Source organism: Fundulus heteroclitus, unplaced genomic scaffold (assembly GCF_011125445.2).
Source record: "Fundulus heteroclitus isolate FHET01 unplaced genomic scaffold, MU-UCD_Fhet_4.1 scaffold_83, whole genome shotgun sequence".
NCBI classification, from domain to species: Eukaryota; Metazoa; Chordata; class Actinopteri; order Cyprinodontiformes; family Fundulidae; genus Fundulus; species Fundulus heteroclitus.
In genome coordinates this window covers 426,858-498,946 of record NW_023397285.1, presented here as the reverse complement: position 1 = coordinate 498,946, position 72,089 = coordinate 426,858, and positions in this window count along the sequence as shown.

Sequence of the window (72,089 nt, the reverse complement as noted above, 5' to 3'; positions counted from 1 at the left end):
CTCCAGCTTCCCCCTCAGCAGCACCGGTCTGATGGTGTTGAAAGCGCTGGAGAAGTCAAAGAACATGACTCTCACAGCGCTCCCGGTGGTCTCCAGGTGGGTTAGCGCCCGCTGCAGCAGGTAGATGATGGCATCCTCTACTCCGATGTTGGGCTGGTAGGCAAACTGCAGTGGGTCCAGGGTGGGGCTCACCACGGTGTGCAGGTGAGCTAGGATGAGGCGCTCCATGGTCTTCATCAGGTGGGAGGTCAGGGAGACTGGTCTGAAGTCGGCCGGTTCCCTGGCGTGCGGTGTTTTGGGAACCGGTACCACACAGGAGGTCTTCCACAGGGTGGGCACCACCCCCAGGCTGAGGCTCAGGTTGTAGATGTAGCTGAGGACCTCACCTTTTGGCGGCTGTCTTGGTTTGGGGGGGTGGGGAAGGGGTATATGTCACTGTCAATAATGCTTCAGTATGCTTTAAAAGTCTGAAAAAAGTGCTGGTCACTTTTTATTGCTCCACTCACTGGGTTTCTGCAATCACTTTTGACTATATTTTCCTAATCATGCAGTATGATTAACCATCTCAACTTAACGAGCTGGAATTTTAAGGGTTTAAACCACCCTGTTAAAAGGAGGAAGGTTTTTTCTCATCTCAAACACCTTAGGACCAAGATAGCTTTCTTACAAGAAATCCATATTTGTAGCTCTGATTCCAAACGTCTGTTATCTCGCTGGTCAGGTCAATGTTTTCATTCAGCTTTTGAGGCTAAGGCTCAGGGCGTCTCAGTTCTTATTGGTCATGATGTTCCATTTGAACGTCATAATGTGGTTTCAGATAAATATGGACAGTATGTGATTGTCTCAGGTAAATTATATAATACGCTGGTAGCAGTAGTCAATGTCTACGCCCCAAATGTGGACGATGCAGATTTTTTCAAACAAGTGTTTTCTTTTCTGCCAGACCTAAATACATACTCTCTTATTTTTGGAGGGGATCTCAATTGTTGGTTAGACCCTGATTTAGACCGATCTTCAGTCAGTAGGTCAGCCAGTCTCGTCCGTGACTTCCTCTCTGATTTCGGTATTAGTGATATCTGGCGTTTCCTGCATCCTACTCACAGGGAGTACTCATTCTTCTCACAGGTCCATCACACATATTCTAGAATTGACTACTTTTTTGTTGATGATCAACTTCTCCCCTTGGTCCACTCTTGTGAATACCAGCCTATTGTAATTTCTGACCACGCCCCTCTTATATTAGCTATGTCTTTCCCTGGTTTTAGCCCTGGAAGCAGGCAGTGGCGATTCAATTCTACCCTTTTATCAGATGCAAACTTTAATAAGTTTATTGAGAAAGAAATAACCCATTTTATTGACATTAATACCACTCCAGGAATTTCTTATCTCACCTTGTGGGATGCACTCAAAGCCTACCTGCGTGGACAAATTATCTCTTACACTGCTCGTATAAGGAGTGACTCAAAAAGGGGATATAATGAGCTGGTCCGCCAAATTGGAATTATCGATAAGCAATATGCCCAAAATAAGTGTCCAAACCTATACAAGAAAAGGGTGCAATTCGCACAAACTAGATTTGACCTGCTTACCACCCACCATGTTGAATGTCTGCTCTTGAGAAATAAAACCATGTTACCTCAGTCCCTTACTGAGGCCTGTATCACACTCATTGCAAAGAAAGGCAAAGATCCGACTAGCTGTGCATCATATAGACCCATCTCACTTTTAAACACGGACGCTAAGATCCTAGCCAAGGTCCTTGCACATATGCTAGACAGTATTCTTCCCACTATTATTTCTACAGATCAGACTGGCTTCATCAAAAGCAGACAGGGATATTTTAACATTAGGCGGCTTTTTGACATTCTCTACTCTGCTCCTGAAGATAGGCCCGAATGTGTGATTACAATCGACGCAGAAAAAGCATTCGATCGGGTCGAATGGCCTTACTTATTTGCTGTGCTGGACAAATTTGGTTTCGGTCCTGCCTTTAACTTATGGATCAAGTTGCTTTACTCCCAGCCCACTGTAATGATCCGTACTAATTCCCAAATATCAAGTTCTTTTAAATTGTATCGTGGAACCCGCCAGGGCTGTCCCTTGAGTCCAATGCTCTTTAATTTGGCTATAGAACCCCTTGCTATAGCACTCCACAGTTGCAACGATATATCTGGTATTTGGAGGGGAGGTGTGGCGCACAGGGTCTCCCTTTACGCGGATTATCTTCTGCTGTACATCTCTAATCCAACTGACTCGCTCCCTTCTGCCCTGGCGCTGCTCAGTCATTTTGGTAGTCTCTCAGGCTATAAGCTGAACATCAGTAAGAGTGAGCTCTTCCCTATTAATGAGGCAGCACGAGCCTTGGATCTCACTAATCTCACTTTTAAATTGGAATATAACAAGTTCACCTATCTCGGAGTCATAGTTACCAAAAAGTATAAAGATTTATTCAAAGAAAATTTTGCTGTTTTACTAAATCAGATTAAAAAGTTAGTATTACAGTGGTCACCTTTGTCAATGTCTTTGGTTGGACGTGTAAATTCTATCAAAATGGTCATACTACCCAAACTCCTATACCTTTTCCAAACCTTAACAATTTTTATTCCTGGCTCATTTTTTCAGCAGTTGGATTCTGTCATATCCTCATATATATGGCAGGGCAAGCACCCTCGTCTAAACAAAACCTACCTTCAAAAAACAAAACAGCAAGGGGGACTTGCACTGCCGAATTTCCGTTTCTACTACTGGGCGTCCAACTTGAGAAGTCTTGTACATTAGTCCTTTTACTATGACCATTCTGATTGTCCTGACTGGGTTGCGTTAGAGCTCTGCCAACAAAAGGACTTCTCTCCTCTGGCTGTTGTTGGCTCTGCTTTGCCTTTACGTTCTGTTGCATCATCTAACAACCCAGTGGTTAGACACTCATTGAAGATTTGGGCTCAGTTCAGGAGACATTTTGGCCTTGGCAGTTTCTTAGTTTGAAGTCCTATTGCCTCAAATCATCTTTTCAAGCCGTCTATTTTAGATTCAGGCTTCCAGCAATGGCACCAAAATGGAATAATTCGTTTTAGAGACCTACTGATAGGTGATACCATGGCCTCATTTGAACAGTTGAAAGATAAATATGCCCTTTTAAATTCTGATTTCTTTCGCTATCTTCAGATATGGCACTTTTTCACTTCACAACTGCCCAAATTCTCAACTGCTATAAAGACAGAAATCATTGATGAAATTCTGTCGCTAAATCCATCAAAGAAAGGTCTAATTTCTAAACTGTACAACATTCTGCTTGATCTTAAAACCCCCTCTGTGGATAAATCCAAGATGGCTTGGGAAGAAGACATAGGTCTCCCCATACCTGATGGCACCTGGTCCTCTGCTCTTGGACTGGTCAACTCATCTTCATTCTGCGCTCGGCATCGGTTGATCCAGTTTAAGGTGGTACATCGGGCCCATATTTCTAAGGTTAAGCTGTCATCTATGTACCCTACAGTCAGCCCTCTGTGCATCAGATGCAATCTTACAGAGGCCTCTCTTTACCATATGTTCTTCTCATGTCCTCAATTAAGCAACTACTGGAAGGCAGTCTTTAATACATTATCTTGCACATTTAAGACCAAATTGGAACCAAATCCAGTTGCAGCCCTATTTGGGGTCCTTGAGGGCGGAGCTGTTTCAAGTGCTGCCAGAAAATATTCTATAGCCTTTGCCTTACTTTTGGCATGTCGTGCAATCTTACTCAGATGGAAAGATGTCTCCCCCCCATCCCATTCACAGTGGCTGCAAGATATCATGTCCTGCCTAAAACTCAAAAAGATCAGGCCCTTTCTTGGAAACATTTCCAGCTCTCTAATAGTTCAGACAGGCTCAACTGCACTGATTCTACCTAGGCGGGTCCTGAGTATCGGGGAGTGATGATATAGTTTTGGCAGTGACGGGTGGGGTGATGGGGAAGGGGTTATTTTGTTTTATTGTATTATATCTTTGTGCTTCACTACCTGACTTGTTTTACTGTAGTTGTCATACCACTTTTTTTTATTTGTGAAGTCTATATCTCTCTTGTATGGCACAACAAACTTTTGTATGAACAACTTGTCTTATTGGCTTTTACAAGCCCACCCTGTAACATCTTATAACTGTGCTCTGTTTTTTGTTTTTGTAAAATTCAATAAAAAATATTTTGAGTAAAAAAATAAAAAATCCCAGTTTGCACGTGTTCTTTACTTCCAGTGTGTAAGGAATGACACCGAAATTTGGATCTCTTGACATAACAAGTGCCTTTTTAAAATAAAGTATAATAATTAAAGGCTACCATTTTGTAGAATGTTGTTGTACTTCACTTTTACTTGTTCCCATGTTCTAGTGGGTCCCGTGGAGGCTCTGATATAAAAGAACAAAGTAAATATCAAATTATTAAAATGCAAAAATTAATACTGTAGAAAGTGATAGAAACATCTACCATGGAAAGTATTTATGCATTAATTTGTCTGCTACTTATTGCCAGCCCTCTCTCCTGGCTTTAGCAGACTTTTAGGTGTTACCTGTCATTTTAATTAATGACTCAAGTTCAGCATAACCTTCCATTAAAAGCTGGCGTTCTGCTTGAGAGAAAAACTGTGGGCGTTCTTTGTTCATGCTGAACAGCCAATAGCAGCGCTGCTGATCATTGTTTCTACTATTGATACATTTCCCCTTTTAAACAAATGCATGAACGCACAGTTGTCTCAGATAACTCAATCCAGCCATACTAATCGTAAACAACAGGTGTGTTTGAAGAACCCAATTAGCCAGATCATGATTAGCCGGATGAAATCATCTTGGATGTGTCATTTGGTCCCGAATGTTTTAAGCAACGTACGAAGAACGGACCCCAGGACGGAACATCAGAGTCGAGGACTTGAGACCAGAACATCAGAGCCGAGAACTTGAGACCAGGACGGAACATTAGAGCCGAGGGCTTGAGACCAGGACGGAACCTCAGGAGTTGAGAACTTGTGAGCAGGACGGAACAGTGTCTTGGGTGAGGCTGGGCTGAAACAAAGCTGAAGTAAAGTCTTCTGGCTGACTGGAACAAAACAAAGCTGAAGTAAAAGTCTTCTGGCTGACTGGAACAAAAACAACTGAGCTGACAAAAGGTTCTTGCAGAAACTGAGCAGGAGTGAACACTACGGACCGGCAACGAGAACAGAATTAAATGAGTATATGTGGAGGAGATAACAGGTGGAGACAGATCAGTGGTGATTGCAGCCTGACAGGTGAAACCAATCAGGCTGCGCAGGGAAGAGAGAGAGGAAGGGAGGCTCAGCATGCAGCCCACAAGCTGCCTCCTGACACTTAGACAGTAGTTTTCTTGTGTTGAGTTGTCTGAGTAAAATTGAACAAGCAGCCAAATGTGTAAGGTAGCACGGTATTCACAGTTTAAAACACATTTACAATTGAAACCAGATATTTACATATGCTGTATAAAAAAGAGAATACCTTTTTTGTCACTGTCTGACATTAAAATCAGACAAGATTTTTGTAGTTCTAGTTTTGTTAGGAAGGATTTTTGAAAATGATTTCTGTTTGCTAATACCGGAATATTAAGAGAGTATTTTATTGCTTTCCTGGAAGCCAAAAGCATACATAAAATAAGATCACACAATGGTTTTAAACAAAGTCCAGATGAAAATGTCAGGGCTTCTGTTTAATTTGCAACATTTGAGTCAAATTGGTTGACTCACCTCAAACATCATGGAAAAATTAAAACACCCATGATGTCAGAAATATTTGTGGACCTGAATTTCTTCCTGCCTGAAAGCGTAATTTTTATCCCTTCAATTATATGCAATTAGAAACACCATGGAGATGTCCAGTCATCATATGTTCAGGGAGATGAAGAGACAGGTTCTGTGCTCCAAGTGTTTGTGTGTTTTACACTCTAGATGTGTTAAGATAACATTGGTAAACCTGATATCCAGCTGGGCACAGAGTTACCTTTTTTTAAAAAGGTTTATGGTGAGGGAATGAGTAATGGCAAGTGAAGCAGGCAAGCGGAACCAGACTAGGCAGATGAGTAACGGCTGAAGCTGCAGGCAGGAAGGGATGAGCAGGAGACCAGAAGATGCAGGTAGTGACAGAACAGGCAATGTGGAGAAGGGAATCACCAGAATGGGCAGAGCAAGTGAATGGAACTCACGGGGAAACAGGCAGAACTACAGCATGCAGACACGGGCAACTTTTATCTGAACAGTCCAGCTGGCTGAGCATACAGGAATATATTGAGGCAGGGCACATCACACTGGATGGGACAAGATGATAAGAGACGTTCTGCCAGGGATGAGAGGGCTGAAGCAGGTATAAGTAGACAGGTTTGTGGTAAGCTGAGTTGACTAATTACTGGCAGCACGTGGAATTGATGTGGGCTAATTGACTGTTGACTGAACTGATTGGATAGTGGCTGGTGGTAGAGAGGTGACAGGCTGATGGGCAAAGTCCAGAAAATCAAATCAAACAAAAACCTAAATCATGACAAAATCATGTATAATTTCCTGTCTACTTCACAGCTGTATACGATCTTGTGTTGGGCTTTCACATAAAATTCCAATAAGAAGTATTTTTGTCTGTGGTACTAATGTGACAAATTGTGGAAAAGTTCAAGGGATATGAATACTTTTGCAAGCCACTGTATTGAAAAAAAAATAGCTGTATATGGATGCACATGTACATACAGTTTATTTATTTACATTCTGTGCACTGTGAGAGAGAAGTTGAAATTTCTTGTTTGTGCTGGTGGTCGACCAGCATTATTTACCACAATCTTGGCAAGTAATGCTGATTCTGATTCTGAATAACAAAAGCCTGAATGAAAGCAAACAACCTAGTAAAGATACTGGAAGAAGCTTGTACGGAGTGTCATCATCCGTAGTGGAAAGAGTCCATACTGATATAGGCTAGAGCAACCCTGGGGTTGCGTGAGCTGTTGCCAGGGGGTGCGCAAGATGAAAAAATGTAATGGCGGTCTGACAGTACCCCCCCCCCCACACACACACACACACACACAATAAAGATGTATAAATAAAACAGTTCCTATGTAAAAATTTAAATCAAAAAACGTAAATGTAATTAATACATAAAAATTTATTCAAACGAAAAATGTATTTATTTAGAATGAGTCTTCTTCTACTCTTCATTTTAAGATGAAATATAGAAGAAGTTATCTTCTTCTACATATTGTACTGTATATGTGCACCTAGCTTGTGGCCTGTATTTCATTCATTCTCGCAAATATGCTCAATTGGCTGAAATCAGGGAAACTGTCAGGTGAGATATCTAAGCTCAAAGTTAGTGATGAAGGACATGGCAGTCAAACTGTTTTACAGTAGCAGGCCACACACTATCAGGTAGGAGGGTGCACTTATGCTGGTGCCCGAGTCTCCCTGATGTATTTTGGAAGCTTTCAAGACAGGTGATTATTTAAAGAATAGAGTCAGAGTGCATGTTTTAAATTGAATAAAAGGTAAAAAAAAAAAAGAAGTGAATGATCAATTCTTCAGAAACAACCTTTGTTTTTTTATTATTATTCTTAAAACATTATTTTTTCACATGATGTTATCATCATGTTTTAACAAGGTAAGGCAATCTCCATTTGCATAAAATTAGTTTAATTTGAATTACTAGCACCACATAAAACAGTTTAGATTAGGTGAGGTCTAGTCATCTTATTATTATTATTCACAGTTCTGTTCTAAAAACGATCGTAACATTTCTTCACGAACAAAGTCGAATTTTTATGATAAAAATACAGGGTTGGAATTAGAAATTGAATTTACATGTTGAATTTATTTCAGTCATATTGCTCTTTCGAAATCTCTTATCTCAGTTTAATTTCACTTGCACTCAACACACGCATTATATCATATCATCGGTGAGGATTCTAGAGACGAACACAAAATGCATCCCCTGAAAAACTTTGATAATTTGCTGCTGTAATAATATATTATATGGAATATTATAGATTTTTCAGAATAAAAAGTTAACAGATGTGCATAATCAAAAAATATCAGAAATACAATTATAGAGCATTCAGTATTGTAAGAAAGCCCTCGCTGTTTCTGGATAAATACATTACTGTATGAGTTAAGTTCTATACCGTTTTATGCCTCTTTCCTTGTTAGTTTGAAATGTCCCATGCTCCTGAATGCACCATAGCTTTCTGATGCTCGTGAATGCATCACACTGGTCTATGAACGCGGTGCTGTGTGCTATGCACGTTTGATCTTCCGCTTAAGACAAAGCTTTGCAGTTTCAAAACTCACGTCGGCTCTCACGGTTTTATTGCACTTTTCGGCATAACACCGGTCTGTGTTTTGATCGGAAAAGTAGCATCTGAGTTGGAACAATGAACCCATTCACTCGTCAATGTTGCTCTCAGTGGAGACAGATGCAAAGGTGATTTTTGGGATGTATAATCGGGGAAAAGTATGCGGCGGCAAGAGCTGCTATAAATGGCGATTTGCCGCCGTTGACCGGCTACTTTTGACTGCCCTGGAAGGAGGAGAGGAACCAAGAGAGAGAGTGAAGAATTGGAGGCAACAGAGGAGAGAATCGCAACGCATCCGGCAGAAGAAAATGAGCGGGAATCAGAAAATGTCTCTCTAGCTTTGTCGTTTTCTTCACGTTGTTTACGTCAATAAAGGGAAAATTGAATTTGGGTCGAAAGTTTTATTTACAAGATTGAATTGAGTGACACGGTCTCTGTATCTGTATCGCTGGCGGATGTTATGCCATAACGACGCCATGATGAATAATTGATCTCGGATTGAATTGTGAACAGTAGTATGGAGAAGGTAACAGAGGAATTCTATCCTGCTGCTGACATGGGGGGACATAGCCGGAAGGACAGCCCCTCCTCTCTCTCAGCAGGGTGCTTTTGACCACCCCCTCTTCAGGCCCTTTTCAGGCCTGACCGACACACAAGCCAGCAGCTGAGGGAAGGTGCCTAGACCAGCCATGCTTGATCCAGGGTCTGCTAATGTCCTCTGCCGGCTTCAATAGAGGACCTGACTGAATCTGGATAAACAACACACTGGGACAGAGCTAAGTTTTACTCTGACTGCTGCGCAAATCAGCCGCAAAGTACAGATCACCGAAACAGCTTTGTTCATTGTTGTCAGCTGTTGCAGGAAAGCAGACGCGAGATGGTGGATGCCTCCCCTCACCAGACAAGCTGAACAATCCGACTATTGAATGGACAACGGTCCCGACCACACATGCGTGTTTCTGCTAGGCCACAGAAACCCCAAGCATTCCCTCCACACACTGTTGGTTAGCTCAGGGCTGAAGAGCTAAGCGCTAGCCAGCCAACAACAAGCCAACAACTTCCCTCCTTCAACGCTCCTTCCGTGAAAGGCCAAACTGGGCAGAACTGACACGAGACAAAAGACAGGTTTGGACAGGGAGCTGAGGGTGAAGTAAAAAGGTTTATTGGGAAATGTCCGTAACTCGTTGGACAAAATGCTTTAGAACAAAGGGCTAACAGGTAGCTCACGCTAGTCTTAATGCTATTAGCCTTGCTAACATCCGGTCCTGGACATTTCAAAAGGAGTTATTTTAAAGCACAAAGCTTAATCCTTTGGCTCCGCCATCCTTCGATAGTGCTATGAGCCTTATCCCCACATTACTATCGAATATTAATGTTGGTAAAGGCAATTTTGATAACTTTATGTTGTAACCTCTTAGCCACCGATTTGCTACAGTGACCCCAGACGCCCGGAGGGAGAGTCACATTAACAAACTCGGTTGTGAGGGTTTAAATGATTTTACTGGGCAAATCAGTAACCGGAATATTATTTTCTCAAAATAATGCTCTGGTTAACTTGTGCTTTGCATTGTGAATGAGTTGAAACACAAGTCAAATGTTGTTCTGAATTAGTTAAGCTAATTTAACCACGATTCACATTCTTTAAGGTGAACTTTGGTTCTTTAACTTAAACAAAATATTATTTCATCAAATAATGTTTTGTTTAACTTGGGCTTTGCATTGCGAATGGATTGAAATACATGCCAAATGTTTTTAACTCCACTCCATGTTTTTCTTTTATCAGATCTGCAGTGAACAAAGATTTACCAAATTATTCTGATTATGACCAACCACTTTTGTTTTGTCTTTTGTTTGTTTTTGCATGTAAATAGTTCCTTGGCTTAGCTTCTTTTTATCTTCATTTTGCTTAGTACTTTAGTTAAGTTTCACTAGCCTAGTAGAGAGGATTTGTTAATCGAAATATTGTGTTAATTCAGATAAACAGCATTACATAGTGATGTTCTCTGGATGTTCATTTTATTTCTGTTAATTAATTCTTGGACGTGAAAAGAAGTTGTCACTCCTTGATTTTATGTGTGTGCAGGTTTTGCTGTTAAAAGATCGCTAGTGCTCAAATTCATCCCTTTCAACCCTTGTCTTGATATCAGCTTAAGAGCTGATCATCACCAGACAATACTTAACAGACAGAGAGTTATTTAATAAACATGAAATAACTTTAAACAGTATGTAATTGCACAACACGGAGGACCTGCACACACAAACAGCGCTGCCCATAATCATGTGACTCTGAACCGCCTACCAGCACTGATGTGCATGTCATGCCCACACTGCTGCAGCCACTGCTTCTGCTGGTGGGAAAATTGGTGGTAGATGCGATTTCTTGACTATGTTCACGCACCGATCTGTAATAATTTTCATTGTGACAGGTGTAGCACATTATACAGATGCAGTTTTACCGTTTATTCAGACAGGAACAGGGAATCCAGCAACCGGTGGTGGGGTGTGAGTGGAGCTGAGAGGTGTGTCGCCATGGCAGTGTTTACCTGCTGAATGTAACCCCTGTGAAACAATCAGGAAATAACTTTTTATTTCTCTGATTAATAACAGCTTTATCGAGACCGTCTCTCTCTCTCTCTCTCTCTCTCTCTCTCTCTCTCTCTCTCTCTCTCTCTCTCTCTCTCTCTCTCTCTCTCTCTCTCTCTCTCTCTCTCTCTCTCTCTCTCTCTCTCGTCATCGGACAAAATCAAACTTCTTCGTGTTTCTATTTTGTGGCATAAAATTGTGAGTCAAACTCAGATTTAGAAGCTGGTACTTGAAATAAATAAAGTGAGAGCACACACAGGTAGATTATCAGAGTTCAATCCGTGAATCCACCTGTATAGTCTGATTCAGAGACGTTTCAGGTTGTCTGTGGAGGTTTGACCTTTCTGAGTTTGTTTCTCTTGCTCCAGGCTGAGCAACCGATGCACCTGAAAATCCTCAAGGATCCTGTGGTGGATGTTGTATGTAACTTTATTACAATTTAATTCAAATTCTGTTCTTATTTTATGTCCATAACCTTTTATGTTTAACATGCCGCCTTTAATATGACTATAAAAAAGCGTGTTGCATTTGTTTTTGTTTTTGTTTTGTTTGTTTTTGTTTTTTTGAAGATGTGGGGGATTGGGGGTGCATCAACCCGGTTGGGACACAGAAGGCCCTCTGTTCCATTTGAAGAGAATAAGGGGAAGCTATTGTAAGAAGCTTGCAGATATACCCAATATCATTTCACCCAAGTCATATTGTTCAAAAGGCAAAATACCAAATAAAAAAGAAAATAATTAAAAATTCTTAATATTAAGTAAGTTTAAATGTAATTATATTTCATCATTTTGGCATTTAGCAAAAATGTATATCTTTGATAACCCTAATGGACTTGAAATTGTCAAAATGAAATAGTTTATTCTGATTTAATGTAAAAAACGATATTTCAAAGTAATGTTTCTTTTTATTCAGTGTTTTTAATATTTTGATTTCAGCTTTATTTAGTTTATTATATTCTTTTAAGGTATGAAATCCCAAAAAATCCATACACTAATCTATTACTAGAATCACGTTACTCCACATCAATCAGGTACAATTGTAAATAGTCTTTGTTAAGTTTATTAATTTATCTCGATCTTTATTTCCATTTCCTCATCAAGTAAATGTACACAAATGCACTCACATGCTCACATATGCCTACCTTTAGGGTGTGTGATGCATGCAGTCAGGCCTGATAAATGGAAATGTCTAGAAAGAGAAATGAGTTTGTGGCTTGACCTCCCTCCTGGCATGGGCATCCTTCTCCAGACTGCCTTATCACCAGACAAATGGTCACAATGGCACACATATCACTCCCTGAAAAACGGGCACTCCTTAAGTAGTCAACCAAGTATTTGAACCTTCTACCTAAAAATATCTAACATCACATATGCAGGGTCTGTAACTTTTCTCTTTATGAAAAATAGGCTGTTTTAGCCAACAGATTAGCACTTTTTATTTTTTTATTTGCTCTTTTTGAATTTAAAGTAAACAATCTTAGCGCTAACATCAATTTTAAAGTCATGATGCCACTGGACAAGCAGATTCGAAAAATGAGAAAGTACAAATTTTAAAGACAAAACAGTATGCTAAATCTAATCACAACATTTATTACAATTAAAAATAAATGTTCTACTTTGTTATTTAACTTTACTCTTATGTGCAGGTCAAATTCTCTTACAAAAATAGTTAAAAACATTGTTTCTGTATGAAACATATTTTACTTGGCTTCATAATTATAATCAACATACTATAAAATGTATATGGTCCATTTTACATACTTGTAACCCACCACCTCCCCCCAACATTCATGTGTTGCATAGATAAATATGACACTCAGCTGTATTTATCCATAAATCCTGACAAATCCATTCAACTACTTCGACTACAGTCATGTCTTGATGACATCAAAGCTGGATACATTTAAATTTTCTATAAATTTTCTACTTGTAAATTCTGACAAGACAGAAGTTGTAATCTTTGGACCAGAGTCCTTAAAAATAAACTTCTTAATCAATGACTTTATCTAAATGACATTAATATAGCTTCAGGTAATAAAATAAACCTGGGTGTTATTTTTGTTTCATGTAATTTAAATCCCATATCAAACAGTTTTCCAGTATTTCCTTTTTTCCCCTCTGGAATATTGCAAAAATTACAAATATTCTGTTGAGGAGCGATCAAGAATCAAGAATATAATTTTAAATTATCCTTCTCACATAAAAAGCCCATGATAATAATAATCAAGCTTCATCATATATCAGAGATCTGATTACCCTATGTGTTCCTAACAGAGCACTTCACTCTCAGACTGCAGGTCTGCTGGTGGTTCCTAAAGTCTCTAAAAGTAGAATGGGAAGCAGATATTTTAGTTATCTCCTGTGGAACCAACTCCCAATCAAAATGCTTGGGTTTTCATTACACCACCCCCCACTATACTACAAAAAATAGCCAAACAGGGTGGATTGGAATGCTTTAAGTATCCAGGAGGGATGTGGGGTGTCAGGTTTCTCCTTTAGATTTAAAGAGACCACACTAAAATTAGTTGCTCATAGACAAACTTCAGAACATGATTAAAAGGAGGAGTGCGGGAGTAAAGTAAAGAGGAATTCAGACCAATGCATTGGAGTTCCACTTTATATAGACCACGTTTTAATGATTTGAATGTGAACAGGAAGAAATAAAAAGCATGATATGTCCCCTTTTAGGTGGGTCAAGACAAGGCTTTCAAAGAACTTCATTAATACAGAGGACAAACAGAAACAGTAAGCACACTCCATATGCATACTTACATTTTAAGTCTGTCTTTAATTTAAAGGTCATATGAATATGAAGGCTACATTAGTTTGTGAAATACCTTTATATTTTGATAGTATGTTATATGCACTATGGCTATTGTTTGTGATGTAGTGCAGTTATGGTTTTAATTCTGATTATAGAAATTCGAATTAAAAGTCATTATTGATAATTTGGAAACCCAACCAAAATTCACAAAGAAATAAAAATGATATACTCTCTGGCCACTTTATTAGGTACATCTTGCTCAGTGACATGCGGTAGGGTTCATAGCTGGTGAGGCACTGAGTCATCAGAGTCAGATTTACAAATAAATACACTCTACAGAGTAGACTCATTGCAAAGTGCTGAAGGATACTGATTGAGACAAATCAATTCACCAAGAGAAATGGAAAAAATATTGTTTCTTTGATGGAAAAAAATATAACTAAATTATTTGTCATTTGATTGGTAACAGTTTATGAGTTGTGATGGATTTCTGCATTTGTAACACATTTAAAAACTATAACCCACATTAGGCACATTTCATTACAAAAACAAAACATGAGTAATTATCACTGTCTTACCTCTACTTATAAATTAAGTCCATGAGGCGCTCTTTCTGCACAAAAATATCGGTCATTTTCTGGTAAAAGTCCTCTTTATCTTCCTCAGTTTTAAAAGTCTCTTAGTCTCAGTGGAGCTCACTGTCAGGGAGGAAAGCCTTCCTTGATCAGTCCTGTTCCGGCTGTATGTTTAGAGTCTTTTTAGTGCTTTACTTGTTTAGCGTAACTCGCTAATAATACATCCTTAACTTGCTGTCACTCTACAGTTTTGGGATCAGAGCGGTGCCCCTTGAGCGCCCCCTGCCTAGAAGCCAAGGAACTGCCGGCCTCACCTACAACCCGTTCTTTGCCGGTTATGATCGCCCAGCAGCACGAAAACGTGTTACCTGCACACAGTATGATGACCAAAACACAATTCATTATCCACATACATTAAATTGTGGAAAATAAGTTCATAACTGTTTGAACAATTGAATTTATGATCTAGAGACAGGAAGATGCATTCACAGAATGGAAGCCAGCACAGTTAACATGGGATTGCGCAATCCAAGGGGAGGCCAAGATCGCTGCTGGCCTCACCGCAGCGAGCGGTGAAGCCGCCAAGGATTTACATGAAAAATAGCGAAAAGTCTACAATTTTAAAGAGAATATGATAAAAAAATGAGGAAATTAGATAAAAAAAGAACTTTTATTACAAATGACTGAGTGAATCACAATTTATATTATATTATCATTATTATATATTTTCTTTTTTTCCACGATGACAAGTGAGGCCTGGCCTCACTTGCCTTCCCTGATTGCACGTCACTGACCTTGCTAGTACCAGGTTGTACACCCTTTTGCCTTCAGAACTGCCTTAATCCTTCGTGGCATAGATTGAACTAAGTACTGGAAACATTCCTCAGAGAGTTTGATCCATATTGACATGATAGTATTCACGCAGATGTTGCAGATTTGTCGACTGTACATCCATGATGTGAATCTCTCGTTCCACCACATCCCAAATGTCCTCTATTGGATTGGATCTGAAAACTGTGAAGGCCATTTGAGTACCGTGAACTCATTTTCATGTTCAAGAAACCAGTCTGAGATGATTCGTGCTTGATATAGCACGTTATGCTGCTGGAAGTAGCCATCAGAGGATGTGTACACTGTGGTCATAAAGGAATGGGCATGGTCAGCAACAATATTCAGGTCGGCCGTGGCATTGACACAATGCTCTTTTGGTACTAAGGGGCCCAAAGTGTGCCAAGAAAAATCCTACACACCATTACACCACCACTACTAGCCTGAATCGTTGATACAAGGCAGGATTGATCCATGCTTTCTTGTTGTTCATTCCAAATTCTGACCCTACTATCTGACTGTCGGAGCAGAAATCGAGACTCATCAGACCAGGCAACATTTTTCCAATCTTCTGTTGTCCAATTTTGGTGAGCCTGTGTGAATATGAACCTCAGTTTCCTGTTCTTAGCAGACAGGAGTAGCACTCGATGTGGTCTTCTGTTGCTGTAGCCCATCCACCTCAATGTTCGATGTGTTGTGCATTCAGAGATTCTCTTCTGTATTGTGCAATTATACAGTGTTTAAAGTTATTTAATGTTTCATTAAACTCTCTGTCTGTCAAGTATCGTCCGGAGGATATCAGCTCTAAAGCTGATATCAGGACAATAGTTGAAAGGGATGATATGGGCACTAGTGATCTTTTAACACCAAACTCTGCACACACATAGAATAAAGGAGTGACAACTTCTCTTCAAGTTCAAGAATTTAATAACAGAAATAAAATGAACATCCAGAGAACATCAATATATAATGCTATTTATCTGTCAATCAATAAATCCTCTCTACTAGGCTAATGAAACTTAACTAAACCACTAAGCAAGATGAAGATAAAAGAAGCTAAGCTAAGGAACTATGTACATGCAAAAGACAAAACAAAAGTGGTTGATCATCACCAGACTAATAGACCCCTTGCAACCACGTGACTCCGTTACCCAGAACCCCTTGCATGGCGGCCATATTGGTTGGCACGTCATTTGACGAAATGACGAGTTCTCCAGGTATTTTTCTTCTTTAGATAACGTATCACAAGATCGTTTTAAGAGTAAGTTGATGGTTGATGGTATCAGATTGCCAGATCCACATAGCAAAAGCCTGAAGGGACGGAGCGAGTCTGAAATGCTGGCCAAGGGTTTCGTACCGCGACACAGCTGCTTTATAAACACGCAGGCCAGTACGGACAAGAGAGCACGAAAGCCCCTGAAACCACTGGACGGCTGCAATTATTTTATATCAGGAAAAAGGCTCCAGCAAACGCCCGCGACGCCATGAGGGATTAAGCGGGTCAGAAAATGGATGGATGGATGTTCAGACATGTTTGTGCAACAGCACAAAGCAGAGAGGGAGACCCGCCCGGTAGGTTAAAAAAAACATCACTCACTACGGATTATTTTGGTGTTTTTGTCTTGTTAAAATGGGTGGGGGTGTCGGCGACATTGCAGCGTAAACACAGAAGTACTAGCGCCCGTGAACGGGCGGAGGGGAGGTGGCGATCGTTACACTGGCCGGAGAGCCGCCGCTGTCTGGAGCAGCAGGAAGCGGGTGCTGCTCCAGACAGCGGCGGCTACAGCAGCAACAGCGGCTTCTCCGGCCCGTGTAGCGATCGCTACAGCTACAACAGCGGCTGCGGCGGCGGCTGTAGCGATCGCTACACGAGCCGCTTCTCCGGCCCGTGTAGCGATCGCCACCTCCCCTCCGCCGCTATTTAAGTACAACAATGACTAGAGCAGAATTAAGTTGTATTTACCAGAGATCAAGTGTAGACTGCAAATTCTCTCGTAGTATGATGCCCCCCAGTCCATTGGGAGTGTCTGCCTGCGCTCTTTTCATTGAAAATATCCATTTCTTTCTTCTTTCCTCATCCTTCGGTAAACGACGGAAACGTACATCCAACGATTTGGAATGCCTCTCTGTGCAACCGGGAGCACAACAAGTCGTAGGCATTGTTTAGATTCCAAAAATAAACGAACTAAAAGTATGCTCTAAATCACCCGTTTTGTCATGTAGTAGACGGGCTGTCAGGCTAGCGTGCCCACCAAGATGGAGGCGCGCACCCCCGATCACATGACTGTGACGTCAGATGCAAGGGGTCTATTCAGTGAATCCTGGTTCACTGCAGATCTGATTTAAAGAACATGGAATGAAGTTAAGTTAGCTTAACTAATTTAGAACAACATTTGGCACATGTTTCAATTCATTCACGATGCAAATCCCGAGTTACACAAAACATTATTTGAGGAAATAACGTTTTAAAGAATGTTTTGCTCAGTAAGATTATTACCTTAGGGATGCTTGATTTGATCAATAAATGCAATTCTACCTCCGGAAGCCAGGGGTCGCTGAAGCGATCGGTCGCTAAAATCGGTTACTCATAAAGTTAAACAAAACGGCTTTAAATCAACATTAATATTCCATATTAATGCGGTAATAACGCTCATAACACTGTCGAACGATGGCAGAACGAAATGAACAAGCATTAAGTTTAAAACAAGCCCTTTTTGAATGTCCGGAACCGGAAGTTACCAGAAGCTAATAGCATTTTGGCTAGCGCATAGACATAGTAGCAATCACAGACTTGCTGTGTCTCATTCCGCCTACTTCTACACTTCGAATACTTAGTTTTAAGTAGGTAGTGTAGAAAACACAAAAAGTCAGTGCACTGAAAGTACCCGGATGACCCCCTAAAAACGGGCACAAAATGCAGTGTGTAACGATGGACCCTACGCGCACTAAACGGACGCCATCTTGACTACAAAGCGGAAAGGGAGGGACTAAGGACGTCGGGAAGATGTTCCCATTTTGAAAATAATGGCGGACAATTCAGCCGAGACAGCCGGAGCTGCGACACCGCAATCATATAAATGTAAGTAATGGTGGTAATACGAGGCATTGTACTCGATAGGTGTTTGTAAAATACACAAACATACCTCATGTTCAGCCAATATTTGGAGGATCCTGCGTTGACGTCGAAGGCGATGTATTTTCCACATGCTGTGAATGTAAACGATTGTTGTTTTTATTAAAAAAAAACGGCGGCATATATTTTTTGGCGGTCTGAAAAATTTGCGGTCACGTGTGTTGCGTTCGTGACGTCATCCCGTCATTTCCGGTAAGTGTTTTAAAATAAGTGTTCCTTTTGGAACACTACTAACAGTCAAAAGTGGGCACTACGGCAGTAAGTGGTCAGTGCACATCAGCAGTGCACTGACGGAAGTAGGCAGAATGAGACACAGGTCAATATAGTAAAAATAAACAAACAAACACAAAAGTGATAATGTTATGAGAAAAATGTCATATTATGAGAATTAAGGGGGATTATTTCCAGAATAATCACAGTTTGCAGATTTATTTCACTCCTGGAGTAATAGGGCCAGGTTAGTTTATTTTAAATATTTTTATTCTTTAGGAGAATAAATTCAGGAGAATGAAGCTAAAGGGATACGAAAATAAACTTGTAATATTACAAAAAAAATACTACAAATACAAAGTATATTCAGAGATTAAAGTCCCTCTGATACTGTTTAAGTGACTGAGTAACTGCAGATTTGCCACATTTAAGATGATGGACGCTCTGACGCATCGCAGCATAGGCAGAACCCGCCCAATGACGCGACTACTCTTATATCATGTCTATGGTAGCAATAGCTGTGTCTCAACTCGCAGGCTGCATCCTTCGAAGGACCCAGCCTACACAGCCTTAGGAGGACCCAGCAATCGGAGGATGCTCCGGAGGATCCTCAACCGTTGGTAAATGGGACGGTCTAGCCTTTGGAACACTTCCTGGTTGCGACACAATGTCATCATGTCTAAAATGGATATAGAAATTTTTATTTAATTTTTTTTATTTACTTGTTATTGGAGGAGGAGAGTCGGTTTAGACGGCTTCGGCGGCAGCCAAACCGGCGACAAATTTTTGTCAGGCTGGGAGAGCGCAGTAGAGAGGTAACATTTACCTGCTATTATTTTCACCCAGGGGCCTGCAAATGATCATAATATACCAGTTATTAAACAAACGCTTGTCAGCAGATTGACGAATATGTTTAAATATAAAATTTTATATTTATTTGTAAGACTTGATATAAGCTTATGTTTGTAACTTTAGTAATTTGAATTAAATAGTTAAATGTGTACAAACCCTGTAAATAACTGACTTAAATCACTACTTTCACTATCACTAAAAAAGCGCGCAAAAACCTCGGGAAATCTTATGGCAGGCGAGGCCACTAAGGATGGTAGCGGTGCATCCTCAGAATTCGGGGAAAAGGAGGATGCATTCGAAGGCTGCATTTTAAGCATCCTTAGAATTTTTGCCAAATGGGACAGCCTCCGCGCATCATTGTGACGTCACTGGCCTTAAAACTTGGGACTGAGGGGGGGGGGGGGTGCTAGGTACTGGGGGGAAAACACCTGACAGAAGGGACGTGCTTATTATCTGAGTCAAATCAGACGCTATGACAGGCAAAACTTTCTTAAAGAAAACTGTGGGTAGAACATCAAGGCAGCAGAAGGAGGAACTTAGCTGCTGAATTATCTCCTCTAAGCTTTTGAAGTTTATTTGGCTGAATTGGGACATTTTCTCAAGATGAGTTCCAGTTGGATACAGCTTTCGTTCTGAAGTTGATATGGATGTCTAAACTGATCCTTTAATCTTTAGGATTTTCTCTGTAAAGAAGTTAGCAAATTCATTGCAGGCCCTGTAGGAGTGGAGTTCAGAAGCCATGGACACAGGAGGATTTGTTAACCTGTCGACTGTGGCAAATAAGGCACGAGCATTATTAATGTTTTTGTTGATGATCTCAGAGAAGAAAGATTCTCTTACATTTTTCAGTTGTAAGTTATATCTGTAAAGTCTCTCTTTATAGATGACATAGTGAACCTAGAGTCTCGTCTTTATCCACTTTCGTTCAGCTTTTCGACACACTTCCTTTTTTCACTTCTAACTGCTGAAGCACTTCTCCAAGGAGATTTTTTCTTCCCGGAATAAACTTTCACTTTAACTGGAGCAATACAGTCAAAGATGTCTGAGACTTTAGAAAGAAAGTTATCTACTAGCTCATCTACTGAGTTGCAGCCCAAGGTTGAAATAGCAGAGTAAGCTTGAATAAAAGTTTCCGTTGCATTGTCCTTAAAGATGCATTTTCTTATGATTACCGTTTGGCTAAATGACTCACTGGAAATTGTGCTTTCAAAGGTAACAGAAAAGTGATCAGATAGGAACCATCAGTTACATTGACCTTAGAAATCTTTAGACCTTTAGTGATGATCAAGTCTAAAATATGTCCCTGTTTGTTCGTTGGCTGTTTAACATGTTGAGTTAAACCAAAATTTCTAAGTGTGTCACACAGTTCTTTTGTACTTCTGTCTTCAGGGTTGTCAACGTGAAAGTTGAAGGCTACAATTGGTGACACTGGAGATCCCATACAACACCGGGCCAAGCATGTCCCAACTAAAACAGAAGGTAAGCACAAGGAACAGAAACACATCAAAGATGCCCTCCAAACCTGTGGGTACCCTAACTGGGCTTTTGTCAAATCAGCAAGAAAATCCAAAAGACCCACTGCAGAACATAATAGTGAGAAGAATAAACAAAAAAAACATGTCATCCCATATGTTGCTGGAGTCTCTGAAAAACTCAAGAGGATTTTCTCCAAACACAAAATCCCAGTACATTTCAAACCAAACAGGACCCTCAGACAGAGGCTGGTGCATCCCAAGGACAAAACACCCAAACCTAAGATGAGCGGAGTGGTGTATGTGTAACCCACCCTAAATCTGGAGAAAGAAAGAAAAAAAAAAACTTAAGTAGGGATAGTATGAATGAATGATGAATGAAAATGAATGAAAACTTTATTGTCATTGTCACAAGAACAACGAAATTTAAAAAGTGCCATCGATCCGTGCATATGTTAAAAAAAGCAATAATAAATAAATAATAAATAATATGATATTGTGATCAATAATTGTCACACATACACAAAGTAGGAGTTTTCTATGTTCACCTTATAAATCAGACACCAATAGTTCAGGTTACGCCACTTTGTGTTAATTAAGTCTAATTTTCAACACTTTTCAGCAGTGGTAAACATTTTGCGGTAATGCCCACTAGGTGGCCACTGTGCAGCGCTGGTGTTCTTTCTGAACCTGTTGTGGAGGGAGAAACAGCGACAGCGTAGCTCTGAAAGGAGAAGAGAATAATATCCCGAAGAGTGAATTATTTTGTTCTTTCTTTTGATGGCGGCGTCTGAAAATCTTTTCTGTTAACATAGGTATGCTCATATATCATGGTTATTCCTAACTTTTATCCTGTACAAGTTTTAAAGACTGCTGTTCGTGTACAGTTGAAAGGAGGGGCACCATCTTAATGGCTGCTGTACTGACTACTAGAAGTGTCGGTCGTGTGTTGATGTCAATGTAGTTGCTAAAACTGTTTAATTTTATACAAATTATTAGTTAAGACATATGTGGCCAAATGTTAAATTTCATTGTTGTGCTGACTTTAGAGTTGTAGTTTGATCTAAACGTAAAACAAAAAAAAAAAAAAAAAACTGCAGCGCTGTTTCTTTTTTTTTTGTTCTCTTTCTGAACCTGTTGTGGAGGGAGAAACAGCGACAGCGTAGCTCTGAAAGGAGAAGAGAATAATATCCCGAAGAGTGAATTATTTTGTTCTTTCTTTTGATGGCGGCGTCTGAAAATATTTTCTGTTAACATAGTTAATGGCTACTGAGGGATTGAGTGGCGAACTGTGAGCGAGACAGTGGGTACGACGGAGGAGCGGTGTGTTTCCATTCCGGCGGCCATAGCAGGAGAGAGAGAGAGCGTGATGGACAGAGGGCTGGACTCTGAACTTCAGGCCTGAGTTTGAAATGTCATCTTTACTGTCTCATCAAATGAGGATTTTTTTTTTGTTTTCCTCTTGTGCTGTTGGAGGATAATATCGGATTTCATATTTTTTTTTGAGCTCAAAATAGGTATTGGGTTGTGCTCAACTAAACTAAATTGACTATTGCTGCAGCAAAACGTAAACAAGTACTTTTGTTTGTTCATTTGCTTTATTTATTTATTTATTTTCTGGCCAGAATATATGTCATCATTATTATCTGACATTTTGTGACCGTGTCTCATTTATTGTTGGACATTGGAAAATAATAATTTTTTTTTCAAAAGAGTTAAAGTGCAGTTGTGTTTTCATTTCTCTGTGTGAAGTCAATAATCATCGACAGCCAAAGACTAAATGATTATTAAGTGCTAGTTCATTTGATATCTATTTCATCTTTAATCCCTCGGACCAGGACATTGCTCAAAGTATTTAAGTAGTGATCCCAGACCTTGAGGTTATTTTTTTTTACAGGTAAATGTTGGAGGCTGATCAGAACCTGGTTACATGTGCAGTTCAGTGCAGAGAGGAATGTTCTGATCTTTATATTGGAGAAACCAAACAACCTCTCCACAGAAGCATGGCTCAACACAGGAGAGCTACCTCCTCAGGACAAGACTCTGCTGTCCACCTACACCTTAAGGACAAAGGACACTCCTTTGAGGACTAAAATGTTCACATTTTGAACAAAGAAGACAGAAGGTTTGAAAGGGGTGTGAAGGAAGCCATCTACGTTAAGAGAGTAAAAACAACCTTAAACAGAGGAGGAGGCCTTAGGTTTCAACTCTCAAAAATGTACAATACAGCTATAGGATTAATTCCGGCCAATCATCACCTCAACTCTCAAAACATTATCCCTTTAAGCCAGGCCAATAACAACCCTAATGACTCCTTGTTACAGAGGAGTGGACCAGTTTCGGTTCAATCTGCTGGCTTAATGGCTTTAACGACCGACCATTACTAAGGGGTGGACCTGTTTCTGTTGTATTTGCATGTTATCTAAGCCATTACAAGGCCTTTGTTAGGCAGTAGTATAAAGTTTGATGCTCCACATTACCCCAGAATTTTTGAATTGAGAAAGCTTCCTGGAGAGGAAGCGGAACGTCTTCAACTACGGAATACAAGTCCAGTTGCTTTGTTTTTTACTTTTTTTGGAATTTATTGAGGTAAAGTATTTTAAAAGAAGGTACATTTTAATGAATGGTTCTACAATATTTTAACAGGAAGGAAAACAATAAATCTTTAGATATCTGTTATGATGTGGATTTGTTTGTTTTGCTTTTGGACTTTTCTTCAACCTGTCACCTCTCAGCCACTATCCTGTCAGCTCTGCGCCGGTCAATTAGCCCACATCAACTCCACCTGTTTCCAGTAATTAGACTCTCCTCTTGTCACCTGTTCACCAGCCCACATATACCCGCCTCAGCCAACTCGTCCCCACCAGAACGTCAACCTTACTTCGCTTCTCATGTCGGATCGTCCTGATGAACCCTGTTCTACCAGATCCTGTATTCTCAGCCAGCTAAGTTGCATGTGTCTACATGCCTATTTTTCCGTGAGTCCCTGCCATTTGCTCTGCCCGTTCTGGTGGTTTCCTGATCTACACCGCCTGTTCTGGTCTCCTGCTCATCCTTGCCTGCCTACACCTTCAGCCAAGATTCATCTGCCAAGTCTGGTTCTGTTTGTCTGCCTCACCCGCCACCACTCATCTTTACAATAAACCTTTTAAACGTATCTCTATGTCTGGCTGAATAACCGGGTTACCTGCAGTATTCATTACAATATCATGCCTAAAAAGTCAAAATCATAACTATATTTTTTTATTAATAAAATCTTTTACATGTTTTTTCCAAAATAAAATACTGTAATTGCTCTTTAAATTGTAATTGTGTTGTTGTGTGATATAATAATATGTAACAGATGTTTCAGCAAAGCCTCAATGTGCATTATTTAAAATACCAGCTCTAAGTTTTTTTTATGTATCTATAAATTCTGAGTCCACGTGTATGTTAATGATATGGCTTTATCTCCTCGCTTCACAGCCCATTAATCCTGAGTGTGGGACAAGCAGTCATTACATATTTAACCCAGGTCACTTACTGTGGGTGGCAGATAGGTGCTGTCACGAACTCGTCGTATGTGTGTGCGTGAGAAACACACATGCATGTATTTAAGCATAAATCAAAACTTTTGTATTTCATCCAACTTTTTACATATTCAAAATGTATGCGTTTGACTCGCAACAAATCTGTTTGCATAGTTCTGGTGAGTGTATTTGTAGATGTGGTATACGTAAAACCTGACCTTAAGATAAAACCCTCAGCTCTAGCACTGCTAATATCATCCCCCTATACACCTTCTCATTAGTTGCCAGATAAATTTCAGTCTTAGAGAATAGGTGAGCCTCAAGGAGACAAATTACGCAAATGGGACTTCACAGAACCTCTGAGTAATTTATATGTTTTTATACTTTCTTTATGTACCATTCATGCTTATATACTGTGTGCAAAATGCTACTTGTGTAATGCCAATATGCACTTCTCATCAGATCTTGCCACAAGCATGAAGAGGTTATATAGATTCCATGACATTTTCCCTGTCCTCTCTGCAGCCTTCACATTCTATCTGTTCCAGATGGCTGGATTTAGCCAATCTGGAATTAAAACGCTGGCTTTCCAAGGTAGAGTGATAAGCATTAGAATTCAAGGACTTACGACTTTTGCAGATCAGTCAGCCAACATACTGATAACCTTAAGAATCCTATTCAGAATGTATCTGACTTTTATTTATATCTTCTCCTGCTTTCCCTCCTATTTCTCAGAAGTACCACCTGTATGGTTTCCAGCTTGCCTCCATGTTCGACCATGGATTAGTGAGGTCAAAGGTGTATGTGTGTACAGCTCAAGGCTCCAAGGATGGTTTAATATGTTTAGCTACCAAGGGAAATAAAGATCCAATACTGAGGGGTCAGACTAATCGCCTTAAAATACCCTCTTCCTTCTTGTTAAATATTTTTAAACTAGTAATGAAAACACACAAACGAGTATGAATGTTTGCACATATAAATTACACATTTTCTACTCGATATGGATAGAACAGTATTTCCCTGTCCATACAAACACTGTGGAGTATTTTTGTATTTGCCTTTTTCATCTTTGCGTCCTCTGGCATGGTTTCAACCTACATATTGCAAAAGGAAAACACACATGCATACAGTCACATACACACATTCTTCTTGGCCTCACACAGGTTCAACATCAGCAGATTATCATTGTTTTTAGGGCTACCTAAGGCTAGTCTGGTCACTGCACGGCTGAGTCAGGCATGAAAGTATAGTAATTACATGATGATTTTTACTTTCCCTTTGGTTTGTTATAAACGAAGGCTGTGACCCTGCAACTGTCATGTCATATTTGAAGCAATGAGGTAGAAAGAAAGAACTCACAGCCCTTAGTCTGACTAGAATCAACTTATAAACACATCCTTACAGCTTTTTAGTGTTTGAAAGAGGGAGACTTTCAGTAACTTTTGAATGTTGGAACCTCTTTTTAGACAAAACTTTAAAGTTTTCTTTTTCTGTTTTAGTTTCCTGCGACAGACTGGCGACCTGTCCAGGGTGTACCCTGCCTCTCGCCCATTGAACGCTGGAGATAGGCACCAGCACCCCCCGCGACCCCATGAGGGATAAAGCGGTTTGGAAAATGGATGGATGGATGGATGTTTTAGTTTCTTCTTTTTTGAGGGGTTGCTTCAGTTTTCAAAATATTGACATATGTACACTGGTTTAAGATGAAAACATAATGGAAACAGGTGTGAAAAAATATGTAAGCAATAGGGTTGTAAAAACTATTAGAATCAACCTGTCCATTCAGCTTGTACTTGTAGCAAATAAACGTTTAATTACCAAACTGCAGGGCTAAACTCTGTGTTACACCTCACAACGTTTAAAAGATGACACCGACACAAAGAAGCACAGTAAACACAGACAAACCAGCAGTTGAGGAATCCACACTATAAATAAAGTCTTCTGTTTGGGAACATTTCGGTTTCAGAGTCACAAAGAAGAAAGTCCGTTGGATCGCACAAAGCCTTTATGTTGCCATTGTTCAGTAGTAATAAGATATGCAGCTGAGTCTATATAGAACTTAACTGACAACTTGAAACTGCAGCACTCAAATGTAAACATAACTGCTCTAACAAAAAAGCAAGCCATAACACCAACCCAGTTATGTGCAACAAGCTCTTTGCTAACAATTCAAGCCATTTGTTATGGTCAAATTCAGAACAAATCTCACAGGAGTACACAAGCATCAGACCTAAGACCATGCTGAATTGTGGCAAATGTCAGTCATATATGGATGCTGGGTGATTCTTCATGAAATAAAGAACATTACTGGCAACCCTGAACATCCGATTTGTAAGACCGTTATACACCAACACAGTATCTCCAGTCAAATACTTCTTCAGGTCCACAGTAATGCTGACCACTACACAAGATCCTTCCTGCCACAGCCATTGCCATCTATTACTGTTTTATGAAACGTGTATGAGTTACAATAATATTTATTTTTCCTTTGAAGTTGATAATGTAAGTTTGTATTGAAATGAACTGAACTGGCCCTTATTTTTTGCAATCTCACCTTTGCCATTCGGGTTGAAACAACCCAAATGGCAAAGGTGTCCTTTTCCCGCTCTGCCCCTTGGTTTGCTCCTGAGCTCCGCCTCATGAAAGCCAAAGGCCGGCTTGACTTGAACGCCTCCATAAAAAAACTGGTATCTCCATACACAAAGAAATGCATAAAACTCATCTTCTTCACTATTCAAACTTAATAGCCATAACTAAATCTAACTACTATTCTGCTCCAACGACGGAAACTCCAAGTCTCTCTTCTCAATAATGCACAATATTTTTGACCCCCCTGATTCCCTGCCTTCTCACATGTATTCAAGTCAGACTTGCAATTCATTAATAATCTTTTTTAATAAAAAAATCAGCTCCATTCACCAGCAACTACATATGACCCCCATGCCTCCCCCTTGCCCTCCGCCCCTCCCCCATAGCCAGTCATTCTCCTGCTTCCTACTGCCCACTTCTTCTGAAATTTCTGATCTCATCCGTAAATCCAAGTCCTCTACCTATTCTCTTGACCCCCTCCCCACAGCTCTGGTCAAAACCTGTCTCACCTCCCTCCTAACCTTCATTACTTCCATTATTCATTCCTCTCTCTCCTCTGGTAATGTACCCTCACCTTTCAAAACTGCATCTGCCTTCCCGATTCTGAAAAAAAAAACTGGTTCTGATCCCACTAACTTTAATAATCTTTGTCCCATTTCAAATCTTCCCTTTATTTCTAAAATACTCAAAAAATAGTGTCTGCTTAACTCCACGCCTTTCTTACCCTCAACAGTCTTTACGAGCCTTTCCAGTCTGGTTTTCGCCCCTCCCATAGTACTGAATCTGGCCTAATAAAAATCACAAATAATCTCCTCATAGCTGCTGATTCTGGACTCCTCTCCATCCTCATCCTCATTGATCTTAGTGCGGCCTTTGATACCATTTCTCACCCCATTCTCCTTAGTAGATTATTCTCTCTTGGCATCCCTCACACCCCTCTTGACTGGTTCCATATTTGTTGAAATCCTGCTTTTGTGTCTAGAATTGTCAGCGTGGCACCCTCCTAGGGTTAAACGGTGGTCTTGCATTGAATTTTGAATTAGCATTGCTTTCGGTGGCTGTGACGTAATTCGGAGACTGTGATGTCAGTAGCTCTGCCGCTGTGGGGTATAAAAGCAGCTCCTTCTTAGAAACTCGGACTAGAATCAAATCTACCACCTTTGTATGTGTTATTAACAAATTTACCTGAAATCAAGCAATTGTTCTGTTGTTAGTGTCTTGAGGCAGCCAGAAGGGGCTGGTGTGAGACCGCAGCGAAGTTAGTAGTAGGTTTTAGATTGGATATTCACGCTCCCTCGCTTTAACAGCCAGCCAGCAGACAGAGAGCGGTAGTCCCAGATCAGCCTCCCTGTATCGGCTCGAACAGGAGGCTGCTGAACCTGCAGTGAGCAAATGTCCACTGTCCAACCTAGAACTAACTTCAGCGCGGTTGCTGTGAATTTCCCTCTCTGCCTTCTCTCGTGTTGAAACATGCCTGCTGCAGTCAGAGCAAAGAGAAAGTCAAACATGTTTTGTGTCCAAACAAAGCGGGAAATAAATACAATATATAACTGGACTTAGGGGTGTGCGATATGACGATTTAAGACCGTGTTACGATCTACACCTCTGACGATCTGTAATTATTAAGAGACCGTTTTATCAGGATCCACAGAACTGTAGTGCTGCTGTATTTCTCCCCTCCCCCTCATGTGCCCCTGCCCCTCATGTGCGTCGGCCAAGGTAGCTACAACCAGCGGGAGGCATGGCAGCAGCTGAAAGCGAGGATTTTGTTCCGAAAAGAAATGCTTCGTCCATCATATGGAACTGGTTTGGCTTCACTTCTGACGATAAAGAACAAAAAAACATTACATGCAAAGTCTGCAAGGAGAGCGTCAAGGCAAGTGACGGCAACACAACAAACCTGTTTAATCATCTGAAACGAAGGCATCCTAAACAGTATAACGAGAGCCTGGTGGCTAAAGCTAAAAAGCCGACTGCAGCTTCGGCAGCGACTGGTCCTTCTCCCAAGCAGCAAACGTTAACAGATTCATTTACAAAACTTACTCCCTACGATAAAGGCAGTAAACGGTGGAACAGCGTGACTGAAGCGGTGACGTTTCACTTGGTGAAAGTTTTATGTCCTCTTCGAACCGTAGTAGGAGTGGGATTTAATAAAATGTTAAACGTTTTGGATCCACGCTACGAGTTGGCCAGCCGCAAGTATTTTTCAAACACCGCTATTTCACGTATGTACGCTGAATGCAGAGAGAAAGTTTCGCAAAATATTAAAAATGTGCAGTTTTTTGCCACCATAAGCGACCTCTGGTCCAGCCGCACGTCAGAGCCGTATTTACATCTTGACTTGCACTATATTTGCTGTTCCATAATAGTTTTTGTTTCTAAAGACTTTAGAAATATAATCTTTGGTGTGTTTACAATATAGAAATTAAAAAAATAAGCTTGTTAGCACTGCTTTGATTCTCTAATTTTAATAAACTTGTTCATTTATTTAATTTTTCTCTTCTTTGCATGTAATTGAAGTTATGTTGGTCGTATCTAAAAAATCGTGATAAAATCGAGATCACAATAATATAATAAAAAAATTGTGATATTTTATTTTTGCCATATCGCCCAGCCCTAACTGGACTGATCCTGTCCTCCACTGCCTAGGCAGCAGCGGCTTCAGACATGGCTAAGTTAGTGCCTTGAGCTCAAACTGATAAGCCTCTGGCCCACTGAGCCCCACAAGCCTCTCTCAACCTCCTGGGACGAAGGGGGTAAAAAAATCCTCCACCTCAAAAGCCCGAACCGTGGCGTAACTCCCAGCATAACTCTGCTCACTCTCCGTGATTCAATATGACAAAGTAAGCTTGCGGCTGAAATACCCCCTCCCCGCCCCCCTGTTCCTGCGTATCCCCGCCCACTTTGATGGAATTTTTTTTAAATTTGTCTGCCGGGATTTAGCTTTTATATGGGGGTGAGATCACTGAGCTATATAATACACTGGAGTGCTGATTTTGCCGAAAAACTGAAGTCACTGGCCGCCATCTTGCTACTTCCTACTCTCACAGAATCCCATAGGATTTGGTTGCAACAACAAGCAGTTTTCTGGCTGAGTGAAAACGTTTCATAGGTAATTCTACAGTCAGTGGATGTACTAACACTATCAACTACTAGGAAATTATGTGCTGGAATATTTTACATGTTATTCATATTAAATATATACATATATGTATATATAAGTATGTGTATATGTATATATGTATATATATGTATACACATATGTAAATATATGTTTTTGTATATTGTTATTTATATATTTATAAATGTTAAACATATATATTTAAATGAATAAAATGCAAAATATTTCAGCACATGACTTTCTCAGTACTTGATATTTTTAGAACATAACATAAAAGTATATGGCATTTGACACTTTAAAAGTCTTAAGCCCCCCCTGAACATGAGAAAATCATTGTTATTCGATGCTGTAGCGGACATATTCCCTAGTTACCAGTGTTGTAGTACTCGAGTCCGAGACTCGAACTCGAGTCCGAGTCATTAGCTAAATTTAGAGACTCGTGACTTGACTTGGACTTGAGGACTGATGACTCGAACTTGGACTCGGACTCCTACATTCAGATCATTCTGACTCGGAGATTGAGAAAAAAGACTCGACTTTTTTTATATATCATTAGGCTATAATTTTAATATGTCATTAGAATATTATTTGGTGTATGATTTTAATATCTAAATGTCGTACCGTGCACGTGACGTCACCATCTAATGAGCAACGCCCCTTGCCGCTAAGGTTGGGCAAACAGTGTGAGAGCGCACGTAGCAACCAGCCATTACACATGCAACAGACACAACTATATGACCGACTTTTCAGCTGTTAAACTTTCACAAGAGGATGTCCAGGCGCCTATTTTACTAGTAGAACTGTGGAACAACATACCAACGTTCAGCTCAGACGATGGATTGAGTGTCGAGGGCTTAGAAACACTGGGAAACGGGCCGAGTTGATAGAAAGGTAAGTAGATGTTTTTCTCCTGCTCGGCGTTCATTGCGTCATCAGCCGTTTTTTTTTTTCTGTTTGTAGTCACCGTCCAGGAATCGGTATAAATTTTCCGGCCCGCCGAACAATTTAGTCCGGCCCGGTGGCCAAATGCATTATCATTATCCAACGGCTGTATCTCCTCACTGTATCGACCGATCTTCACCAGATTTGTTGTGAGTAATGGGGGAACGCTGCCGAACGCGTTTGTGGGAATCGCCCGGTGGACGGGCGAGGAAAATGCGTGACAGCATCTGCGGTGGCGGGCGGACCCCGCCCGCCGGCCGGCACCGCGGAGGTGCGCGAACCCCGTCGGCCGGCCGGAGCCGTGGCGGTGCGCGAACACCGCCCGCCGGCCGGCACCGCGGCGGTGGCCAATAGGCCGGAGTGCGCTTGGCTGAGAGGGCCGATCGACGCCGCTTGCGGCTTTAACATCCTTCATATGCGGCCTATCAGCGTACCTCGAGTCGCTGTTGCGCGTTCCATAACAACAATGTTTAAAAACCATGGTTAGGAGACGTCTTAGACTTGGAAAAAGCAGTAGTTTTACCGAGTAAAACCAAGGGTAACTACAGCGAAAGAGTTATTAGTGCAATGGAATGTTACTGCTTCATGTCATACATCACACGTCAATAGTGACTCGACTCGGACTTGACTCGGATGAGTAGTGGACTCGACTCGGACTCGACTCGGATTTTTTTTTTAAGGACTTGGACTTGACTCGGACTTGAACACTGGTGACTCGAACCTGGACTCGGACTCGAGGCATAGTGACTTGACTACAACACTGCTAGTTACTGAGTACCATAGGGAGTACCAATATGGCGGCTGGTGGCTTCAAAGCGACTCGTTCGGCTGTTATGGGTTCTCCGTCAAGCCAGGTGCGGTTGTTTTGAGCTTAGCAGACAGGCGAACGCAACGAAAAGTCGAAAAAACAGCAGTACAAACAATGACTAACACAGTGAAAGTATGAACATCAGGGTTTCCCGCAGCGCAAGTACGGTATTTCCCTCACAGACCACCAGGGCGGCCGAGAAAACCTTTGTTCGACCTGAAATGACTCATTTATTCATCCAAAACGGTATGGAACACATTAATTAACTGAAAAATGTTGCATAGTATGCTTTTAATACAATCAATAAAAATGTACCTAAACTTAAATCTGAATCAGGTTTCATAAACTACATCATTATATATTAACTAGATCACAATATTTAATGATGCAGTTGAAAAGAAATATATATATATATATATATTAAATAGTATTAATAATCTTCTTCCCATTGCCGTTGGCAGGTCAACATCTTAGTATGTTGTACGCTTTGGGGTGTAGGATTGGATATAGGTACTAAAGATGTAATCTTGTAGATGTAATCAGTTCTGTGAAGTGTGTGTTGTGTACACCATGTAAACATGACATCATAACTACAATTACAGCTTACAAGTGACCCTCATTAAAATATTGTATGTACTGCTACAGCATATCTGATCCTTCCGTCTGTTCTGTGCCACTTAAAAACTCCAAGGATCAATTACACAAAAAACAAAACATAAATCTATTCATATGTGTGCCACAAAACGTGCAAAACACCATTTGATTGCCGTCTATCTTGGGTCACCATGAATGCTCCCATTTTAACTTCCGGGTTAGCTTAGACCAGGGGTTCTCAACCTTTTTCAAGCTGGGCCCCCCCAAAGCTGGTTCGTTGCAGTTGGTGCCCCAGTGCCCCCCGCCCAGATCCCCCATCCTCCCGCCCCGCCCCGCTCTACCTTGCATAGATAGATAGATAGATAGATAGATAGATAGATAGATAGATAGATAGATAGATAGATAGATAGATAGATAGATAGATAGCCCTAGGCTATTATTTTTAGGCCCACATTATTATTATTACCATCATCAGTAGCGGTAGGTAGGCCTATTATCATTTCTAGGCTATTGTTATAATTGGCAGTAGCACCAGACTTCTAATGTGAGCTTGCAGGCATTATTATTATTATTATTATTATTATTATTATTATTATTATTATGAGTAGTATAGGCCTATCACCATTGCTAGGCTATTGCTATATAATTGTGAGGTTACATGCTTTTTTTTTGTTATTATTATTATTATTATTATTATTATTATTATTATTATTATCATCATCAGTAGGCCTATTACCATTACTAGGCTATTGCTATATAATTGTGAGGTTACATGCTTTTTTTTTTGTTATTATTATTATTATCATCATCATCATCAGTAGGCCTATCATCATTACTAGGCTATTGCTATAATTGGCAGTAGCACCAGACTTCTAATGTGAGCTTGCAGGCATTATTATTATTATTACTATTATTATTATTATTATTATTATTATTATTATTATGAGTAGTATATGCCTATCATTATTACAAGGCTATTGCTATATAATTATGAGGTTACATGCTTTATTGTTGTTGTTATTATTATCATTATTATTATCATCAGTTGGCCTATTATCATTACTAGTCTAACTCTTGGACTGAACGTATTTTTTGCCAGATGCATTCAAATAGTCACCAGAGTAAAGAAATGTATATTATATGTGAATTATGTGCGCCGTTTGGAAGTAATTTTGATAAAACTTGCTGTATAAGCGAAAGAGCACAAACGTTCTGCATTTGGGTTGTTCCGGAATGCGACGTCACAAACAGAACTAGTACAGTGCATCAGCCTGCAAATACTAAGTCTTTTGCTACCGATTTGTTCAATTTTATTAATAACTCTTACTCTACGTACAAAAAAATAAATTAAAAAAATGTTTGATACATCTTCAAACTCCCCCTCAAGCATCGGCGACTCAGATAAGGAATATATATACGAAGAAACGGAGTTTGAACAAGGTGAACCTGAGGAGACTATATCCAACGCTGGCCAACACATAGAGCCCATGCTCCATTGTAAGTACCCCTCACAATCCTCGCTTGTGAAGTGTGAATTGCATAAAACACTTTTGTTACTGCTGGCAATCCAGTCCTTTTGCGTTTCTTTTACGAATGTATCCCATTTCTTTCGGACCTTTTAATCATTCGGCCAAGTATGTAGCGCTACTTTCTGGCCTGCACTAGACCGCGGTGAAGTTGGCTTGACATGGACAGTCAAGCTCCATGGCGTCAGCGGAGCACTCTTGAGAAACAAAAATCAAATCAGATTTATTGACGGTCCCACCGCGTATGGGAGAAGGGAGCAGCTGAGACACGCTAGCCGAAATCGGAGTCCTTCAACCGGATCAACCGTGAGCTAGATCCCGAGACTAGACTCCGCGGAGGTTGAATGTCCAATGTCAAGCTAACTTCACCGCGGTCTGCACTACAGCCACTAACTTCGGCAATTTTTTTTAATATACATACATGTACAATGTATGCAAACCCTCTGGCATGAGTCTGTGAAAAGGATTAATAGGACAAAAACACCGAAATAATCCTTAGTGAACAATGTTTGTTAACCTACCGGGCGGCTCGTCCTATTTGCTGAAGCGCTGTGTGTCTGCCGTGTGTCCGCTTTCTGATGTTAAACAAACATGTATGAACGTCCATCCATCCATTTTCTGACCCGCTTAATCCCTCATGGGGTCGCGGGGGTTGCTGGTGTCTATGTCCCGATATAAAATAATTCTTAGCCGTCCAGTGGGTTCATGGTTCCATGCTCTCTCATGTGCATTGCCTGCCGTGTTTATAAGGCAGCTAAGCTACTAGCTATGTCGCCGTACAAGCCTTGGCCAGCATTTCACAGACTCCCTCCGTTCTTTCAGGCTTTTGCTGTATAAATCTGGCAATATGATACCATCAACCATCAACTTACTCTTAAAACGATCTTGTGATACGTTATCTAAAGAAGAAAAATATGCCGAGAACTCGTCAGCTTCCTTCCAGTCCGGCGCGCATGCGCGAAAAACCCGGATGAAAACCGCTTATCACCTGCATTTGCGCTCACTATCGACAAAACAATCAAATTTGTTCAAATTTTTTTTTTTTTAAATCAGTCCAAACACATTTTAATTTTTATTCAGGAGTTATGTATATACAAAACTTTAACTTTTTATGAAAGTAGTTTAGTGATAAAAAAAAAAGTGCAAATTTTTTTTTTCCAGTTTTTTCCCACTCCCATCCTGTAGCCTACTCGCGCCCCCCCCCGGGAGAGTGTCGGCGCCCCCCCGGGGGGGCGCGCCCCACCGGTTGAGAACCACTGGCTTAGACGATGACAGTTCCTCCTTCGCTTGATTTTGTCATTTGTAAATTTGTTTTGGGAAATGTAGATTTGTTTTCTGAAATGTAAATTTGTTTCACAACTTTTCACAAAAAGTGTTTTGTGCATTGTTAAATTGTTTTCTAAAATGTGAATTTGTTTCCAGATTTGTAAAAGTTTTTAATATTTTGTATTGTTGGTTTGCACTTCCCGGCCACTGTAAATAGATTGGCCATTCTTTCTGAAACAGGGCCCAAGTGTTTGAATAAATTCTGCCTCAACTTTATCTATCATTAAATTCCTTCTCCCAAAAGTCAAACAGAAATGCTTAGATCAAAGAGACAGGATGAAACAGTTCTACATGCCAACGTTTTTATTATTTTTCATTGCTGAGACTTAATTTATTCTTATTTGATATTCTTCAAAATATTGAGTTGACTATTCTATTATTTACGAACAATATTGGTTATCTTGAGCAATATGTTGCATGTTTTGTTCCAATGACATACAGTATTATCTTACGAAAACCCAAGCTTTTTGTTTATCTGGATCAAAATGTGATTGTGACATGAACATGCATGATTCTTGTGTTAGAACTATTTTATAGCAAATATTGATGTAAGGAGCTGTAACAGTTTCAAGATTGGATGGAAAGCTCAACATGAATCCTTTGGTTGCATGACTTTGCTGATCACTATTAAAAAAGACAGATTGTGTGTCATGAGATATGTGAGACAGTTATGTAATTAAAATGATGTTAGGATTACTTGTGCTTAGTTTTAGAAAACAATGATATCAAGAAATTGTTGTAACGTAATAAAAAATAACTTTTGCCATGACTCAGCTTTCTTAGGGACAGTATGTTGCGGTGATCTATCTTGTGAAGATTTCAGGCTACTGCTTTGTGAGATTATTCATGTTATGCCACTGGTCCTAATATTGCAACAAATTATGTACTTTAAATTTTGACTACAACAAAACCATGACAAGTTATACCATATTATATCATATTTACCAGTTTAAAGCACTTTGATGCCAGTCTTAAAGTATGAAAAATGAAAGAAGGAATCCAAGAAGGATTTGTTTCACATATTGTTTTTTTATTTTATTTTCCATTAAACTTGGAGCACTTGCATCACCTTTGGGATGTGTGTGTGGGAAGACTTTTTTGGTCTGTCCATGTGTGTTCTAGCCGTTAGACCACACGACAAAGGTTGTGTGTAATCCCCATTGTTGGTAAAATGCCACTGCTGTTATTAGGAAAGATTTATGTGCTGTGCCCAGGGATGAAGTCAGAATGCCAGCTTGTGTGCGTTATTAATACATTCCACCAGGGGATAGAGCCACATTGCCGTAACACATTCATGGTTTTGAGTCACTGTCAGATGACTGTCAACAATTATATGCTTATGAGTGATTTATAGAACGCAACTAAATAGTCACTTTCTCCTTTTGTACTCAGTAAGTTCACAAGGCATAACTATTAAGATGATAATTAGCAAAGAGTAAAAGTGTTCTACAAGACAGTCTAAAAAACTAAGTATTTTAAGAGAACAGGCAGAGAAGGATCAAATCATGGAACATTCTTTACCCAAGGTCTTATCACATGTCACCAAAAGTAAACTCTTATTACACTAACTCAGATTCACGTCTTATGGTTGCTTCCATAATAAATTCACAAAACCAGAGCTCCTCTCGGAGAAAGGATTTCTATTAGGCTCTTCCTGTTATCTTTAAACAAATTTTGCTTTCAAGGACGTTGAGCAGAAGAAGGGGATCCAAAAACCAAAGGTACAAGTAGCACATCAAGGAACACAACAACACCAACAACCCACATAACATGTGGAAATGCTGTTCGTGGACTTCACCTCAGCCTTCAACACCTTGCTTCCAGACATGTTGACCCTGAAGCTCCACAACCTGGGATTATCTTCACCACTCTGCTCCTGGATCAGTGACTTCCACACCAACAGGCTGCAGGTGGTGAGGATAGGGAAACTCACATCTACCTCACTGATCCTTAACACTTCATCATATTCACACACGACTGCTCTGCTATCCACCCCACAAACATGGTTGTGAAGTTTTTAGGACAACACCACTGTGGTAGGTCTCAGTAGTGATTTTCTGTGATACTGCCAGCAGATGGCGCCACTGTTTATCTCTGCTTCTCCACTTATCTCTCTGTTCTATTTAGCCTCAAAAAGGACTATCAAAACATTAACAAGACGGACGCTTGGTGTATTTACCTTATTTTATCATAATCAAATGTTTTTTGGTCTTTTATATAAGCATATAATGTGGCTATGTACCTTTAAAGTCACAAAACATTCACTATCATGGAGTCCATTACTACAGTGGCTAGGTTAAGGCCATTATCTCTGCTAGAAATAAAAATTGCAGATTGGCTATTGGTCGGAATCTTTGTTTAGCAGTTCCACAGCAAATACTTTGATGTAATTGTTCAAAAAACATAACACGGAATAAAGAAGACAAGCAGTACCTGGACAGACTTAATCATTTTTTCTGCATTCCCAAAAACCCCAGGTACACAACAAATCTATTTAAGGATGAGTTTGATTCTTTTATGAGTGTTGTTTGAGTGACACAAGTTACACCACCCCTTACCCAGTTAGGGACCAACAGCCTTCTGATATTGTGTTTTCAGCCTGTTTATCATTATTCTGCCGGTTCATGTATCAGTGACGGTGGTCATGTCAAATGTGATAGAGCTTCTCAAGCTCCAGTTGACTGAAACCTCGCTCCTGTCTTAATAATGATAACAATTTAAAAGTAAGTAGTAACATAAAGAGGTCTGTCTACAGTTTACCCTGCCTCTCCCCCATTGATCGCTGGAGAGACACACTAGGTTCCCCTGTTCACGGATAAGCGGGTAGAAAAAAATGGATGGATGAAAGTTACAGACCCTGGATTGAAACAATAAAGGAGGGAGTTGTGAATAACTTGTGTACCTGCTGCTCTAAAATGACCACACGTCCCACAATAACACACATACACACAAGTGAAATTGGTAGAGATTTCCATCTGACAAGATCATCTTCTATCTTCTTTAAAAGGTGGATGTGGTTAACTTTTGTTAGATCCGCCAATTTAGTTGACACATTAATACACAAATATTTAATATTCTCTAACTGTAGTTGTATATTTAACGGGTTCTGTAAAGAGCAGTTAATTCTCAGTACTGTAGATCTTGGCCTTGGTTTGAGTGCATGAAGATTAATACTGCATCTCTCCCCCACTCCCACCCCCGTGGACACTGCATCTCTCTGAGGCAGCTGTCCTTTTCCCTACTAATATTTTTCTACTGCTGTTATTGTAAAAGCCCAAATATGTTCACATGCAAAGAGACTCTCAGTCCTTCTTCTGACATTATACCAATGCCTCCTTTCTGGCCACAAGCACTGCAGGCGTTTTTGCATGCGTATTTGCATTTGACTTTCAGAGGTACTACTATAGAGGCAAAAACTGCACCCATTCTCAGTTTTAGCTTTAGAGAACCACTTTGCGGGTATTACGTATTTAGATTTGCATATCCTATCCTATAGATTTGCGCTGTTTGGTCATTAGCATGTGATCTACATATTCGTGAAGGCACTTACGCAAAAAAAGTTTGTACTCACTGTTCTGCTTATTTTATAGACGCAAATTGCTTTGCTCCCGGATTAACGATCAGCTTTGTACACAGTAATCACTTTGTATCTATTTTAATTAGTACAAGCCTTTTGAAAATCAAGCCCTTTATATGCTGCTCAAATCTGGGGAGAACTGCCCTCAGCTATGATGTGCATAGCAATAGGATAAGAGTTCTGCTGGCAGCCAACTGATTTTTGCAACTACCTCATGGCCTCCATGGCTATATTAGCTTTTTGTATTGTCACGCGCTTGTCAACCTGGTCGAGCGGCCTTGGAAGCGGGACCCAGAACGGCAGTCCAAAAAAACAATGTCTCATCTGTGGAAGCTTCTTCTTCTTTTATTGTTATTTTTCTTTGTAGCCAGCAGTGTAACCAACCATACCACGACCACCCAACCAACAAAGAACAACAAATGACAAACAGCTTAAATTCAGATTCACCTAAATTGGGAGAAACCATTATTAGGGATATATTAAATGCAAGATACAAAATACAACAATATTTACATTAGGCAAAGGACAAAAAACACAATACATTTGCAAACTAATACAAACTGAAAATATCTTAAACCAATTCCAATCATTACATGAAAATCTATAGCAACACAAAAATCTACTCTGGCCAGTGTCACCCCTTTTAATCTGCCTCTTAGTTTGAGCCAGTACTGCAGTCTGCACACCTGAGTGTGTTACACCAGGACGAGGTCCCTCCACTGCAGGTGAAACCACGCCCAGAAAAACAAACAGGTTCAATCCAAACAAAACAAACAAATAAGAAAAACAGTTGGCGTGCTGTTTAACTGTTTACCACTACTTCATTTCTAAAAACAATATTTAAATGAACATGTAATGTTGGCTCATCGTTACATGTATGTATAGGTCAGTCACCATGACGATGGTATATGTGTGGGACAAATAAACTATTCTGTATTTAATTGTTAAGCATTCCAAGTCAGCTGAAAAGTGGCTATCTCATTTTTTTGTCTGTCATTGGTGTAGATACATCCAGCCCTGTTTATAGAATATAGTTCATAAAAGTATCTGTTTATAGAACCACAATAAGGCATACACTCCACAGGACTAGGCTTTAAGGAACAGTGGCCAGAATAAAGACATTACTTAATGTTACTATGTTTCTATTTTACTAAAGGCTGGTCCACACAGCAGGATTTTGAAATAGTCGGCCATTTTTCAAAGCCTGAGAGACACTACATGTAATATTAAAAAAACCTTGATAAAACTGATTTGCTCGTACAGTGTATGGTGTCCTGTCAGACGCCAAACTCAACACACCACACACAAACAGATTTCGCTTAAGATCATTCAGATGTCAGATGGGAAATCTTGCAAATCCTCTCAAGATCAAACGGGAGTTCAGAGTAAATAAACATGGACACCGAGGAAGAATAATGGCAATAGTTTGTGGACAGATTTTAACTGAGAAAAAAACATAACGAGAAGAAAAGCCGTTGGCTAAAGATGCTACGCTTGCTGCACCATGAAATGGAGGCAAGTTGGGGAATCCCTCACCTCACTTTCTGATTGGCTACACGTGATATTCAACAGGCTGCGTGCTTGTTTGTCTTCGTGGGACACCACACATGGTAGGATTTCGGACATTTTAGATTATTTTAAGAGACATGCTGATAATCCGTGCTTCTCGGAAGGGGGAGATCAGGGTAAAAATCAGGCTAAAAACCTACCGTGTGAACCAGCCTTAAAAGGAATGTGGAAGACTCACCAACTTTATACTTAAATTGACTAAAATTTTACTTTTCAGCCACCAAGGAAAAATGCTATGTCTGGTGCAAACCCAACACATCACATCAGCCCAAGAACACCATCCTCACAGTGAATTTGATTATTTACACTGAGCCTGGTTCGGCTGAAGGTTTCTTCCTGTTATAGGGTTGTTTTTATTTCTACTCCCACTGCACGCATGCTGGGTATGAGGGATTATAAACGACGCAATGCAAGCAACTGTCCGATGTTGCTACATGCTTCTCCAGGAGTGAATGCATACATGATTTGATGAAATCTGCTTTTCAACCAATATGTCTGTATGATTTTAATAATTGTTTTTTGAGAGGAAATGCATTGTGAATTGGTGCAACATAAATAAACTGAAGTGAATTGAAGTTTCATCCCATGCACAAGGTCTTTCTATATTTACCAGATCCACCTGTCCTTCTTTATATATGTCTGGCTCCATTTGACGTTGTGTGTTAGTACCTATTTAAAAGTTCACAGATAGATATTACCAATGAATAAGTACCAGTAATGGTATCTTTGAACCTTCTAAATGAAAGAGAATAAGAAAACAGCAGGGTGGATGGAACTGAGGCCAAAGGAAAACAAGAACTGCTCATGACAAAAAGGGGAAGATCAGAAGGGAAGAAACTGAAACGAGACTGAAAAAAAGACTTCAGGAATCACTGGTCAGGAGTTACTCCAATTTGAATACAATCCATTTTCTTGTCAAGGACGCTCATCTACTTTTGTTGTTTCCTTTTTGTCTTTCTGTTTGTTTCTCGTTTTGACCTCTCTTGTCTGTCTTCTCTCTCTGCTTCCCTTCCTCCTCCTCTCTCCCTTCATTATTCAGTCAAGCTTTCCTTCTCCTGCAGCTGTGTCACATTAGTTAACATTCACAGGTCTTTAATCTTTCACTATTGCTTCTCTCCTCTCATTTTGTTTTCCTCTTATCCCTCACCTTCCTACTGTCCCTTGTCATTATTGCTTAAATGACACTACCTTGACACAACTGTCTGCATCAACCAGGCTTCCATTGTATGAGTAGTATTAGGTCTTCATTTGACAAAATAAATTGTTTGCTTATTTTTAAACTGCACTCCACCGTTGGGCCCAAATTACCATTTTAATCACTTGCAAATCATGATTGTTCTTTGTGCTGAAGTTAAAAGCTAGAGTATTTTGAAAAATTGGTGGAAATCTCTCATTTACAAAAAAACTATAAAATAAATAAACCCTTAACCCCCTTAGTCAGGTTGTGGAGGATTTCATTTGTTGTGTGATAATTTATATTTGATTTTAAATGTTTCTAAAACCAAAGATGTGTATAGATTTTCAAAACAAGTCCAGTCCAGTATCTTCAATTCTCATTGAATATGAAACCGTAGAGAGACTTCTGTCCAACAAATATCTGGGAGTGTTCATTGCAACAAGCTCACAATCAGTGAAAACACAGATAAGGTTAGTAAAAAAAAAACTCACAAAAATTTTTATTTCCCATGTAAATTAAATAGGTTTGGAGTGTGTAAAAAGTTGATGACCATTTTCTATAACTCTCTGACTGAATCTTTTGCTTTTATCACCTGGTTTGTCAGATGATCAGCTGGAGACAAGAACAGAAGTAAGCAAATTTTAATAATTGCTGGCAGAATTATGGGAGTGAGATTACAAAATTTAGAAGAAACGTTTAAACAAAAGACTCCTACTAAAGGTAGAACACATAATTCCTTCTTCAAATCACCCTCTCCATTGTGATTTCGAGCTACTACCATTGGGGAGGAGATTCAAAAATCCTAAATCAGAACAAACAGATGGAAAAAAAAAATTATTTTTATTTCCAGGCCATCATTCAGATACATCTTAAATGTTATTTGGCTTGATTTGTTGTTCAACCTGTTTTAACTTGTACTTGTACATGGATGCTTACTGATTTTATTGTTGCTATATTCATTATGTGATTGTTCCTGTGTGTGTGGGTATTGTTTATGTTTTCTTGTCTCACCTTGCTGTAAGGAGAATTTCCCAAAGGGGATACAATAAATTCATACTGATACTGCTCACTTCTGCAATGGCATTAAAAAGCTGCTTAGCCAGACCTAATGTTTTCATCCTTAACTTTCCACATCTGGTAACATTTTTAATGGCTGTTCAATTTTTTCTTACACTTATCTGCCTTATCCTTGGCAGTGTTGATGTGGAATTGATTGTGGATGCAATTTTACTGAAATGGCAAAAGTTTCAGGTAAGCGATTGTTTTGAACTTCTGCAGTTTGCTTACTGAGCCAACAGGTCAGGAGAGGATCCAGTCCATTTGGAACTACACATCATCCTGCACCTACTCAACCACCCAGGTTCTGCTGGGATGGTTGAAGACACCAGGATTCTGTTTGTGGACTTCAGCCTTCAACACTAAACGCTAAAAGGAAGAAAAGGTGACAAAAACAGCGGAGAGGAAAAGGAGACAAAAATATTTTCTTGGAGTCTGCTTTTACACCTGCAGATATATTTAAAAAGAACATGAAAACAAAACAATAACATATTACAGGTACAAATAACCAACGCCTTGATAACATCACCGAAGAATACGGAGTATTACTTAATATGAGATGTATAAATTGACAGCTATACCTAACTATAGGATTTTCTGTATAGAAGCAAATCTGTAAGCACCTGGATCCAAGCACATGTACGAGAGTGCACTTGTGTATCTAAGGTTTATCTGTAAGAAAAATGCGGTTGTGAGGAGCCAAAGACCTAACCCCCAGAGCGTTGGGGCAGAGACCAGGGAAACCTGGAGAGCAGAGAGGAGCCCCAGGGAACTCCAAAAGCCACAGTGCCGAAGCCCCCAGTAGCTGCAGTGATGAGCCTGCAGGCTCCACCGGCAGCCAATTCCGCCCGACTGGATCCAGGCATGGGTCCAGAAACCCAAGGGCCAGGGTCAGCCCAGGGTCACCCAAGCCCCCAGCGAGAACCAGACGGGGGCGAGGGCCCACAAAGCAGCCTTCAGGAGTGAGCCGGCACACACCCGAGAACTCAGCCTCAGACACCAAGGAACACCAATGCACCAGTGGGTCAAGGCGCCAGCCAACGGAGGGGAGCATGAAGGGGAGATGGCCTTCACACTTGGTGGAGACCTGAGATGTTTGAGCTAACTATAGGACTTTGTGTATAGAAGTTATTCTGTAAGCAAGTATAGGTGCTTGGGAGAGTGCACTTGTGTGTTGTACAATTATACAGTGTTTAAAGTTATTTAATGTTTATTAAATAACTATCTCTGTTAAGTATCGTCTGGAGGAAATCAGCTCTAAAGCTGATATCTGGACAATAGTTGAAAGGGATGATACGGGCACTAGCAATCTTTTAACAGCAAACTCTTCACACACATAGAATAAAGGAGTGACAACTTCTCTTGAAGTTCAAGAATTTAATAACAGAAATAAAATGAACATCCAGAGAACATCATTATATAATGCTGTTTATCTGAATTAACACTATATTTCGATTAACAAATCCTCTCTACTATACTAGTGAAACTTAACTAAACTACTAAGCAAAATGAAGATAAAAAGAAGCTAAGCTAAGGAACTATTTATATAAAAAAACAAAAGTGGTTGATCATAATCAGAATAATTCAGTGGTCGCTAAAATCGTCAACTCTTAAAGTTAACCAAACGCCTTTAACTCAACATTAATATTGCATATTAATGCGGGAATAAGGCTCATAGCATTATTGAACGATGGCGGAGCGAAACAAACAAGCCTTATGCTTTAAAACAAACCCATTACCAGAAGCTAATAGTATTTTGGCTAGCTGACTTTTGTCGCTAACTTTAAAGACTTCAGCTTTATCTGTAGCCATAATAAGTGAGCCAGTTAACATAAACATTAATATACCATCAGTGTATGAAACCCCTGTGGAGATAACGTTTGTTATAACCATAAAACACACTCGCATTACATCGACAATGACATGGTACCGAATGCTAGCATGAGCTACCTCCGTTAGCTTGGTTGCAGTCACGATTTCAGCAGATTTTTCCTCAGCATGGGAAAGTGGGTCTGGAGTTCACTTTCCTGTAAAGGCTGAGAAGAAATAAACAAAGCTGTTTTTGGCATGGAGGGACTCTTTTCACTGGCGTTTTACGCTGGAGTTCAGACAGCAGACTTAACTCTGATTTGCCCAGTCATGTTCCCCGGGCGAAGACAGATTTCTCCCCTGTGCTGGCTTCTGTCTTTCGGGGCCCCATGAGGTTCAGGCCAGCCTCACTCCTCCTTTGTCTCAGGCAGGAAGAATGAATTCCATGTAGTTTGCAGGGGTGGCTCGCTAGCCACCCTCTCTCCTCGGGAGCCCCATGGGAGAAGAAGCAGACTGAGTCTGGTCAGAAGTGTTCTGACCTTTGTCTGTCGGGAGTGGTTTGGGTTTACAGCAGGCACCCTGCTGGGAGAGAGGCCGTCCCAGCCTGAAAGTGTAAAACTCTTTCACACAACCCCCTTCTGAGTTGTCCTCCGGCTACATGGCCAGAATTCAATCTGACATCAATTATTTCATCATGGCTTTAATATGGCACAACATGTGTACGTAAGGTTTATCTGTAAGAAAAATGCTCAATAGTGGTTGTGAGGAGCCAAAGACCTGCCCCCCAGAGCGCTGAGGCAGACACCACTGAAACCAGAACCCTGTACACCTGAAAGAGACCCCAAGAGATAAGGTGCCCAAGAGGGACCAACTCCAAGTTCTTCCCATCCCAGGGAAGAACAGAGGTGGGGGTTAGGCCCCAGGAAACCCCCGAACAGCCACAGTGCCATAGCCCAGGGAGCTGCGGCGACAAGCCCATGAGCTCTGCCGGCAGCCAGCTATGTCAAAATAGATCCAGCGATGGGCCCAGAGACCTGAGGCCCAGGGGCAACCCGCTCCACTCGGTGGGGCCCCGACAGAGCCACAGGGTCTCCAGTTTTTTGGGTGGGCTCTGGTTGGCTGGCCAGTTCAGGTCATGTTGGCTCAATCTCTGCAAGGATGGGCTCGTGGGTTGTCTGGTTGGTGATCATGGTAGGGGGTTAGGCCCAGAATATGGACCAGGTAGTTTGGGTTGCGGGGACTGTTGGGTTTGGATGGCTAAAACCTCTGCAGATCCCACACATCCCAGACATGAGGTCTTTATGATTGTATATTCGAGTCAGCACTACAGAGGGCTGTTTACAAAAACGAGCTGCCACAGAGAAAATCTCTTTCCCCAGGCTGTCAGTTTGATGAACACTTACTGTAAGTCAGATTTCCCAGATTGATACTATAAATATTTGCAAAAATGTAACCTTGTCTTCCTCTTTTGTGAAACATATTTTTATACAGATTTATAAAAATGTTTATTCGCCTTATTATTTACAGTGCCATAAAATATGCAGCCTCTTGTTATTTTATATATTTTGTAGCTTCACAAACTGGAATTAAAATGGATTGTTTGAGTTTCCACCATATGAATAAGATAGCTGGCCTACAACTTTGAAGATGTATGTTTTTATTGTTAAGCAAGATACAAACAGAGCCAACTAAAACTTTAGTGTGCATAACTGTTATAAGTTAAAAATACTTTGTTGTTAAAAGCTACCGCAGCCTGTCAGCGGTGAAACACCCTAAGTGGACCCAGCCCCTTTTACCCGTCAGGCGACCCCCACTTACATACTACTTTGGATGCAGAAAGTATCCAAAGTAGTAGGCCAAAATATTAATCCTCACCAGACCTCTCAATTTTTACCAAAAATTAAGAGTGAGATTATGTTAATTTGGTGGTGGGGGGGGGGGGGGGGGCGTGGCTGACTGGACCCTGGTAGAGAAATAATTGTTTCCTACCTTTGATAGGAAAATATTAAGTTTATTATAAAAGGCACAATATGAATTATCAGATTCACATCCAGACAATAAGAAAACGCTACAGAAAATCAATATTCTATCTATGTTGGTCTCATTAGTGAATGAGGCAAAGTTTCATCAAGCCTAAACAGTCCAACATTTTTCCCTCAGCTGCCACACTTAAAGCACGCAGGGGTTCGCGCTGCGTCTTTACGCATGATCCAGCTGCTGGATAAACAGTGGGGGAAATGCATAAATGAAGACTGTAAAGGGCTCCTTTTGTAATATATTGGGTTCTGTCTTGGTTTTATGTTTATTATTTGATCAATTGTCCTCTCTCCTGCTTTAGTTTTCTGTTTTGGGTTTGTTCTTGTTTGGTTTCTGCTATTGTTTATGTTCTTCTCCGTTTTTGAGTTCTGTCAGGATCTCTCACTGATGTCGGGTTTGATTTCCTATTGCACACACCTGCTTAGCTCCGCCCAGTTGCTCATTACCTTACACATGCACATGCCAGTATTTAACCAGAGTTCAAGCCAGACATCAGTGCCAGATGTTCTCGTGTGCCAGTTGGTGAGTTGTATCCAGCACTTTCAGTTTTCCTGTTGATCCTGACCTGTTGCTCACGGATTTCTAAGCCAGCCTGTTTTTGTTCTGTTTGCTCCTGCCTGTTTTTGGACTTTTAGTTTTACCTGATCCCTGCTTGAGAGTCTGTTCATCTGTGAACCGTTTTTGACCAGTTAGACTCCTGAACCTGCCTGTCCCCTGTTTTGTTTTTGGTCAGCCTTTAATAAATCTAGTTATCTCACATTCTGCTTGTTTGGCTGAATTCTGGGTCCTCAGTCTCTGGATCATTACACCTTTAGAGGGGAGAGAAGGAAAAATGGGTCTAAGCTAAAGCCCCTGATGTTACAAGTTCCTTAAAATGACCCTTAAAAGTGCGCACCTAAATTATATGTAACATAATTTTGCGCACACCTGAATTCAAGCGCAAGGAACCACGCCCACCGAAGCACCACTGGTTCTGTGTCGTTAAAAACAAGAGCATGAAATACAGCTACTGGCTCTCCTATTGACTTTAATTAGGACATTTTGGTACGAGTGGAAGGACATTAAACGTAGTGATTCACGTTTTGAAGGCTGGCCGCTGATAAAAGCACCTGGCTCCGAGAGGGTGGGGGGGCGCAGTAAGAGCGGTGAAGCACAGAGACACAGCGCACGTAGTTAAAAAAAAAGCAGAATAAATAAGAACAAAACTTATAAACAGACTAATTGGTGTTTTAGAATGCATCTGGTTAGCAGATCTGTTTTCTGAGCCAGCATGCAGCCATGACTGGTTCTGAATAAAGGCTTCATATGGGAGCCGCTCTCCCCCCTTGCCTCCTGCTCTGGATAGACAGAGCTGTGAACGGGTCTTCCGCAGCCCAGATGGGTTTTGTAATTTACTTGGTACAAACATTTACTCGCCATGTGGCAGCTAGCCCTCTGAATTTCACTCGCCAAACGGGAAATTTACTCGCATTTGGCGACTGGCGAGTGTTAATTTCGGACCCTGTACACACCCATGCAAGGGCTGTACACATCCAAACTGTGACATCAGTAGAGAAAGTATGTCACCCCCCGGGACGCTATCCGACAGATGAGTCATTTCCTTGTGACCGGTGTAATCTAAGTGTGGCAGGCAGTTCCTACGTCAAGCTGGTCACTCCACTGACCCAATTGATATCTTAACATTGTAGAGCCATCTTATGCAGCAATTACAGTTGCAAGTTGCTTTGGAAGAGTCTCTATGAGCTCGCCACATCTTGCCACTGGATTTCCCATTCTTGAAGGAAAAACTTTGCTAATCCTTAAGAATAGCAATTTTCCTGTCTAACTACAGATTCTCAGTTGGATTAAGACTACATTTTGTGTAGGTGATTTCAAAACATTTAAATGTTTCACTTTAAACCACTTGAGAGTTGCTTTAGCAGTACACTTCAGGTCACTGTCCTGCTGGAGGGTGAACCTCCATCCCAGTTTCAAATCATGGCCAAAGCGACATGTGCTGTGCTCAAGAATATCACTGTATTTAGCACCATCCATCTTTCTGTTGACTTGGACCAGTTTCCCAGTATCTGGTGCTAAAAAACATCCCCACACGTTGATGTTGCCACTACAACATTCCACTATGTTGTGGTGTTCTTGGCATGATGGGATTTGTAAAGTTTGTGCCAGACATAGTGGTAAACATGTTCGATTTATGTGTCATCCGACCATAGGATCTTCATTCATAAATTTTTGGAGTCACTCACATGCCTTTTGGCAAACTCAAAACATGCCTTTTAATTTTTAACAGTAAGTAATGGCTTTTTGTGGCCACTAAAGCCCAGCTCTTTGGAGTCTACAGCTTAATGTGGTCCTATGGACAGATACTCCAGTCACTGCTGTGGAGCTCTGCATCTTCTTCAGGGTTACCTTTGGCCTTTGTGCTGCCTCACTGATTAATGCTCTCCTTGCAAGTTTGAGAGTTTTGGTGGGGAACTCTGTCTTGGTAGGTTTGTTGTAGTACCACGTGCTCCATCTGAAGATGAGAGATTTGATGGTGCCTTGGGAAAACATCAATGATTTGGATTTTTCAAACACCGCCTTGACTTTTTCTTCTCAACATCTTTGTTCTTGACTTGTTTGGAGAGCTCCTTGGTCTTCATGGTGTGATGCATCTTTCATCCAGAGTACTTAATTTCCCTTTGTGATTAATAAAGTGTCATGGTTTAGTTTTGATTTGGCTTCTGTTCTCCATTAGTTGTCACTTTTCTTCCTCATTTGGGTTTTTAGTTATGTTTTTGACTTTATTTATTGTTTGTATTCAGTTTCGTTGTCCCTTCTCACTCTGCCTTCACTTCACTCCCTCTGCAGTCAGTCACACCTGTTAGCCATTTTCTAATCAGTCAGTCTCTTTCCACCTGTTAGTTTCCCTATTTAAACCTCCCTCTGTACTAATTTCTTCGCTGGTCCGTCATCATTCAACACCCTTTCCATGCCAGGCATCTGTGTGTCTTTGGAACTCTGCCCTCTGTTTTTTCGTTTAAGGTTAGTCCTGCCAGTCGTCTTTGAGAAGCTCTGAACTTTGTCTATAATTTTGGAAGAGCTGTGATTACTGCTAGCCGTCCCTGAGAAACTGTGGACTCTGCTACCTGCTCTGTAATGCTGTGGACTCTGCTACCTGCCTCTGAAGAGCTGTGAACACTGCTACCTGCCTCTGAAGAGCTGTGAACACTGCTACCTGCCTCTGAAGACCTGTGGACACGGCTACCTGCCTCTGAAGAGATGTGAACACTGCTACCCGTCTCTGTAAAGCTGTGGACTCTGCTGTCTGTCTGTGGCTCCCTGTTTTCGAGTCCCGGGCCGTCAGCTTCTGCCATCTCCTACATTCCCGCTCCTGTTCAGTTCTGCCTCTTCGGATACATAATTTACCATCCCTTCATCCTCTCTATTAACTATTAATTTTAGTCCCGTGTGTTGTGGTTCTGGGTTCATCCAAGACAAATCATGACATAAAGTATTGTTGAATTGATTTGAATCATGCTGTACAACCCAGACCAAACACACCTTTCAGAAAAGGTGTGCTGATACTGACCGACCATGTGACACTTAGATTGCAAACAGGTGGACTTCATTTTACTAATATGTGACTTTTTAAGGTAATTTGTTTTACTATAACTTTTTAAGTACTTCATTGCAAAGGGGTGCATACATAGCCACATGCCAATTTTCATCTGATTTCTTTTTTCCATATATATATTTATCATTGCATATAGTATACTTAGATTATTTTGTGCAGATCCATCTCATCAAATGCAATTAAAATGACATTCAAATTGCAGGTTAGAAAATAACAACATAGGCATAAAGCGAATGAGGCTTAATACTGTCAAGGCACTGTACATTAGAAATATCTCAATAGAGCGCAAAGTCGACCCAAAGTCAAGTTCATTGCTTCTGTTAACAACCTTGATAAAAACTAACTCAATGCTGTCAATTTATCAAAAAAATCTACAAAGGAACAAATACAAAAGTAAAACTAGTTGGTACAACATGTCCACACATTTAAACTAAAACAAAGGAAGAGAACGCATTCTTTTTTATATTACTTTAAATGTAAACCAACAAGTAAGAAAAGGTTGTGTTGTATTTGACCTGCACATTTGAAAGAGAGATCTGTTCCACTCAGACAGGTAGTGATATCTCTTTTATGTTGTCTTTGATGTCCCTCTTCAGAGTCACTTTAATCTAACTGTTGTATTTCATTGATGCCTGGGTAGATTTGTATGTGTTCATTGAAAAATATTATTTTACCTTTGCACAGAGCTTTCACAGAAAAGGTATGGCTGATTCATTCTCTAAAGGGGCTCAGAAATACATAAAAAGGACAATGTGTCAACAAAATACCAATGAATGTACTCACAGTTGGTGTTACAGAGTGAATTGAGGCAATCATCTTTGAAAAGATACACATTAGTTATAACAAATGACCAACACATTCACTATCATCAAACAAGCAAAACAAATGCATGCTCACTGGCACAAATACAGAGGTAAATACATATTCACCTTTTGGATCTGGTAAACTGACTTTAAGTCGGAACAAAGAGCCCTGCTTAGCAGTATGAACTATATCTCAAGCCTTAAATGCAATATCCACTTTCAGGTCTGACTGTCATGGATTTGACAACAGCACAGCTTGGTACTCTCCAAAAAATAAGACATAAAATTAGATCAAGGGTAGCTGATGGTTTCACCACATATGGCAGTGAAATTTGAACCCTGAAGTTGAGACACTTTTAAGTTTAAGAGATGTATATTGCACACTGTTGCACACTTCAGTCTTGTAAGAAGTGCTGTAAAAGCTTAGAACTTCAGAAGCAGAGCACAAGAAAGCACTAATCTCAGACAGATTTAATGAAAGTGTGATGTTTTTTTATTTATTTTACCCATGCTTGTCACATAGTAACCTGAAATAACTCAAGAAGAACTCACATGCAAGAAAAGCAAGCCATTCCTCTCTGAAAAGATGGAATGCTGTATGGCTTTTATGAGCAACTGTGCTATTTCAGCAGAGCAAATGCAAAAATGTCGAGTCAGAAATCAGTCTGTCAAAGCTTTACTCACCTCTGACTCCCTCCACCTCTGTGTGCCCCCCCTTTCCGTCTTTTAACTAAACAGTTCACATTGCTTCAGGGTCAATTCCTCACCTGTCAAAACCTGAGCATTTTTTTCTGGGGATTCTGGCAACTGCTGGCCTTTTCCCACACAATACTATTTTCAGTTCGAGTTCCTAGTATCCACTCATCCAGTAGTGAGATTTATGGTAGTATTTTTGATTTTCTGTCTTTCAGGCAGTGGGGAAGTGTGAGTAGCAGAAAAGTGGAACAGAGATTTTCCCATTTGCCTTTGTTTGAATGTGTTGTTTTAAAGAAAACTGAGACTCTCTGATTACATCAAGGACTAGCAGTAAATAGAGGCTTGTTAAGACAACCCTGTTACATGTTTTCCTGATCAAGTCACTTTTAAATGTGCTTATAGCTCAGCACTCTGATCCTAACCATCAAAATTTCTGATCAAGAGTATTGTTACTGACAGTCCAGTAACAATTCTTTAGTAAAGCAAAGGGATCTGGTGAGTCCTGCACAATCATAACTTTATTATTTATTGTACTTGTCCTAAGCAGGCTCTTAACTCAATGTACCTCTCACTAATTTGGTCCTAAGGGACTCTAGCTTACATTTTTACAATAACGTACACAACATTTTATTAATTAATAGGGAAAACCCTGGGAACTAATCATGTACTAATTGGTAGTTAACTAGTACTTAGTGGGGAACACACAGCACAGCCTTATTAGGGGACTAGTGGTTAGTTACATGGGAAACAAAGAAGAACTAATCAGGAGCTAATGGGTTGTTAACCAGTATTTACTGGAACACACAGCCAAAATTTATTTACTAGTACTATAACATGGACATTGTATTTAAAGGATCAGTTAAGGATATATTATATTCTTAAGAGATTAAAAATATATTGGTCAATATTGGATATTAGTCTATTCTTTAGTAAGTTCTTTGTGTAACGTTGCACTACATGATGTTAACAAAATAATACACAGGCTATTATTTGGTACTGAGTAAGTGATAGACATAGTTAAGATGACAGCAGTACAAAAAATAAAATTGCTAATGTCTTTCATCAATAGGGTTTACATAGGAGAGAACCCAATAAAATAAGTAACCACTAGTCGGGTTTTGACAAACAAGCTGTCGCCTCACTGGTGCAGGGTTTATTCAGAACCCAAATTCAGAAACTATATTATTTGATAAACAAACAGTAGTCCCCTAATAAGGCTTGAATGTGTGTTCCCCAGTAAGAACTGGTTAAAAAGGCGGGATTGCGGTAAGGCGTATTAAGTCAGTTCCTGTTTTCTGTTGCTGTGGTGTGAATTGTGGTTTTGTGTTCTAGACTCTCAATTTAATCTTAAATATCTTTGCTGTGACAACTTTCTGTTTCTAACACATAAGGACATTTAAAACACATTCTCTGTTGTTGCACTTCACGTTTGTGAACTCGTCGTGTTTCACAAGGTTTGCTTTTCTCGGCTGAGTAAGAAGTCGCTAGCCTAGCCTTGCCTTCGCCTTACTGTGGCTTCCTCCCCTATCATTCCATCAGTTTCTCCATCTCTGTCTAAGTCTCCCTCTCTCTTCTGCTCTCTGTGTCTGGTGTTTGGTTATTCCTCTGCCTCCTTCAGTGATAATGGTACGTGTAATAAACGTAATGTTTTTGTACCTTTGGAAGCAAGGTTATCAGAATTGGAGACCCAGCTGTTAAAAAACCCCAGCAGACAGCCGTCCCTTAGCTAGTATGGAGCCACAGAGATTAGTTTGACATAGCGGTCCCCTAGCAGAACCCGAGCAACCGGGTAACCAGGTAAGCTGGGTGACAATACGCAGGATGCATAGCTCTAGAGTCCAGTGCCAAGGTCACCACCAATTTGTCTGCGTTTCTAACAGATTTTCCTCTCTCAGCGATATACACGCTGAGAAGCAGACAGGTAATTGGCAGCTCCATAGTCAGAAACGTGGCACTAGAGCAGGGGTTAAAGCAAAAATAATACATTTGACTGAAATTTTTTTCTAGTGAGCCCATATATTCCCGGGGCTTAGGACATCATGCCACATTACATACCACACTTGCTTATTGTGTAAACTTTAACTAAATCTGTCAGTTTTAAAATATGCATTATATTCCTGTATCTCTTGCACCTTTCAGTTTAAGAGCTGCTTAAGAGCGTCATCATGGACAGCCCTCTCTATCCTCTCCTTTACTTTCTACATCTATAGTATCACCTTGGTAACTTACTTTTATCTTTGCAGCATCAAGCAAGTTCTTCCTTCACACTTTTGCCAAACTGGTTCACAGTTCACTCACCTCTCGACTTTACAATTTCAACTCCCTTCCCTCCTGTCCCCCAGAAAACCCTCAATAAACTGCAACTAGAACAAAAGACAGCAGCTTGCATCATTACATCATCTACTTCACACCTGTATATTATCTCAACTGGCTCCCTGTCACATTTGATATAAATAAATCCTATGAACATGCAAGGCCAACCACAACCTTGTCATTTCGTAACTATCCAAGTGAATGCAGTTCATCTTTTTATTTTTACTTAGTACCATGTTCATCCATAGGTTGATCTTACAGTGGTTATGGACAAAATGTTATATTACATTAAAAGGTGAACACAGACAAACTACACTACTGAAATGTTGAAGACAACAGGAAAGTGATTAAAAACTAATTTTGCCTTTAATGTGTTTAAATTGATTTTTTCCCGCTATTTGCTAGTTTGACAGAGTTTATAATTTTATCATATAAATTATTATAAATTCTGTGTAGGGTTACATACATTTTTAATTCTGTTTGCATTTGCTGACTCATCTGTATTTAAACAAAACACCTTTTTTTGCAGTTTGGCCAACAATTCTGTTTTATACTGAGCAGCAATGCCGTGAGTGCAGATATAAGAGGCATGTGCATTTGATACTGAAAGTCTTGAAAGTGTTATCTGATCTTTAGCAAGCAACTTGATCAGGTCAATGAGAGGCTGAGACATCGTGAGAGGCAAGTAACGCTCAGCTATAAATGCACATATGTGAACTTTCTGGTTACACACATGGTCAGACATGGATACATGTGCCTTGGCTCTGTAGCTGTTTCACAGGTAAAGAGAAGATGTGCTGCAGAAAACGTGCAGTATTTGGTGGCATATTACGCACATAAACATGCCTGGCAAGCTTTTTGCTTCACGACCAACAATCTGTTGTCTATTTCTCTCAGCCAAGCCTCCATTTATTCTTTACATCACCGACAACAGTCGATATCCGACCCTTCAATAAAAAGCCCATTGTGCTAAATTAGCATGTGATAGTGCGTTACTCTTCGTGTTTTAAAGTACTTCTTGATTCTGAGATCATAGAAGTTGCTATATGTTAGAAAGTTCACATATTATGACCCGAGGGAAAAAACAAAAAATTCAATGAATTAGTGGATTTTTAAGGCTTTTCAGCTCAAGGCTCATAAAAAAAATGTTGCATGACCTATGACGTAATTCGTAGGCAAGCGTTAATCTGTTGACATGGTAACAAGATACTTCCTGGTTGCAAACTCGCCTTCTCAAACACAAATAGACAGATTAAACATGGCTAAAAAGTGTGTGGCTTATGGTTGGTCAAATACCAACAAGGATAATGTCTCCTTACACACATTTCCGAACCCAAAAAGTCCCGTTGTTGTGCGAAATTCAGCTCCCCTGTGAAATTCTGTTCCCCTCTGCATCTGGAGTGCTGCAGCCAGAGAGGCGGGGTTTCACTGCGCTTCTTATCGGTTTCTCAGTAAAACAACTCATATAATCAGGTCAAGAATGTAACATTCAGTTTAATCGGTAGCTGTTGTTTACAAAATTGTAAAATAAAAATAAATAAACGCTGTCTTCAGGCAGCTGAAATATCCATTCTCCCCTCTCCTCCTCCCATAACTTTGGGAAATAAAGAGCAACTGTTTCCAAATTCTGAAAATATTTTATGTGTGATAGCATGTAGTATACTAGAAATTTCTTTAACCCAGTAATCTGTCATATTTTACATTACAATGGGATTTACCAGGAAGTCTACACTCTTGTCTTTTCAGGAAGTCTTAATTTTTGTTCCCTGCTATCAGCCAGTTTCCATCCTCTTATTTCAGCAATGGAAAATCATAAATACACACTACGTGTTGGAATACTGTATTTGGCACTTTTATTTGTCAGGCTTAAGTGACAAAAGTTGGAAAAAGACCAATTATATTGGCGTTTAAAATAACACAAAACAAAAACTGAATTTTGGAGGTGAGAAAATCCTTGCTGAATGGAATCGCCAAGTAACCTGTAGCCCCTAAACTTTTGTTTCAGACGCAGCATTGCCTTGCCTCACGAGTCCTGAGCGGAGAGTTTCTCCCACTCCAGCCTGAGTCCAGAGATCTCGGTGGGCTCAATCAGAGCCCACCGAGATCTCTGGATGTCTCCTTCTCTCCTCCTCACTCATGGCGCAGTGGAGCGGAGAAATCTCACTATCGTCACAGCAGCCTGCTGTGAAGCGATGTGTTCTCCACACTACCTCACGGCACTGCTACCCCGCAGAACCCTGAGACGTGGTGGGGATAGACCCACAGCCCTGGAACACATAATGGTGGGACACTGTGGTTTGTGCTGAATGTACATCTTTTTCTTTTATGTGCTGTTTTGGCGGACTTCAGCCATCATAAACAATGCCAGGCAATCGAGCTTCGACAAGCTGTTTCCGTGTTTACATCTGACCTGTCAGCCAGAACAGCAATTATAAGCCCCGATTCCAATTATACACTAGCAACCCATTTCGTTTATTCTCCTAAAATGTTTTTCTCAGACTTACTCGAGTCGTGACAGACGCTTGCGCTGTCTTTCATGTTAAAATCATAACTTTGTGAATCACCACCTGAACTTGTGGTTGTGTACTCCATTGTACTCTATGTAGCGTAGCCCGGGCTACATCTACGAACTACGTCATCGTACCACGTGACCCAAATTGTGGATTTTCAGCCTAGCGGTCGCAGAGGGACAGTTTTAAGTCCTTAAAAAAAACTTTTAAAGGTGCAATCACGATCTTAATGCCACATTTTTGAAAATATGGTCACTAATGCATGTATTTTTGAGTTGGTCGATCTCAGAATCAAGAAGTACTTTAAATAAAAAAGTAAGAGCGGATAACGAGGAGATCCCTGGTTGCTTGGTCGCTCGCGTTTATCAGCTAAGTTACTGGAAGCGAGGGAATAAACACTAACAGATGACGTGGTCATCTGTAGTCGAATCTCGGATTCCGGAAGAGAAGTGTGGTTTTCGTCCTGGCCGTGGAACACTGGATCAGCTGTACACCCCCAGCAGGATCCTGGAGGGTGCATGGGAGTTTGCCCAACCAGTCTAATGTGCTTTGTGGATCTGGAGAAGCCATTCGACCGTGTCCCTTGGGGGGGTCCTGTGGGGGGTACTCCGGGAGTATGGAGTACCGGGCCCTTTAATAGGGGGTGTTAGGTCTCTGTATGACCGGTGTCAGAGCCTGGTCCACATTGCCGGCAGTAAGTCGTACTCGTTTTCAGTGAAAGTTGGACCCAGCCGTGGTTGCCCTTTGTCACTGATTCTGTTTATAACTTTTATGGACAGAATTTGTAGGCACAGCCAAGGTGTTTAGGCGATCCGTTTTTGTGGCCTTGGGATTGCGTCTCGGCTATTCACGGATGATGTGTTCCTATTGGCTTTATCAGGGCATGATCTACAGCTCTCACTAGAGCAGTTTACAGCCGAGTGTGAAGCGGCCGGGATGAGAATCAGTGCCTACAAATCCGAGACCATGGTCTTTAGCCCGAAAAGGATAGAGTGCCTTCTCCAGGTTGGGGAGGATGTGCTACCCCAAGTATCTTGGGGTCTTGTTCAATAATCAGGGGAAGTTGGAACGGGAGATCAACAGGCGGATTGGTGTGGCATCTGCTGTGAAGCAGGCTGTACCGGTCCGCTGTGGTGGAGAGAGAGCTGAGCCAAAAGGCAAAGCTCTCGATTTACCGGTCTACGTTCCTACCCTCATCTATGGTCATGAGCAGGAGGGACTATGTTTCTCAGCTGGCCTGGAAACGCCTTGGGATTCCCCCAGAGGAGCTGGCCCAAGTGGCTGGGGAGAGGGACGTCTAGGCCTCCCTACTGAAGCTGCTATCCCCGCAACCTGACCCCAGATAAGCGGAAGACGATGGATGGATAGATGACGTGGTCATAGGTGGAAATACCACTCATTAATTTAACTGCAAGAGCAGTGATAAGCACATACAGAGGGAAGTATTTCTCAGATGTTTGATCCGCTGAGCTTTCTGACTTGCTGGTTGACATAAATCCAAAGACAACCTTTGACCACCACTGCTTTCATTCATGCCACCTGTGGCCAGTTTCAGATGTTCTTCCAAAAGTGGAAAAGATGGAAGAAAAACATCAGACTGGCAGATGTCACAGAACAGGTACAGGGACATCAGCCAGTAGAGGAGTAGACTTGTTGGTAAACCCATTATGGATAAAATAGGCTAGCCTGGTGGCAAACACACAAAGCTCCAACAGTGACTGACGATTATATGCCAACAATAACTTAACATCCAAGATAAAAAGTATCAACAAACAAAACAGTTAAGAGAGATGGCAAGCCATGGACTTTGGTGCCATCCTGCTGATAACTTGGTTAAACTTACAGTATAATTACACACTGTAGGGTCAAACCTGTTGTATGTACAGTTTCTTTATCATTGTGGGTGTCATTGAAAGTCAACTGACAATTTTAGATTCTTACCATGTTAGCCAGGCATTAGGGCGGTAGTTCTCAAATAATGGGCGGGCCCAATTATAACCTTTCCTTTTTCTTCCCAGACCGTTTGGTCTGAACCTGCAGTCAGTGGTACTATGAATAGCAGGAGGTGGGCAGAGGTGGCCGCCAGCAGGTGTTTCACCGCTTTCAGCGACTCATCATTTTCTGAGTCGCTAGAGACAATAGTCCAGTGTTTTGAATTTAGCGACTGTTGGTATATTTGGGAACTTTTCAGAGCCCTCCAGTCACTTTGAAACAGTTGTCTGGAGACTAATCTAGTGACTTTTCTGTGTTTTTGGTGATTTAGCAGCTTCACTTAAAAGCAGCAGGCTGGGAGGTTTTCCCTATTCCCTTACCACCATTTCACAGGCAGCTACTGTGAGACAGTCCCCTAAATCCCTCAGTGCTGTCTAACAGGCTGCTGATGATTCCACCCTGGATTACAATTTTTAATTCAGTCTCCTTTTCTCTGAAACTAAATTACCAGGCCATTTGACCACTATTGTTAAGAAAAAAAAATCCTAGTGGCATGTTTTGAGGCAATTTCCTGATCCACATGGAGAATCACACAAGAGACCAGTTAAGTGAAGAAGATTTATTTACAAAGAGATTCAGTAAAAGGAGTCAAATCCACCGAGGTCAGTTCAACATTTACAGAATCCACGGTGGATACGTCTACAGAGGAGAGAGATGAGTTAATAGTCTGTAAGGGGGCAGGTGCAGAAAATGACAGGAGAGAACTTACTTTGCCGGAGTTGGTAAGAGCGGGAGAGGGAGTTAGGATTCAGTGTTGGTGAAGAGGGAATGGTTCAGGGTCTGAGAGTGAGTTCCGGTAAGGTTGCTTTCGTGGGGATGAGCAACACACTGGAGAGCAGGCAGGCAGGCAGGTAAATGAGACTGAGGACACCACAAAGCTGCAACAGCAGCACACAAGTCTTTTTTTGCGACCAATCTAAAGGTAACCAGCGATCGTCAAAAAAGGGTCTCAAACGCAGGAATGAACAATCATGAGACGAAGATAAAAAATGCAGAACTTCACACAGAAACTCCACTACCACTCAAGAACTGGCTGGGAATACCATCATAGGTTATCATCCGGCAAAAAGCGATGATCCAGCAGCCCCTTTTATGCCCCAGTCAGTCTGATCAGGATATTTGCTTCAGGTGTGCAGGATCCAGAGCTGCAGGACTCTCCAGCAGAGATCTTCTGCAGAGATCTTCTCTAAAATAGGAACTCACTCATACAAAAAACCAAACACACCAGAATCCTAACACCTAGAGGATTAGTAATTAATGTGAGAACTAAAGCTTGAGAGGATAATTAATTAATGTGAGAACTAAAGCTTATTTTAATTTAATGCCATAAAGTATATAGTTGGGCTTTTATAACCCAGCCAAATTGGGTCAGACATGACTAATATTTCATAGCCTATCATGCAAAGTGTTTTAAAGTGCAGTTCATGCAGAGTGAATATGGAACTCAGATTGTGTATGGAGTCTGCTAACTAGATGGGCTCTGTTTGTTGTGGGGGAGTTCCACAAAACCATGGACCGCAAAAAAAAAAAAAATGGTGTTACACCTGCAGGTGCATGAGGGGAAAGGGTGGTGACTCCATCGTGGTTAAGAGCTGACAGCCAGCTGGATAATGTTTCCTTGTTGTGGGTATGCTGCTGGCAGCGAGTTCTCCGCTGCAGTAGCGTGTTGAAGAACTATATCCCAGCTGCATATTCCTGTATCACTTGGGCAGCGGGGAGTTTGCTATCATACCATAACAATGCTCAGTCCCAGCTGCATAGTGCAACTGCAGCAGCTCCCCTGCTGCGCCACAGTCTACGTGTCTATTTATGTCAGGCTTACTGTGTTGAATCGCACTGACAGACTAAAGCCTTTGGTCAGTTTGGCCAGGCCTATCCGACATCTTGCAACACAAACATGTCCACCAGTCATAATAATGGATTTGAGGGGGGAAGTGATGTGGGGACGTGTATTTGACCTGTTTTCCAAATATGTTAGTAGCTGCATATCATCACTGTAACCAACCCTTTTATTGAGGAGAGACAGTTGGCCTGCAAAAAAAAAAAAAAAGAAGTTGACGTTATTTTTATTTTTTATGAAATTCTTTGGAGAATTTACATATGCAGCAATATCAACATGAAATGGTTTAGGTGATGTCATGGCATCTTTAATAGAGCATATTAGAAAAAAAATATATATATATATTTGTTTAACCAAATCATGTGCAGTACAAAATCTCATCAAACCTGTCACAATTTGGGTTTTTGTTGTTGGTTTAGTTTTGTACTTCTTTTTATTTTACCAATTCAGTAAGCTCAGTTCACCTGCTAGTAGTCAGCCAGCTCACTCCACCTCTCAGTCACCACCTTATTTGTCTGCCTGTCACTCCCCTGTCACCTGTCAACCAATCAGTTTGTTCTTCCTCTAGCCACCACCCTTCCTCTGATCATTCTCACCTGCCTCCTGTAATTAGCCTTCACTCCGGTTCACCTGTTCACCTCACTATTTATACCTGCTTCAGTTACCTGCTCAGCGCCAGATCATTTCCAAACCAATTGGTGAGTCTAGTCCGGTGTCCTGTTTCTTGATGACCTGACCCGATTTAGCCTACAGATTTTCTGAGCCAGCCTGACCCCTGATTAACCTGTTTCTTCCTACCTGGTTGGACTGTCTACCTGTGTTACCTGACCACTGCTTGTATTGACTGCCTGGCTGCTTTTGCCTGACCCCCGCCTGTTCGGACTGCCTGTTTTCGTTGCCTGATCCGATTCTGTTGCTGGACTGGGTGAGTTAGCCTGTCCCCTGTTTTTGTATATAGTTTCGTCGGTGACTGCTTTTTGTTGTTTTTGGTTATTGGACGCAGTCGTCCCGTTTTTGGCTTGATGCCCGTTTTTGTTTTTGCATTCTGTTAATAAATTATCTTTTACCTAACCTCCGCTTGTCTGGATGCATACTGGGTCCATCTGTCCCTGTTCATGTCAAAACCAAGACATAACTCCTATCCTCAGTATTGCAGAAATGCCCTGTAGATGGCAGCATTGCTGTTTCTTCCCATTCACAAATCGATACCTTTGCTAACAATGTGACTTCCTCATTGCGTTCTGCATTAGACAATGTAGCTCCCTTGAAAAAGAAGGTGATTATTCACAGGAAGCTGGCTCCTTGGTTTAATTCAGAGCTGCGCTCCTTGAAGCACAATGTTAGGAAATTGGAGAGAAAATGGCGCTCTACACACCAAGAGGAATCCTACTTAATCTGGAGGGACAGACTATTGTTGTATAACAAGACCCTCCGCAGAGTTAGAGCAGCATATTTTTCATCATTAATTGAAGAGAATAAAAATAATCCTAGATTTCTCTTTAGTACAGTTGCCAAACTTACCCAGAGCCACAGCTCTGTTGATCCATCCATTCCCTTAGCTCTCAGTAGTAATGATTTTATGGGATTCTTCATAAATAAAATTGATGCCATTAAAAATAAAATAATTGGCATCCTCCCAAACATGATTACCTCGTCCTCAGTAAGTGAGGCAGCATTGGAGGAATCTTTAGAATCTGCGCAGTGTTTGAACTGTTTAGAAGCAGTAGAGCTTTCTGAGCTATCTAAAATTTTAGCTTCATCTAAACCTTCTACCTGTATGTTAGACCCAATCCCAACCAAGTTGTTTAAGGACATATTCCCTTTGATCAGTGGCACTATTTTAGACATGATTAATCTATCCTTAGTAAATGGATATGTACCACAGGTTTTGAAAGTAGCTGTTATTAAACCTTTACTTAAGAAACCTTCTCTTGATCAAGATGAGTTAGTAAATTACAGACCTATATCTAATCTTCTTTTCTTATCTAAAATTCTTGAGAAAGTAGTTGCTAATCAACTATGTGAACATTTACAAAGTAATGACCTACTTGAGGAGTTTCAGTCAGGCTTCAGAGCTCATCATAGCACTGAAACAGCTCTGGTGAAGGTCACTAATGATATTCTCATGGCCTCAGATAAAGGACTTGTGTCTATACTTGTCCTGTTAGATCTCAGTGCTGCGTTTGATACAGTTGATCACAATATTCTCCTACAAAGACTTGAACATACTGTAGGGATTAAGGGGAAAGCATTAGGCTGGTTTAAATCTTATCTGTCAGACAGATTCCAATTTGTTCATGTTAATAATAAATCTTCCTCAAACTCTAGGGTCACCTGTGGAGTACCACAGGGTTCAGTCCTTGGACCAATTCTCTTTACTATATATATGCTTCCGATAGGCAAAATTATCAGACAGCATGGGATTAATTTCCACTGTTATGCTGATGATACTCAGCTATATTTATCCATAAATCCTGATGAATCCAATCAATTACTTCGACTGCAGTCATGTCTTGATGACATCAAAAGCTGGATGACTTTAAATTTCCTGCATCTAAATTCTGACAAGACCGAAGTTTTAATCTTTGGGCCAGAGTCCTCAAAAAATAAACTTCTTAACCAATCACTTAATCTGGGTGGCATTAACCTGGCCTCTGGTAATAAAGTAAAAAATCTTGGTGTTATTTTTGACCAAGACATGTCATTTAAATCCCATATTAAACAGGTTTCCAGAGTTTCCTTTTTTCACCTCCGGAATATCGCCAAAATTAGAAACATTCTGTCCAGGAGTGATGCTGAAAAACTGGTCCATGCATTTGTTACTTCAAGGCTGGACTATTGTAATTCTTTACTATCAGGAATTCCACAAAATGCAGTTCAAAGCCTTCAGCTGATCCAAAATGCTGCAGCAAGAGTTCTGATGAAAATCAACAAGAGGGATCATATTTCTCCAATTTTAGCTTCCCTTCATTGGCTTCCTGTTAAATCAAGAATAGAATTTAAAATTCTTCTTCTAACGTATAAAGCCCTTCATAATCAAACTCCATCATATATCAGAGCTCTGATTACCCCGTATGTTCCTAACAGAGCACTTCGCTCTCAGACCGCAGGTCTGCTGGTGGTTCCTAGAGTCTCTAAAAGTAGAATGGGAGGCAGATCCTTTAGCTATCAGGCTCCTCTCCTGTGGAACCAACTCCCAGTTTTGGTCCGTGAGGCAGACACCCTGTCTACTTTTAAGACTAGGCTTAAAACTTTTCTTTTTGACAAAAATTATAACTAGTGACTCATGTTACTCTCAGCTACCTTTATAGTTTTACTGCTATAGGCTTAGGTTACTGGAGTATATCAGGATCTAATTTTCTCACTATATTGAGTTCTACTGTTCTTCAATTATGCATTATGTGTTGTCATTTCTGCTTTAACTTTCTGTTCTCTCTCTTTTCTCTTCATAGTAGGTACACCTGGTCTGGCGTTCTGTTAACTGTGACATCATCCAGAGAAGACGGCTCACCCGCTACTACCATCTAATGTAGAACAGATTACTAGATCAATGTGTGCTTCTGTGCTTTTTTGTTTCTCTTGTTGTGTCTCTGTTCTGTCTTCTGTAACCCCAGTCGGTCGAGGCAGATGACCGTTCATACTGAGCCCGGTTCTGCCGGAGGTTTTTTTTTCCCGTTAATGGGTGGTTTTTCTTCCCACTGTCGCTTCATGCTTGCTCAGTATGAGGGATTGCAGCAAAGCCATGTACAATGCAGATGACTCTTCCTGTGGCTCTACGGTTCCCCAGGAGTGAATGCTGCTTGTCGGGACTTTGATGCAATCAACTGGTTTCCTTATATAGGACATTTTTGACCAATCTGTATAATCTGACCCAATCTGTATAATATGATTGAACTTGACTTTGTAAAGTGCCTTGAGATGACATGTTTCATGATTTGGCGCTATATAAATAAAATTGAATTGAATTGAATTGAATTGAATAACAAATATTAAGATAAAAATTAAAAAAGCAGAAAAAACATACTAGATAAACTGTAGTAAAAGAAAACAAATAGCAAACCAACTCAGTGTCAAAAGCAACTGAAATAAAATTGTATCTTAAGAGAAATCAAATAAGGGCTATTTCACATCAGTTCATATTGCTTAAAACATGACTCATGACAAATATCACGTGCTCTTTTCTCTTTATCCTTTTTAACACTTTTCAGTTTGAATGACACCACAGGAAAACAAACTGTATGCAGCCCACAATCCTCTTTTATGGTAGTTCCCCACTGTCTCTTTTTAAGTTAATTCTTTGGCATTAAACTTGCTCAGTGCAATAAATGCTCAGATGCTTTAATATTATCTTATTAACCCGCTGTGACAAACATTTGAGACCACAAAGAGAAAGTAAAAGCCTACTCCATGATAGCATATTCTTTATAGACTCATATCCTCCTCTCTGTTTTGGAAATAAATGTATCTATGGGGGAAACAATCACTCTTAAGTTGTCAATATCAGTTTACGGTCTGACAATAGTAATGTTCCATTTTATGGTTAATAATGACCCAAGCAAAGAGGCTAACTGTGGCACAGAGCAGAATAATTTAATAATCAAAGAAGAAGCAAAGGAATAATGCAGGACATGGAGCATGTCAGAGTAACAGCAGGAACCAGTGAACAATGGTGAAAACCAGTGCCCGTATTCACAAAGATTTTTAAGACTAAAAGTAGCTCTTGGTGATGTCATTTTAGGAAAACTCTTAGAATTCCTCGAATTCTAAGATTTTTCTTAGATTTTTACCGCGGTAAAATCAAAGTTATTCACAAAGCATTTTACGCTGAAATGCACTGACGAGAACTTTCTGGGTTGGAGTTGGTGGGTTGTTATGATAATTGACGGCATTCAACCTCCCTGGTATGTTCCAAGTCATTCAGTTTATTGTGGATGCAGCTGTGTAATTGAATAAGATGCCTTACCAGATTAAATGTCAGGTTTTAATCTTGGATTGTGTGAAATAAATTTCTAAATAAATGCAACTTATAGTCTGGTGTGATTTATAGTCCAGTGCAACTTATTTATGTTTTTCCCTCTTTATGATATTTTTTGACTGATGCAACTTATATTCCATAGTGACCTATAGTCCAAGAAAAACAATATATGGGTTTTAATTTCCCCTTTACATTATCCTGATGTTTTGTTTAAAATGTTCTTGTTTTGTTATTTCATTTTACTCTTATTCATCAATCAGCTATATATTTGTAGTTCAAAGTAATTTATATGTTCATAGATATAAGAATATACCACCAAATAAAATTAATCACAAATATAATTTGTTTATTAATAATATGTTTAACAACTTAGACCCTAACCGTAATTTCTGAACAATGCCTATATTACTTTTTTGTAGAGAAAAATAATAAAGTAACCATTAACATTTGATATCATCTGATTGAATTACTCCAGCTTTTAACTCGTTGCAGAAAGGTGCAAGGTGCTCTGTCTTTGCATAGCGAGTGTAGGCTGCCTGGTCAGCTAAAAGCCAGTGGGGGTTTCCAAACAACATCCCGGAAGACAAGCGCTCTGCTTTGAGGATTCAGTTTGACCCTTTAAAAAAATACCATGGATCAAAACTCAAAATTGGAAACGTTTTCTTGCTTATGTCTAGTTTTGTCAGTCAAATATGAAAGGCCATTTAAGTCAGTCTAATAGAAGCATTCATGTGTTTTAGGTGCGGAGAAATGTCAAAGCATTGATGCAACTAGGTCTGTACATTAACTGGATCTAAACCATGGATCTTCAACACTGCATATTCCTGTTAATCACCCATTTATTTAGGTCAGGTTTGTGAAGGCAGAGGGACTCCTAAAACATGCAGGACAGTGGGTCCTAAAGGCCAGGGTTGAAGACCACTGATCTGAACCAGCTCCCCTACTCCCCCCCCCAAAAAACAAAAAATCTGGTGGTCTTGTGTTTCTCTGTGCCACCTAAGAGAAAAGTCATGCTTGGCACACATCCTGAGAGTTTCTCAACAAATGTGATGTTTCCAACATCTCCTTGCATTTGGCTTATTATAGTCCCAAGGTTCTTAGGTGAATTTCTCTCTGTGCCGCCTGTTTACTAAGAACTAGAACATGAAGCTTGCTGTTTTAGTCCTTCCTCGTGAGATCGTTCTGTTGGTCACCGTTAACTTCTGCTCATGACTGCTCGCCTTACCAGCCCGAGTTCCCTTCATCTCTATCCGGCTGCTGTGGTTCTGGTTCTGCTCTCACTCCGGTCCAGCAAGTATTTGTCCAGTCGTGCTGCTTCTCCTGCTGTGGTTCTGGCTCCCAAGTATTCATCCAGTCGTGCTGCTAAATCCTGTTGTGGTTCTGGTTTCCAAGTCTTCGTTCTCCAGTCCTTCAGCTCCAACCCGTCCACTTGGTCCTTCTAGCTTGCCAGTTCCTGCCATCACCATCCTCCTACTCCAGCCTGGTACTGACTGCTGGTTTATTCATCCTCCACTTTCCACCACCTTCAATAAATTCTCTAAATCTAAGTTCTGCTTGTGTGGTTGTGTTCAGATTCATATAAAGCATGACAGTGGGTGGACATAGGCTGCTTTAGTGCCAGCACATATGCACTGCGGCCATATTGGATGGCCATATTTGATTCAATAGCAGTAAAGCTTGAATAATTTACTTGCTGTATCTGCTGGAGTGATTTGCGATATGATGATTGTGGCCAAATGGAGGGAGTTTTTTTTATTGATTTTTCTGAACCCCAGGGCAATGCAGTGAAATGTCAGTGGCAGAGCTTGTGACCAAGAGGACTTTATGATAGAATCTGACCAGACACCTATGTGCTCTCTACGTTTCCTTGATTGATCTCGTTTGTGTTTCTGTGTGTGTGTGTGTGTGTATGAAGGTGAGTTGGGATGTGTCTGATTACTCTGACATGATTGACTACTGCTTCAGAAAAGAAGCTGTTTTAAGTCTATTTTTTGCAATAAACCCTATAATAATCTAACAAAATAGGCTGTAATGATATATATATATATATATATTAGGGCTGGGCAACGATTAAAATATTTAATCGCGATTAATTGCCCTGATTAATCGCGGTTAATCGCATTGTATTTACAAACTCCAAGAATGAATTCAAAAGTAGTGTAAAGAGCACTTTTATTTTAATATTCTGCTGCCATATGAACAAAAGTGTTGTAACATTTGTAGCACTTATCAGTAACACATATTTAGTGTAAAGCTCAACTTAAACATGTAAAAAAAAAATAGCAATAATAATAAATTAAAGCTTATTGCCACTGACAGGGAATTCTCTTTATGGGGAAAAAATCTACCAAAAACAGGCAATTTCAGAGGTAACAGCAGGGAGCAGCATTGTTTCTGTCATATTTGATGCTGGAAGAACTTTAAACTGAAATGCTTGCTAACTCGATATGCTTGCAATTATTTGACGTTGACACGCGTTTTTTTGTTGTTGCTTTCTCGCGTGCATATAGTGAATGGCAGGGAAAAACAGGCAAAAACACATGGATGCTTTAAAACGAGAAGCGACTTCACCGACGGCGTCGATGCAGACCTCGCTCCGCTCCGCACAAAACTTGTTCCGTTCGCCAACTCACCGCCTCGCCTAAGCAAATTCCTGCGGGAAACTCCGCCTTCCGCATGTCGGCTTAGTTTTTTTCCGGCCAGCACCTTTGTTCCTCTGAATCCGAGGTTTGGCTGACAGCGAGGTTATTGGCGCATTATCGCCACCTACTGTTGTGATTCAAACCCCTACGCCGCAGCAACAGACCTTCACAAAATAAAAGCATGTGAGCAACATGCGTTAATGCGCTTTAAAGAAAATATCGCCGTTAATAGTCTAATGAGTTAATGCGAAATTAACGCGTTAACTTGCCCAGCCCTAATATATATATATATATATATATATATATATATATATATATATATATATATATATATATATATATATATATATATATAAGGGCTGGGCAAGTTAACGCGTTAATTTCGCGTTAATTCATTAGACTATTAACGGCGATATTTATTTTATCGCGCATTAACGCATGTTGCTCACATGCTTTCAGTCAGTGTCAGTCAGCAGGCGCGCTGACTGCAGCGCGCTGTCACGGCAGCACTCTCCCGCTCCCCCTCCCCTCTCGTACATGGCTCAGCAGCGCCAGCCAATCAGCACGCAGGCTCAGGCTGGCCCGCCCGCTCAGCTCTCACACAAACTTAATACACAAACAGCTGAGAGAGACCGCAGCAGCGAAAAAACATGAACAGGGGAAGTAGCACCGTTTGGCTTTATTTTAATACCGTAAATGAAATCTGTCATGGTTTTCAGGTGACGAGCCCACATGCAGATACGATCGGGAGGCAATGCACAGTTTTAAGATGCAAACGTAGACGGACGGTGGTCGGGTTAATAACTGTCTCTATCTCATAGGGACCAGTGAACCGGGGAGCAAGCTTCTTAGCGGATGGGTTGGACAAAACGTCTCTGGAGGATAACCAAACCTTCTGACCGGGGCGATAATGGGGAGCTGGTCGGCGGTGCTGGTCGGCAAACCTCTTGCTCCGCTCTGCGGTGCGAGTGAGGGCAGTGATAGTTGTTCTCCAGATGTCCTGGCAGCGAGCAATGTAGTCGTTAACGGAGGTGAAGGGAATCCTGAGTTCATCTGTGGGTAGAAGTGGAGGCTGATATCCTAAAGCAACTTCAAAAGGTGAACGTCCAGTAGCTGAGGTGATGTGTGAGTTAAGGGCATACTCTACCCAGGGCAAAAACTTGTTCCAGTCAGAGGGTGAAGATGACGTAAGGCAGCGGAGAGTAGTTTCTAGTTGCTGATTCATGCGTTCAGTTTGGCCATTGGTCTGAGGATGATATCCAGAGGTGAGTGTATAACGGGCACCCAGAGCAGAGCAAAAGTGCCGCCAGAGCTGGGAGATAAACTGAGGACCCCGGTCAGAGAGGATGTCAACTGGGATGCCGTGAAGTCTGAACACATGTTTGATGAGGAGCTGGGCTGTCTGGAGGGCGTTGGGTAATTTACGGATGGGAATCAGATGACAAGACTTAGAAAACCGATCAACTACTGTCAAGATAGTTGACATACCTTGGGACAAGGGGAGACCGGTAACGAAATCAATAGCAATGTGGGACCATGGACGTCTGGGGATGGGAAGAGGATTTAACAAACCGGAAGGTGGCTGAGTAGAGGACTTATTCTGGGCGCAAACAGGACAAGCTAGAACATACTCTCTAACATCCTTAGTCCATGAAGGCCACCAGAAACGCCGGGAGACCTGGGACTGGGTTCTAAAAATGCCCGGATGGGCGGAAAACTTCGTGTCATGACTCCAGCGTAGAACCTCAGGACGAACAGACTGGGGAACATATTTAAGTCCAGGTGGACCTGTACCTGGGTCCGGGTCTAAAAGTTGGGCCTGTCTGATCCTGTCCTCCAGATCCCAATGCAGGGCTCCAACAGTACAAGTGGGAGGAAGAATCGGTTCCGGCTCCCTCTCTTGTTCAAAAGAGGTAAACTGACGGGAAAGTGCATCAGGCTTGACATTTCTGGAGCCGGGTCTGTAGGTGATGGTGAGGTTAAATCGAGAGAAAAACAAAGACCAACGGGCTTGTCTTGAGTTGAGTCGACGGGCTGACTGCAGATAGGAGAGGTTCTTGTGATCTGTCCATATTATGATGGGCTGCTCGGATCCCTCTAGCCAGTGCCGCCACTCGCTAGTTTAATAGCTAGTAGCTCACGATCACCTACGTCATAGTTCTGCTCTGCCGGGGATAAACGACGGGAGAAGAACGCACAAGGATGTAATTTACAGTCAACCTCAGACTGTTGGGACAAAACCGCTCCCACCCCGGTATTAGAGGCATCGATCTCTAGAATAAACTGTTTGGCTGGATCGGGATGAACTAGTATGGGAGCCTGGGAAAAACGAGACTTGAGTCTATTAAAAGCCTCCTCGGCCTCAGGACTCCAGACGTAAGGAACCTTGGGGGAAGTGAGAGCATGTAATGGAGAAGCTACCTGACTATAGTTCCTGATAAAGCGCCGATAGAAGTTTGCGAAACCAAGAAAGCGTTGGAGCTGTTTGCGCGACTCAGGAACAGGCCATTCCACTACTGCCCTTATCTTTTCTGGATCAGACTTCACCTGTCCGCCCTCTAAAACAAGACCCAGAAAGGAAATAGAAGACTGGTGAAAATCACATTTCTCGGCTTTAACAAATAAGCGATTTTCTAATAATCGCTGGAGAACAAGACGGACGTGTTGTTTGTGTTGTTCTAGGTCACGAGAGTAAATCAGGATGTCGTCTAGATAGACGAAAACAAAAACATTCAAAAAATCCCGAAGGACATCGTTCACCAGTGCTTGAAAAACTGCCGGAGCGTTGCACAAACCAAAAGGCATGACTAAGACCCCGTTAGGTCACTTTGAGTACCTAAAGGCCGTCTTCCACTCATCCCCCTGTCTCACCCGAACCAAATGATAAGCGTTGCGCAGATCAAGTTTAGTAAAGATCTTGGCATTCTGGACTGGCTCGAGAGCTGAAGATAATAGAGGGAGCGGGTACTTATTCTTAACGGTTATTTGGTTAAGCCCTCGATAATCGATACAGGGTCGAAGGGTACCATCCTTTTTACCGACAAAAAAGAAGCCGGCGCCCAATGGGGAGGATGAAGGACGGATTAACCCAGTAGCCAGAGACTCCCCTATATACTTCTCGAGCGCTTGACGTTCTGACCTAGAGATGTTGTAGAGCCGACTCACCGGTAGTGGAGCCCCAGGCAATAGGTCAATAGCGCAATCGTAAGGGCGATGTGGAGGAAGTGAACAAGCTTGAGTTTTACTGAATACCCTCCGTAGATCGTGGTATTCCTCCGGAACTCGCGAGAGGTCAATAACGTCCCCAGATTCTGTCTCAGAGGAAGGGGTAACAGATACAGGGCGAGCGGACTGTAAACAACGAGAATGACAAGCTGGAGACCAAGATTCTAGTCGGGACTCGGCCCAGTTAAACTGCGGGCTGTGGACACTTAACCAGGCTAAACCCAAAACCACGGGTGAACGCTTTACAGGGAAGACAAAAAACGAAAGTTGTTCCCGGTGGTTACCAGAAACTATCACTACTAGTGGTCGGGTGCGATGGGTGATCAAAGTTAACTTCTGCCCATCTAAAGACGACACCCGGAGAGGCTCGGGTAAAGGTTTGACCGGCACACGGAGCTGATCCACTATGGCTTGGTCAATTAAGTTGAAATCCGAACCAGAATCTACTAGAGCCGAGACATCGAAAGTATCCTGGTCAAACATTAAAGTGACTGGCAAACATAAGCGAGAAAAAGAAGGCGCCTTAGTGACTACTCGGGGACTAGATCTACTATCGTCCACCGTTCTCCCCGTTACGAACGGCGGACTGGGTCTTTTGGCCGAACCGGACAGTCTCTTAGGAAATGACCTTCCCCTCCACAGTATAGGCATAAGTTGCCTGAGAAGCGCTGTTGACGCTCCTTATTAGTTAAACCGACCTGTCCCAACTGCATGGGTTCGGGAGGTGGTGGAGTGGACCGGGGTTCCCTATAGGTGAGCGTAGAAGAGGTGGATGATCGCAAGACTTGGTTCGGTCTAACTCGGCTCCGACTACGTAGCCGGGAATCCAAACGGATAGCTAACGCTACAAAATCCTCAAAATCCTCGGGTTCCTCAACCCGGGCTAATTCATCCTTAAGAGTCTCATCAAGAGCCTGAAAAAATACTGCCTTTAACGGCCTTGGTTGCCAACCCGCCGCAGCGGCAACCGTGCGAAACTCCACAGAGAAGTCTGATACGCGTCGACCGTGCTGCTTCAAAGAGAGGAGATGACGAGACTGTTGAGCCGAATCTAACTCGGGTGAAAAAAATTGTTTTAAATTCGGTAACAAAGTCCTGAAAAGTAACCCCGAATGACTGACA